Here is a 72,089-nt window from a genome sequence, read left to right as displayed (position 1 = left end):
GCTAAATGAATACTCCTAAATACCAAATAGAACCACAGAGCCTAGGGCTTGCCAACTGGAAGGTCGGCTGTTCGAATTCCCATGATAGGGTGAGCTCCCGTTGTTTGGTCCCAGCTCCTGCCAACCTAGCAGTTCAAAAGCATGTCAAGTGCAAATAGACAAATAGGTACTGCTCCGGCAGGAAGGTAAACAGTGTTTCGGTGCACTGCTCTAGTTCACCAGAAGTGGCTTAGTCCTGCTGGCCACATGACATGGAAGCTGTCTGCGGACAAACGCTGGCTCCCTCAGCCTATTGAGCGAGATGAGCACGCAACCCCAGAGTCGTCCGCGACTGGACCTAACGGTCAGGGGTACTTTTACCTTTAAATACCAAAGAGATGGTCCTAATAAAATAAATAAAAACATAAAATGAATATAACATATGATAATTTCACATACACACAAAACAAGCAGTGCACATACAGACTAACCAGGCAAAGCTTAGGTGTAAATTAAAGAAGTGTTTATAGCATGGAACACAACCACTGTTGTATCCCATCTTTCCAGTGAAAGAGTGTTTCAAATAGCATGAAACAAAATAAAAAAAATCCTTCCAGTAGCACCATAGACACACGTGCATGCACACAAAAGCTCACACCAATAACAAATTTAGTTGGTCTCTAAGGTGCTACTGGAAGGATTTTTTTTTTTATTTTGTTTCGACTACAGCAGACCAACACGGCTACCTACCTGTAACTCAAATAGCATGGGAATAGTCATTTGTATTTAGTACAACCATGTATTTTTAAAGGAAAAGAAAAGAAAGACACACTATTGCCAAGGAAAAAGTCACTGAATTTCTCTCCAGCCCCCTAAGAAATACATTTAAATAAGTTTTGAGAAACTACCATACTTCACAACTTTTCTTCTGAAGTCAGCCCCTGGGCATGCTGCTAATTTTGTGTCTCAAAATAATGTCTGACAAAGTATTGGTTCTATTAAAGGCAATGTATGAAATTGCAACCATTGCCAGTTTGAATTATTCTTTAGAGACTCTGTAAAACGGGTGTATGCTTAGAAGAGAACTATGGAGCAAGTCCCAAGAAAGGCAATTCAGAGAATTGAAAGCACTTGTGTAAGATGGAGAGTTAAAGTTATTAAGATAAAGACATAGTTAGGATACACTGGAGACTTCAAGTCTGTAGAAATGAACCGAAGTGACAGCTGAATTTTGAAACACAAAGAAAGTTTACACTTTGGATCAAGTGCGTATGTTACAGACTTTTGGGACGAGTAAAACAGACTGACAGAGTCTCTCAACAAATTATGAAGAAGCTGTTGATCTCTCTCAGTTCGACTGGCTATCAACAGCTCCCCAGTCCCTATTTGATGAATCCTTATTACCCAGATCTACTTCATGCACCTTCTTGAGGGAATGCAAATTTTTATTAAGAGCAAGACAGTGTGACAAAAGACAAAAGTAATAAGCGCAGGAGTGCGATTTCTGCTCTGAAGGGGTGAAATGTCAATTCTTCTGCTGCTCGTGCAGGTTCTAATGAATTGATTTAGTGCCAGATATTCTCTTCCAAACCTGTCACAATCTATTTTTGAAGAAATGTGGCTTATTAGTTGTTCAAGAGCTTCGTGACATGATTGATATCCAAGTGTAATCACGGTGTAACTCACTTCGGACTCTGATTTGTTTATGCATTCAAGGATTAAATTTGATAGGGGCTTTGCTCTCAGCGTAAACTGGCTGCCCATGCAGTATTGTTACGTCAGTTCTCTAGAAGATTGCCTAGCTAGGCTGGATCTAGACATGTCAAAGAAGCTTTGCCATTTAAAGCATTGTAAATTTAAACCTTGCCAACAAAGGTCCGTATAGTAAAAGCTATGGTTTTCCCAGTAGTATGTGTGGAAGTGAGAGCTGGACCATAAAGAAGGCTGATCGCTGAAGAATTGATGCTTTTGAATTATGGTGCTGGAGGAGACTCTTGAGAGTCCCAGGGACTGCAAGAAGAACAAACCTATCCATTCTTAAGGAAATCAGCTCTGAGTGCTCACTGGAAGGACAGATTCTGAAGCTGAGGCTCCAATACTTTGGCCACCTCATGAGAAGAGAAGACTCCCTGGAAAAGACCCTGATGTTGGGAAAGATGGAGGGCACAAGGAGAAGGGGACGACAGAGGACAAGATGGTTGGATAGTGTTCTCGAAGCTACCAGCATGAGTTTGACCAAACTGCGGGAGGCAGTGGAAGACAGGAGTGGCTGGGGTGCTCTGGTCCATGGGGTCACGAAGAGTCGGACACGACTAAACAACTAAACAAAAAATAAAATAAACAGGGAAAACAGGTAGAAAAAAGGGGCTCCACATCACCATCTGGTGGCACAAAGTTATATCGCACATACAACACATATAAATTCCTGGAGAACAACAAGAATTGACAAAAGGTAGACATAATATATTACAAAGCGTGTTCACATCAAAAGAGAGCACGTGTTGCGGTTGGGGCCGAACAAAACCCCATGTTAGTGACCAGGCCATAGATGGCTAGAGGCCTGGGAGCAGACTGGAGGATGTTGTTACTGGGGCAATTTGGATGTTGCCAATTTAGGGGTGGGATCAATGGCTTTATAAGCAGGGTCCACAGCTTTCTCTTTCTCTTTTGCTGTGGACACCGGATCACATGGAGCACTTGGACTGTCTGGAGGACAGTGATGCAAACTTCTCATTGTCTGGTTACATTTCTTTATTTCCCCCTTCTTTTAATCCTCTTTAGTCCCTTAAATAATTTAATTCCCCTTTTTCCTGTTCAATTTCCCACCCCACCCCTTACCCTGCCCTGTGGGAAGATTCTCCCTGTATCTGTGGCTTGCCTTTCTTTCGCAAAAAGGTTTCCCCCATTTCTCCTGTTGTAAATTGTGGGGCTAGTCAGGGCTGTTCCCAGCTTAGCTGGAATCACTTTCGTTTATAGCACCCCCGAAGGTTGGCTTTATTTGAGTGTGTGCAGCGCTGTTGGCCAAATTTTAATCTAGCCTTGGGCGGGAGCACTATTTTGAGTTCCTTTAATATTGCTATGAGACTAAGATTCTCAAGAGCAGAGGCATGGAGGCCTATTTGGCCTGCGCATAACTTCCAAGCCTAAGTCTGCTACAGGTAGCAGTTAATTGTTAAGTCTCTGACCTCTCTATAAGAATGTACCTGCTTGCAGGCTCAGTTGCTGCTAATGTATATCTGAGGCAGACAGAGGGCGGCAGAGGCTTTCAGTGCCTACAATGACTATGAGCACTCTGTATATGCTCTTGAACTATGCTGTTTCTGAACAAGTTTATTTTCTTTAAGTTTGTTTTGCCCTGATAGTGGCGACTGCCATTTTTTAGGCGAGCCATTGTGGTTTAGTGGCTAAAGTGTAGGACTAGGACCTGGGAGACAGGGTTCATATCCCCCTCTTAGCCATTGTTATAACAAAACAAAACAAACTGCTCCTTTTGGGCTATTCTGTTGCTGGGTAGTTCGGCCCATTTGTGATAAAAGAACTTTGGGTTTCTTGAAGGGGTGCTTCCCTCAAAAAGGGCAAGCAGGGGTACCTGGACAAGCTGTGGGCTGCCTCAACTCTGCTATTTCACTGGAAACATTTATGCCTGGCCTAGCAGGTGATCCTAGGGCTTTGCCCTAGAATTCGATGGCCTGGAAGCGTTTCCGGCCTGAATAGTGTCCCCATGTGGTCCACGAAGCATTGGTTTCACCAGTTCCTTACATTGTTTAGTTTTTGCAGACTATGACTGGGCTTTTGCAAATGCCTCAAGAGCTTGCCTCTCCTGCAGGGGATGACTTGTGGACGCCCCAGGTGTCTTCTTCCAGAAGGAAGCATCTTCGAAGGCTGCAATCCAGGAGGAGGGCAAAGAGGAGCAGGGATCATGATTCAGACATCACCTTGGACCTCTACAGGGGTCAGGGTGAGGCTGTCCTGGGTCTTTAGGGATCATCCTGGATAGCTCAGCTGGTCAGCGCATAGTGCCGGTAACGCCTAGGTTGCAGGATTGGTCCCTATATGGGACAGCTGCATGCTCCCCCATTGCTCTACCTGGACACTTAGGTCCAGTGTCGAGGGCCTTTTGGTGGTTCCCTCACTGTGAGGGATGTAACAGGCGCCAAGTTTGCAATATGCAAGCGGGAGAAAGCACCTTTGTGTGCCCGCACTGCAGTTTGCTCTGTGCGTTGCAGGGCACAGCGCTGCACGGGCTGCATTTGCATTGCATTGCGTGAGAGATTTGCATTTGCATTGCACAGATGTTGTGTGCATTGCACAGAGGGTGCGAGTGCATTGCACAGAGGGTGTGAGTGCATTGCACAGAGTGTGTGTGCATTGCACGGAGAGTGTAGTGGCATTGCACAGAGGGTGTAGTGGCATTGCACAGAGTGTGTGGGTTTTTTTTTTTTTTTTTTTTTTTCATTGCACAGAGAGTGCATTGCACGGAGTGTGTAGTTGCATTGAACAGAGGGTGTGTGCAGTGCACGGAGTGTGTAGTTGCATTGCACGGAATGTGTAGTTGCATTGCATGGAGGGTAGTTGCATTGCACGGAGTGCGTTTTTGCATTGCACGGAGTGTGTAGTTGCATTGAACGGAGTGTGTAGTTGCATTGCTTGAAGTGTGTAGTTGCATTGAACGGAGTGTGTAGTTGCATTGCATGGAGGGTAGTTGCATTGCACGGGGTGCGTTTTTTTGCATTGCACGGAGTGTGTAGTTGCATTGAACGGAGTGTGTAGTTGCATTGCATGAAGTGTGTAGTTGCATTGCATGAAGTGTGTAGTTGCATTGCATGGAGTGTGTAGTTGCATTGCACAGAGTGGGTAGTTGCATTGCATGGAGGGTAGTTGCATTGCATGGAGTGCGTTTTTGCATTGCACGGAGTGCGTTTTTGCATTGCACGGAGTGTGTAGTTGCATTGAACGGAGTGTGTAGCTGCATCGCACGGAGTATAGTTGCATTGCATGGATTGTGTGAGCACTGCACGGAGTGTGTTTTTGCATTGCGCAGTGTGTGTCTGAAAAGGAAGCTGGCTCGGCGGCAGTTTGTCGGGACCTTTTTAGCGGTTCTGGCCAGCGTCGGCCCTGTAAATTTACGTTTTATGATGGCAGCACAAGATGCCCCCTGCCCAAGCGGGGCTGGAAGCTGGCAAGCAATACCTCAATACTTTTTGCCCATATTCCCATTTTATTTAGGGATCCAGTTGGATATCGTTGCTAAAACATACCACTTGCCTATGGAGAAGCTGTCTGCCTTGAAGGAAGTTATTTTTGTAATACTTCCTCTGTAGCAAGTGATGCTTCATCAGATCCGATCTTGCTGGGTCACTTAATTAATCTTGCATGCAGAGTGGTTGCCCCAGGCCGCCCCTTCCCTTCCCACTAGGCCAGGCTGCCTGCGGCCTGAGGTCCCCTTACTTTTCTCATGCAATGGTTGCAATTCCTAAATGTTGAGGTCCCCTTACCTTGCTCATGCAATGGGATCTCATGCAATGGTTGCAATTCCTATATGTATGCAATAGTAGTTGGCCATGGCAGGATACTTGCACAGGGATCTTTCAGGTTCATGCTGATGCTGCTGGATCTTTGCCCTGTGGTTTTTATTTCAGGGGCTGCTGGTGTGCAAAGCCATGGCCTCAAGCCCGGTATGGTGAGGCAATCATGTGACCTAACTTTTGAGTTTTCCCCATTGTAGCAGCAGTTCACATGGGGCCCGAGGAGTTCAGTGACCATCGGATCTGCTTTTGGTCTGATAACCAGGTAGTGGTGAGCGTCTTGGCAAAACAGTCCTCACGCTCCAGCAGAGTCTCCGCCCCTCCGCTCACGTGTTGGAGCTGCGCAGCTTAAGGTTTAATATTGTGCTTCTGCTCTCCTGATTACGGGATCCTCTAATGATGTCTCTGACACTCTATCCCATTTTCAGATTGAGCGCTTCAGATCCTGGGCTCCAGACACTCAGCTATTGCCAGACTTTTCCAGACCACCTGTGGCATTTTGACAACAATTAGTAATTACAGAGAGCAGCAGCTTCCATTTCCCCTTCTGCTTTTAGCTCTTATGGGAAGGCCTGGATGGATTTCTTAGCCTTAAGCTGGCAGTCCTCGGCCATTCAGATGAACTGGCCCCCATTCTCTGAGCAGATCCTGCAGTATTTGGTCCACCTGCCGCAGATTGGGCGTGCTGTTCTAACTATCGGAATTCAGTCCGCTGCAATGTCTGTTATACTGAAGCTTTATTTTTCAGAGACCCTTGCATAAAGTTTGTAATGCGCAGGGCCTTGGAAGGTTGGAATAGGCTCCAACCTCATAGGGCAGTGGGCAGGAAGTCGGTCAATTTTACCTATGCAGGATCTGCAACAAGTTAAAACTTGTCTGCTGGTAAAAGATCAAGGCGAGACTCCTTTCAGTTGTCCATTGCATTTTCGCACTGAGGGTTGGGGAAATGGTTGTTGGAGCCAGCACAGGGCTGAGAGTCTGGAGGCTTATTGCTTCAGGACTTTTCCTTATCTGCTTTGGAGCTTGTCATTAGAGTTGGGAACTCTAAAACAGACTTAGTGGGCAGGAGTGCTACAATCAGGCTTCCCATTACAGATGAGGAGGGCCCTTGCCCAGTTATGGATAACAGAATATTTGGCTTTTTATTCCCTGGGGGCTGGCCCGCTCCTAGTGCATGAAAATGGGTTCCCGTTAGCCAGGCATCAATGTGCTTACGTCGTGCACCAGTTATTACAGCCTGCGGCTTGCTTACCGCTGAACACGCCTCATTCCTTACGATTAGGTGCTGCTGCAAAGGCTGCACACTGGGGGCCTGTCAGTAGACAGGATTGTGAATACGGGTCATTGGAAGTCTGACACTGACAAGGGTTATATCAGGAAGTGTCACAATGATGTCTGTGCTGATGCTTGTCTGTTATTTCCTTTTCTCATAGGAGCAGCGGTGCACATTTGGGCCACAGCACTGTACACTGGGCTGGCAAGTGCGCTGACAAGTCTGGACTGGGGCGCCATCTCAGTCTTCCTGCCCATGTGAACATATACTGGATGTCCAGATGGGGAATGCTTTGGGAGGAGGTCCTTCCTTTGGTGCGGTCGAGTGTGACCTGTGCAGGTCCTCCCGCAGGGCTGGTGGTACAGCTGGGCAAGAATGTTTGCTGTCTTCCTCCAGCATAAGTTTGCATTCCTGCATGCAAGAGGGCTTGGATTGAGTTGATGGCAGCTCTCCCTGGACTCAAAATAATTTAAGGCATTGGTTCAAGGTGGTCTGGAGGGGGGGTTGGAGCACCTGTCCCCTCCAATGCGCAAAGATGTTCCATTAAGGGAATCCAAGGATTCGCCATGCTTTTGTTGACCCCTTTCTGAGGGGTAGGGCCATGCAAGAGTCCCTGGGAGCATTTGGGGGTGAGCTTGAGTCTGATCCTGGTTCATTGCTCCCCCATGCTGTTTACTGGAACTGACGATATGGTGGGGCCCAGTCGTCAGTGCTGCCCTGCTGAGGTCAGGTGCAGCTAGTCGGGAACCAATGCCTAGACAAACTACCACCGAGCAGGCCAGAAAGCATGTTAATATGGCGGTGGAAAATAAAATAAAATAAATAAAGTAAATAAAATAAAATAAAATAACATATAAAATAAAATAAAATAACAAATAAAATAAAATAGGTCCTTGCTTTAGGTGGTTCTGTGATACTGCACCCTGCTATTTTCTTCAAGACTGTTCCCCTCTTTGGGGCAGATGGGGGGTGCATCTTTCCCCTATGGGGAACGACACCTGGCGGGATGCGATTGCCTTGGGATTCATTGCTCCCCCACAATGTTGCTGGTACTGACGATATGGTGGGGCCCAGTCGTCAGTGCTGCCCTGCTGAGGTCAGGTGCAGCTAGTCAGGAACCAGTGCCTAGACAAACTACCACCAAAGAGGCCGGGAAGCATGTTAATAAGGAAGTGTAAAATAAAATAAAATAAAAATAAAATAAAATAAAATAAAATAAAAATAATAAAGTAAAATAGGCTTTGCTTCAGGTGGTTCCGTGATTTTGCACCCTGTGCTTACCTTCAAGGCTGCTGCCAGCTTTAGGGTGAATATTTCCCCTATAGGGAACGACACCTGGTTGGCTATGGTTGCTTTGGGATTGAAGGAAGGGTTGCATTTGTGAGTGGTTTGGCGGTGAGCTAAGGCTCTGTGGCGGTTAGGCATTGGTTAAATTGGTTGGTGGAGGGGTATGGATTGGCTGTGCCTGCCCCTCCAATGCTGCTGCAGACGGGTATTCCGTTAAAGGAATTCTGAAGCTTACCATCCCCTTCGTCCAAACCCTTGGAGCAGGGTGCGGGCCGCGTAAGCTTCAAGGAACAAGCGCGGAGTAGCTGAGGGCCTGTGACGCAGCTCCAGCTGACTCTGTCCCTTGTTTCCTCCGGGACTGACTAGGGAGTCAGTGCTGTCCCCCATGGCGGGAGGGGACAGATAGTCATAACCAATGCCTAAGCAACCACTCTCAATTTGTATTTAAATAAAGTTGTGGCCAAAATTATGCCAAAAACCTTAAACAAAAATTATGTGTGATGTGTGAGTTATTGGGAAGGGGGTTTTGGTGGACCTCAACACGCAAAGCGTGTTCACATCAAAAGAGAGCACGTGTTGCGGTTGGGGCCGAACAAAACCCCATGTTAGTGACCAGGCCATAGATGGCTAGAGGCCTGGGAGCAGACTGGAGGATGTTGTTACTGGGGCAATTTGGATGTTGCCAATTTAGGGGTGGGATCAATGGCTTTATAAGCAGGGTCCACAGCTTTCTCTTTCTCTTTTGCTGTGGACACCGGATCTCCCGCCCGCCCTCCCTTGCTTGGGCTTGCGCCTTGACCTTGCTCTGCCTGTCATGGGGTCGTTCGCCTTGGTGCGGGGGCCCAGTAGGAATTTTTCCAATTGGCTGATTAGTGCGTGCCTTTTGGGTTTTGCCTACTGCTTAGCAAATCGTCACAACTTGTAAGGTTGGCGGTTAGGCATTGGTTAAATTGGTTGGTGGAGGGGTATGGATTGGCTGTGCCTGCCCCTCCAATGCTGCTGCAGACGGGTATTCCGTTAAAGGAATTCTGAAGCTTACCATCCCCTTCGTCCAAACCCTTGGAGCAGGGTGCGGGCCGCGTAAGCTTCAAGGAACAAGCGCGGAGTAGCTGAGGGCCTGTGACGCAGCTCCAGCTGACTCTGTCCCTTGTTTCCTCCGGGACTGACTAGGGAGTCAGTGCTGTCCCCCATGGCGGGAGGGGACAGATAGTCATAACCAATGCCTAAGCAACCACTCTCAATTTGTATTTAAATAAAGTTGTGGCCAAAATTATGCCAAAAACCTTAAACAAAAATTATGTGTGATGTGTGAGTTATTGGGAAGGGGGTTTTGGTGGACCTCAACACGCAAGGACAGGAAGAAATATTACTGACACACAGGAAAGAGAGAGTTTGAATGCTTCATCTGTAGGCACAGAAATTATTCAATGTGTCAATACAAATGGAAGCCGTTAAAATTGCAGCTGCGATAAAAGGGATTGGTATCTGGACTGGAGCGTAACTGAAATTTATAAGACTTTGGAATGCTGAAACAAAGGAAAGCATCAAACTTTTAATTCTAGCATGCGGGAGGCCACTTAAATTGTATAATCTGGCATCTCAATGATTGGTAATATTAACTGTATTATAATTTGGCATTGCTATAATGAGGCTGTTATTGGATTGGATTGTTGTAACTGAAAACTACTAAAAATAATTATCAAAAAATAAAAATAATAAATGAATCACCTTTTCTTTTCCAGTCTAGCTGAGTCCCTAGTTTCTGCAAGATGCTTCAGTAGGTGGAGCTAGAGTCAATGACACACAGAGCCATCCCGTGACACATGTAGACCTGCACCTTTCTTAAGATCCCCAGGGAAAGTTCTCGTGTCTGTATTAATTTTAGTTGAGGCCAGCTGTACGGAATGGTCTGGCAGAGCCTTCTGGGTGGTAGCACCACAGTTTTGGAAGTCCCTTCCCCCTGTGACACTGCTGGCACCTATTCTTTTAAGGTTGAGATGCCTGTTCATTATTCACCCAGAAGCCGGTGTCTGTGTTGACTGAGTGTGACTTACCTGCATTTTTAGTAACTGCATTGTGAACGTGAATTGCATTGTGAATGTGAATTGGATTGTGAATGTGAAACTGTGTTTAACTGCTCCACAATGAAGGGAGGCAAAGAAAAGTAATAAATAAATAACCACTCACTTTCATAGTCAGTGCAATTTCTGTGTTATCTTGTTAACATGAATGCTTCTATCTCATGGGTAGGCAAACTAAGGCCTGGGGGCTGGATCTGGCCCAATCGCCTTCTAAATCTGACTCGCGGACGGTCTGGGAATCAGCATGTTTTTACATGAGTAGAATGTGTCTTTTTATTTAAAATGCATCTCTGGGTTATTTGTGGGCCCTGCCTGGTGTTCTTACATGAGTAGAATGTATCCTTTTATTTAAAATGCATCTGTGGGTTATTTGTGGGGCATAGGAATTCATTCTCCTCCCCCCTGCAAAATATAGTCCAGCCCCCCACAAGGTCTGAGGGACAGTGGACCAGCCCCCTGCTGAAAAAGTTTGCTGACCTCTGTATCTATCTCATGCCTTCAAGTCTTCTCTCTAGGTGAGGCCAAATCAATTATGACTAAAATCAAAAGCAAGCTCTGCAGCATAGTTCCTAAAGAGAGTGCTGCACTGATTCATTAGTTATTAATTATTAATCTGCACTTTTTATTTTGTCGTCATGCCTACTTATATTTACAACATTGTCTGGTGATACCTCTTTTGTAACTTCACTAAACAGCCCCCCTACAACAGCTCAACAAACACAACAGTGTTATTAACCTTCCAAGAAACTTTCTTTCAGTTTAGTCATGGTCTTTGCCGAGTGAAAATCTGATTCTGGGCAAAAAAAGGGGGGAAAGGTGCTTTTCCTTATACATCCAATCTCCTTATGCCTCTGGGCATAATTTCTTTTCTTGACTATTAGAAAATGGACTCTCGGTAAATCAAGAAAAATTCATTTCCCAGCATGGGGAGGATATGGATTAAGGCACAACATACTTAAATACTGAAAGAAAAATGTGGGGGAAACATGTCAATGGCTGTGTACAGCATTCTAGAGACTTGGGGAGAGTGTTGTACATTTATCCTTCCTTGCATCTTGCAAACATTCTTTTTTTATTCATAATTTTGGTGTCTATCCCCCCTCCCCAAGTCCCTGTTTTACAATAATATTGTTTGGTCTCTCCGTTCTTATCCACTGTCTCCAGGACTCAAATCTCTTAACCTCTGTGGAAATTTTAGCTGACATTTAATCCATTACGTCAGGCACAGCCAAACGAAGTTCATTCCAGATGTTTCTGGATCACAACTCCCACCACCCTTGATTTTTGGCCATGCTGGCTGGGACTGAGGCAGGTTGAAGTCCATCAGGAGTGCACCAGCATCAAGACAACCACAGGGATCAAGGATAATCAAAAGTGAAACGTGCCTTCTGTCAGTCTCATTAACAAATACCGTCTCTGTCCTTTGATTAAACCATTTGCGTGTGGAGGTCCCCTAGCCACCCCTCAAATTATTCACAAATCACACGTAATTTTTGTTTAATGTTTTTGGCACTATTTTGGCCACAATTTTATTAAAATACATAATCTGTGAGTGGTTTCTTAGGCATTGGTTATGACTATCTGTCCCCCCGCCTGGGACTAGAACTGACTATTCGAACTCCCTCGGAAGCCAGTGAAGGGAAAACAATGTTGGGGATCAGTTGAGCTGAGCGACAGTCCCTCACCACTCACCCAACCAGCTCCCCAAGGCTTGCCGTCCCTGGTCCCATTTCAGGGATTGGACAAAGTCGTGGCAAGCCCCAGGATTCCTTTAACGGAATTCCCTTCCAGCACCATTGGAGGGGCCAGCACAGCCTATCCTGACCCCTCCATCACCAGTTTTTATAACCAATGCCTAACTGCAACCTTGCAAGTTGTGACGAATTGCTAAGTAGTAGGCAAAAACCAAATGGCACCAGCCAATCAGCCAAAAGGATAAAATTCCTACTAGGCCCCTGCCCCAATGGCAGACGACCCCATGACAGGCATAGCAAGGTCAACCGGGTCACAGGGCGGGCGGGTGATCCGAAACACGTGCTCGCATTTTAGGAAGAACACACTTTCCTGGGCCACTGAGATCTACTTCTGATTAAAGCATTCACACAGTTGGCCGGAGTGTCTGTCTTTTCTTAGTTCCTTCTCATTTTTCTGGTTGTATTTCTCCCAGTAACCAGCTGGGAGCATACTGTAGGTAGTTGCCAAGCAGACAGTAGCTAACTCATGGAAGCTTTTTATCAGATTGGCAGAACATCAAGAAGCATAGATGAAGTTGTGCTAAGGTTCTGTGTCCCAAATACATAAAATGAATGCTTTTTGAAGTGGTGAAATGGCCTCAGGTCTCTCTCTGCCTGGAGGTATCACTTGGTGGTGAGGAAGGCACAGATGGGAATCAAAGGCAGAACTATAAATGCCTGATTTGAACCTCTCTTAAACTTTATTTTCTACAGCTCCCTCTCCAATTTAACAGTTCGTCATTTTTTAATTCATTCTCCTAAACCTAGTAATATCTCTTTTAGCATACGGTATATTGCTATGAAAATGCTGTTCATTTATCTGCCCAAGAGCATGCATATATATAAAGGTACAAATTTAGGGGCTCTAAGAAGAGGGGAAATGTAATCCAATTTTTCCAAAGGCAAACACTCTTCAATATTTCATGATGAGGCTTCACACCAATATTCCACTTATCATACATGAAGAAAGGCTGCCATAATGTGAATAGTAGGAATTCTTCACATCTCAGCATTCCACTTTTCTTCTTTCTTTTCTTTTAGTGACAGTGGATCTAATGTGTTATTATATTGCCCCATTTTTATTCATTTAATTTTATAGATTGATATACCACTTAATACTGAAACAGACTGTAAGCAGCTTACAGAAATAACAAATGCTATATAACATACAGTGAAACTGTAAAAGCCACAATGCAAAACTGTGATACAGTGGTACCTTGGGTTACAGATGCTTCAGGTTACAGATGCTTCAGGTTACAGACTCCGCTAACCCAGAAATAGTACCTCGGGTTAAGAACTTTGCTTCAGGATGAGAACAGAAATTGTGTAGTGGCAGCAGTGGGAGGCCCCATTAGCTAAAGTGGTACCTCAAATTAAGAACAGTTTCAGGTTAAGAAAGGACCTCCGGAACAAATTAAGTTCTTAACCCGAGGCACCATTGTATAATAAACAAAAAGCTAGAAAAAAACCAACAACTACAAATCATAGCATCCCATTTGGGAAGCATTTTGAGAGCCCGGGGTCCTTTTCTTCTTCACCTTCCCTCCTGCCAAAGCACGACCAGATTCATGGTATTCAACAATTACCCCACAAGCACAAACATACCATAAGCAAATTAAGTCTTGCAGCTACAGAAATCGTACCACTACTCATCCCATTCTATTCCCATGGACTGCAAGAAGATCAAACCTATCCACTCTTGAAGAAATCAGCCCTGAGTGCTCACTGGAAGGACAGATCATGAAGCTGAGGCTCCAGTACTTTGGCCACCTCATGGGAAGAGAAGACTCCCTGGAAAAGACCCTGATTTTGGGAAAGATGGAGGGCACAAGGAGAAGGGGACGGCAGAGGATGAGATGGTTGGACAGTGTTCTCAAAGCTACAAACATCAGTTTGACCAAACTGCAGGAGGCAGTGGAAGACAGGAGTGCCTGGCGTGCTCTGGTCCATGGGGTCATGAAGAGTTGGACACGACTAAACGACTAAACAACAACAAAAGCAGTATATCAATCAAAAGCCACAGTTGCACAATCTAAAAGTAATTGTTAGAAAGTAGGACAGAGGCACTGACATTATAACTAGTGAAACGAACACAATAAACCTCACATCTGAATGTGCTGCTCCTTACGATACTCTGTCTCTTTGCAAGTGCCCCAGTATTTGCAGATTACTATGTTCGTTTGCAAGTGGTAGACTGTGGCACATGCACTCCTAACATATTGCTGCGTGTATTCACATGTAGCATGTTACTGTGCATTCTGGTTTGTATTCGCATGCGCTTCTCAGCGTTAATCCTCTTCATCTACAAACTGGGCACATGCCAATTTGACAAAGCCATCAGTGTTATGTCAAAAGTTAATAATATGTAATCTTTTTCAATGCTAAATTCTTAATTACTAACTTCTTTCATGTCTTATCTTAAGCTGCAGAATGCAACCTTGTGAATGTTTGAGGAAAAGTAAAACTAACAGCTAACGAATGAAAGGCTGAACTATTCAAACTTGAGGAGGGATGGGGAGGAATTTGTTTGGCGTGCTTTTTCGCTGTGGGACTAATCTGATCTGATACTTTCAAGGTTGCGTGTGGATTGGAACACAACTCCCAGTCTGATTACACCCTTCTCCCGACTTTGCAGTGCAGTTTTAGTGTGGGAAAAGTTCACACAAAGATACATATTGTATCTCAAGAGATGCACACAAAATGCATATTTTTATGGATGAATACATTGAAAAGGGCACATTTTGCATCAAAAGTGTGCTATTTAACATAAAACACGTGGGCAAAATACATGCAATTCAACTGCATGCTTTTTGTTCATTCAGTGAAAAAATCCACACAAAAGAGAGCAGAATAGACCTATGGCTGAGCAATAGGATGCAATGAATTGCTCAGCCCATGCCTACTATGAGATCATCAGACCTGCAAATTTGCTCTGAGTGTCAATTCTAAAGATTTAATTAATTCCTTACAAAGTGTTCTAACCCTGTTCTAGGCATACTGACTCACAAACGCAAGATTCACCTTCTCCTTTCTCTTGCGACAGAGTAATATAGAGAGAGCCTCAATAACGCCTGTTTAGGCCTGTTATTGGGTCCACGTCTGCATCCTCTATCAATCAACCTCATCCTTGTCACTACAAACATATACCATTCCGTGTTAACCACAATGAAGGCATAAAGGGACAGTAGAGGGCAAGTATGTCACTAAATGGCCATTGCTGTCATAGCGTCCTGAGTTTCACTGTCTCTCCAGTTGCAGTGGAAGATGTTTTGGACCAGAAGAAAAAATAATAGGGAGTGCTGGGGTTCACAAGGGCTAAAATGATTAAGTAAGCACAATATGTGAGAATGTTGATCATGTATGCTTCTTACATTTTGGACTCACAGCTGTCCATGGAGGCGCAGATTAATTCTGTGTCCAGGGCAGCTGTCTACCAGCTCCACCTGGTACGCAGGCTAAGACCCTACCTGCCCGTGGACTGTCTCGCCAGAGTGGTGCATGCTCTAGTTATCTCCCGCTTGGACTACTGCAATGCGCTCTACGTGGGGCTACCTTTGAAGGTGACCCGGAAACTGCAATTAATCCAGAATGCGGCAGCTAGACTGGTGACTGGGAGTGGCCACCGGGACCACATAACACCAGTTCTGAGAGATCTGCATTGGCTCCCAGTACATTTCTGAGCACAATTCAAAGTGTTGGTGCTGACCTTTAAAGCCCTAAATGGCCTCGGTCCTGTATACCTGAAGGAGCGTCTCCACCCCCATTGTTTAGCCCGGACACTGAGATCCAGCACTGAGGGCCTTCTGGCGGTTCCCTCATTGTGAGAAGTGAGGTAACAGGGAACCAGACAGAGGGCCTTCTCGGTAGTGGCGCCCACCCTGTGGAACACCCTCCCTTCAGATGTGAAGGAAATAAGCAGCTATCCTATCTTTAAAAGACATCTGAAGGCAGCCCTGTTCAGGGAAGTTTTTAATATTTAACGCTGTACTGTTTTTAACACTTGATTGGGAGCCGCCCAGAGTGGCTGGGGGGACTCAGCCAGATGGGCGGGGTATAAATAAATTATTATTAGTAATTATTTATTATTAGTAGTAGTAATTATTTATTATTATTATTATTAGTAATTATTTATTATCATCATCATCATCATCATCATCATCATCATCATCATCATACATGGTGTGGAAGTTAAGCCTGTGTGCCTTAATTTCCTTGCTTTTTCACATAAGCCATTAAAAATCAACAACACACACTCTGCACATTAATGGAACTCCATCCCTGTAATTGCCAAAGACTGTTGTGGGATGTATTCTTGCTTTAGGCCCCGGACACGACCCAGGTATTATTTCAAGTGCTGAAAGGTTCTCATTGAAGTTTACTGGCATTTGTGCCTCTAGAAATGGAGAGCTTGACAGACTGCGATATTGCCAATTGGGCCCATCAAGTCACAAATGATTGCTCTTCTTCAAGACATCACCCTCGTTCCTATCTCTCTCCCCCTTCCACACTGGGTAAAGTCTGTCAGGCCTTGACACCCCTCAGGCAAGGCCCCCAACCCCTTCTTATTTGGCCATGGGGAAAGAAAATACAGGGGAGCCCCTCAGGCTGCCTTGCCTTCTGTTGGCTTCTGTCAGTTCTGTCTGTTGTCAAAACCTTTTGTTGTAGACAGATTGGCTCTGCACCCCCTGTCTCAATGACCTTTAAATGACTGCTTTAAAAGCTTTTGTGTAGCTATGTTGAATCACCAACTCTTCTGTCCCAATGCTGCCTCCTGCTTCTTTGCCCATCTAGCAGCTGTCAACAAGACTCCATTGCTCTCCCCTCTGCAAAACATTCTTATAATGATGTTCCCTCTAAAAAGCAATCTCTGTATGTGTGTGTTTCATCAGGGCCACAGTGAAGGGGGAACCAAGATCTCACACTCCCCCAGAATTACGTATAAGCTAAACAAGCTATAGCTTAGGGACCCTCTCTCTTGGGAGCCCCCCAAAAATTTAAAGAGGGAAAAACCTGGGTGTACATTTCCAAAATATAAGATAAAAAACCAAATAAAATAAAACCTATGTACATCAACAGTGTTTTGTGTTGGGTATGGACCGATTAGGTCCATAAATTACCATATAGCATATATTCAACACAAAAAAACAGTGACAATTTGTTGTTGACAAAGGACAGCTGGACATATAAAGGGCCCCATTACCTTCAGTAGCTTAGGGCCCCATCAAACATTAATCCGGCCATGCCCACCTGCCACAGATGCAGCTGCTTTTGGAAGAAGAAGGTTAAGCCAGGAGACTCAACCCAATCGCAGATCTTGCACATCTAATGATTCCCATTACGTAAACTCTCCATCACAGTTTTCACTTTCTGGCTCTCCATTTCTGGAAAGATAAATCAGGCATAACATTGGCTGGGCAGAAACAGGACCTAGCACCTGTTGCATTTATACTGGCCTAGCTCATACTGAGTGCCTACGTAGGATCTGGAGACCTGTCTCATTCTTGGTTCTCACAAATTCTTGTTGCAAAGTGTTCACAGGGATGTTCACACCTTACATTCAAGGAGTGTACAACCTGTGTAACCGTGTGTACAAGTAGCTGGACAGTGCATGTGTAGTATTCAATGAATGTACAGTCTCTACTACATACAGGTTTGCTGCATTTGCTTTTGCAAATGGCTTCCCTAGCAACTACTGAATGCATTGCTTAAGAAATCCCCTTTTACTGGCAAGATGGCAAAGCATACTGGGTGCCTTTTCTTACCTAAAATTGTTTCCTAACAGGGGTTACAGTCAATAAGAAGAATTGTGGCAGAAAGTGGAATGCAACTTTGAAGGGCCTTCTCAGCAGTGGCTTGTGGAATGTCCTCCCATCAGATGTCAAGGCGAAAAAGAACCACACAACTTTTAGAAGACATCTGAAGGCAGCCCTGTATCAGGACATTTTTAATGTTCGATGTTTTATTATGTTTTTATATGTGTTGGAATTTGCCCACAGTGGCTGAGGCAACCCAGTCAGATGGGCAGGGAATAGTAGTAGTAGTAGTAGTAGTAGTAGTAGTAGTAGTAGTAGTAATGGACTAAAACACTAACTTTAAAAGTAAAAGACACTATTTTTGAAACAATCATAGACATAGCTATCAAAATATTGTAAATACATACTTCTTGTTAGAGTTGTTCAGTAGAATCCTTGATTTGGACCTTGTTAAGAGTAGAAATGAATCTCTCCACCACAAGAATGAGTTTCAAAACTTTACTGCAGAATAATCTTAAATATTAGTTACAGTAAGATAAAAGTTACAAAATAATAAAGTAACAAGTTGCTCTCAGGTACCAGCCAATATGGTTCAGTCCTTTATACAGTTTAGTAAACTTTCCTCTCTCTGGTCCCAGAGAGAGATCCTAGGTTTTTTCATCACTTAGCTGCAGCTGCACCTGTTACAGCTAGCCTTCACTGCCTTCTTAAATTTCCTCTCCAGCTGTGAGAGAGCTGCAGCTCAGGTTTCTGTCTATGAGCCATCAGGTAGCCTAATCCTGTGAAATGGAAAAAACATCAGTCTTCTGCTTTCATCTAGACTGCAACCTCTTGCGTAATGTAAATTTCTCTATTATGCAAATGCAAACTTTTACGTAAGTCTTAACTTCGGTGCATACAAACATTACATTTTCTGCATATTAGACAGTTTCACTGTCTTTGAGAAAGTATGCTTTTCTTTGACATAGGAATTCATATGCTTTTCTACTCAGAATTTGCAAGATCTTAACAGGGATTCCTGATGGTTTTAATATGCATTCTTAAATATTCACCTACGGTTAAGGTTGGGGGAGAACTTAGATTCAGTTGGGACTTATCAAATCTTCACTTTCTGAAACAATATGCAAAATGAAACAGCCATCCTTTGATATTTGCACTGTTTTTGCATTTTACAATGCAGTTCTTCATCTAAGCAATATATACCGTAAATGCATATACAGTGGTACCTCAATTCCTGATCGCCTCCGTTGTTGAACATTTTGGTTTTCGAATGCTGAAAACCCAGAAGTAAATGCTTCCATTTTCAAATGTTTTTTGAAACTCGAACGTGTTATGTGGCTACCGCTGAGTGCAAGAAGCTCTTGCAACTAATGGGGAGCTGCGCCTTGGTTTTTGAATGTTTCGGAAGCCGAACTGTCTTCCGGAATGAATTATGTTCAAGAAACAAGGTACCACTGTATAAGTAAAAAATTCCCATTAAATGCTTAGCTTTTGCCCTTACTTTTAACCAATTGATGTTTCTCTTGATTCCACTTGGGTATCCTGGTGAGAGAAAAGATAGGGTTGAATTTGTTTTTTAAAAAATAAACTAATTTCATAAACTAAACTTCATACAATGTGGCTCTGGTGACTTTTGAATGCAAATGGAGGGGGCGTCGTTTAGAGAGCTTCATGAACTTTGTAAATAAAATATGGGGAACACGTAGCCATGTTGCTGGACCACCATCAATGACCACTGAGGATGATGACAGTTGTTATCCAACCTCTGAAAGGTGATTGGTTCCCCATTGTTGTTCTAAAGGCATATCCAGGGAGAGAGATGGAGAGAGAGATGCTTTTGACAACACAATTCCCCTCTTATTATGGTGGCCTCCCCTGAGTCAGAACCACACCTAGCAGCAAAATTAATTAACACTTTTAAGTAGGGGGTCATATGAACCCAGGTATTTTCATGCCTGCTAAAGCATAGCAGTTTGGTGTGACTGCTACAAGTGTGAAAGCAGAATCGTTTTGTTGCTGTTACCAACCTCTGTACATAAATGAAAAATAACATTAATTTCATTGGGGAGAAATAAGTGCAGAGTAGTTTAAATGCTCTGTGGCCAGGACTCTTCTGCTATGGTGTCTTCGACATTTGAATTGCAAACAACCTTTCTTTGGGGGAAGGGTGGGGGTTGGAGAGAGAGAAAAACGAATTCCCTCATATAGAAACCTTGGATAACTGCCTCATATGTAGTTATACAGGTCGCTGCCTTCTGCATTTTTACAGTGGCACTGGCAAATATTTCAGAAACCCTGCTGCGCTTGCTTTCTTGCTAAGAGAGCATACTGCTAGTCCCCCGGAGGCAACTGTCAATATTCAGAGTAGCTTCACTAGCTGCAAAATGGGATTGAAAATTAACAGGATGGACACAAGCGACACTGGCTGAAGTGTTCAGATTAATCTTGAAGAGGTTTGGGACACTTCTCCTTGACACAGCCTTCTCCTGACACCAGGAAGAAACACTGAACAGGCAAGGATTTGGCTATATATTTCAGTACCACCATCTTAAGTAGCTGTATCAGTAACTCTGAGTCTTGCACCTACTGCAGTGATAGCCAGAAAGATTATGCTTCTCACTTTTCTGTGTTGTTTGCTGTCCTGTCCTTCATTCAAGGAGGAGAATGGCTCCAGCAGCAATTATTAAAGAAGATTATAGAAAGAAAAGGGAAGAAGCTGTGTGAGACAAACTTCTATTGGCACCATCTATTACAATATTGAACACAGTGTCAGGAAAAATTAGAATCTGAGGAGGGCTTGTTCTTTAATGTCACTTAATTGTCGTCAGGTGAATTGAAATAGGTGATGAACGTGTCATTGTGTGCTATCAGTATGGGCAGATGTCACATTGCTTTTTTAAACACACACACACACATACAAGCCCAGCACAAATGTCCTTTCCTGCAGCTGAGCAGCACAGCTAAAAGTTAGCCCCAAATCAATTTGATATCAACACATTAGTGGGGGTTGATTTCACTGCTGTGTGCATTTGCTGTCGAAATAGCAAAGAGTCACTGAGATGGCAAGCTGAGGGGTTTGGTTGTAAATCAATGGTATCAAAACAACAAACAACAACAACAACAGGCCACTAACGCTCCCATAGATCCTTCAATGGAAATTGACTGATCTTTTTAAAAATTTCCAAAGAAATCACAACCATTCTTTAAAATGCCCCCAAATAGTAAAAAAAAAATAGACATGCTTAGTTACCAGATGAGTTGTTTCCTCCTGCTTCAGCAAGGAGCTATTGTGAAAAATTCCAGCTTTTCAATCTTTCCTTCTGTCAAAGCTTCATGCCACTTTATATGGGGGCAGGGGCGATGAGGCCAGTTGCCATGGTCCCCACACAGGAAGAAGGCCACTTCAACAAGGTCAGATCTATTTTCTTCCGAGGCAGTAATGCTGGTGGAACGCCAGGACCAGGAATCATTTCAGTGTGTTGGGTTCGCCAGCTGTTGTTAATGGGCCATTAACTTTGGCAGAATGGTGTGTTTTTATTGCCCTGATCTTTGGTCTGAAAATTTTAACAATGGACCCTTTAACTCCTCCCTTTCCCCCCACACCCACAGGCTGACCAATAGCTTGGATGTCAGGGTGATGAAATGATCATTCGCCCCAAGAATGTCAAGGAATATTTACTGGCTCAACTTGCATTCCTAGAATCCTGAACATGTCCTTTCCCCATGAATTACTGTATTTTCACCACACTTTAGAAACACACATTATAGTCACTGGCTGGGCCATTGCCAATTTGACCTTGTATTTTGGAAGTACCATAAGCTGTTCCCACATCTTCACCGCTATAGTAGTAATTGGTGGTCCCTTGACACTCTCCCTTTCCTGGGACAAGTCAGGTGGCTAGGTCAGAGCAGCCAACTTGCAGGGACTTATACTAGTGAATGGTGATACCCACCAAATTCAGCTTGGCTTGTCAAATATTCACCAAGGTGCAGACATTCAGGCATGTATAAATCGGCAAGTATATTTTGGATTGTAGCCTTTAAAAAGTGGAAGAATGGAACCACAGACTTATCTACAGTTAAAAGTAGCTTTGTTCTCCAGAGATGCACAAAATAAGTACCTCTTGCAAGATTTCTCCATAATTGATAGTAAATAATATAGCACAGTTGAAATATATTTCTACCAGCAGATGGCACACTTAGATTACATATTTCATAGCCACTAAAATATTTCCTTATTCCAGATTACACCCCCTTTTTTTTGGAGGGGAGGGGAGAGAACCTTGTTTAATGGTGTTGCTTGTTTAAAAACATCTTATTCTATTTGACACACTCCTTGTCTAAGAAGTATTTTACAGAATAATAGAAACATAATAGAAACACAATCTCCACGATGGCTGAATAGGCCTATGTGCAGAATTAACCTTGACATCAAATCTATTTAATGCTTATGTTTTCATCTTTCTGACATAAAGATCAAACACTTTTCAGGCAAGAATGTTTCGTTGGCATCTGCAGGAGAAATAGCGTGCTGCTTCTTTAATGGATCAGGATTTCACCCTGCCTTTTTCCTCACTTGCCGGACTCAGTTTAAGCTATTCAGCTGAAGATAAATTTTGTTTCCAATCAAGCGATTAGGTTACAAATAGTCCAAGTAGATTTCTGGTCATCAGCTAGGGAAAGACAAAACTGGGACCTGAAATGTTTGCTGCTGTGTAATTTCTATAGGATGGATTATGAATAATGCATAACATTTATATAGCACTTTAGAAGGTTCAAAGCATTGCATGCACATTGCTGAAAGCTGGAGTGCTGAGCATCGGCAAGCCTCATAATTAACCCTCTTGAGGATTTGGAGTTATAAATGACCCCGAAAGAACATTCAGGTGCGAAACGTACCGCTAAGCAGTATCACGTCACACTTCAACAGCAAGAAATCAATTGACTCACCAAGGAACAACCCCTTTTTTAAAAAAACAACAACAAAGCAACACAAAATAACAGAAGGTTTTGCTGAAAGGGCACTGGGGTCATTTAGAGCCCAATTAAAATGTATCTACAAGGAAAATAAAGAAATAATGCAGGTTTAATATTGTGGAAAGTCACATTTAACTACCCTAAAGATACTTTAGGGTTTTATATACAATATTTTTCTATTATTCACACCTCTAGGCCCTAGAGGTCTTGGGGGGGTTTGAACCGAAGGGGCAAATTCAGGAGTATAACAAACTTGTGAGATCTCCTAAGAATTAATACTGGAGAGTCATTACAGAGGTCAAATACCATCGTTGTATACTTGCTACTATTTTAAGTCATGGATGGAAAACCTGTGGTTGTGGACTTCAATAGACTCATCAACAGTCAGGGATGGTGGGAGTTGTAGCTCAAAAGCGCCTGGAGAGCAATAGGTTTCCATCCCCCTTTCAAATATTTCTAAACTGTGTTCCCTTAGTGGACTATGAGGCAGGGTGGAGTCACCCTCCTCACCCCAGTGTTGCTGCAGCAGCTTACCTGGATAAGAATGGGGCAGGCCACACCTGTGCAAAGCAATGAATTCAGGTTGGTACACAGGTGCGCTGGAATTCCATAGCTCAACCAGGTGCCCTCGATGGTCCACATTTCCAAAAGAGGGAGATGGAGCAAAGTATTTTATATTCAACAGCAGCTATTTCTAAGCACCTCTTGTTTCCCTGAAACTATATAATTGAGGATTATTGACCTCAATTCCAGATTTGTAGACTGTATAGAAACTTATTCATGTACGCTACTACAGCAGAAGAAGAAGAAGAGAAGAGTATGGATTTGATATCCCGCTTTATCACTACCCGAAGGAGTCTCAAAGCGGCTAACATTCTCCTTTCCCTTCCTCCCCCACAACAAACACTCTGTGAGGTGAGTGGGGCTGAGAGACTTCACAGAAGTGTGACTGGCCCAAGGTCACCCAGCAGCTGCATGTGGAGGAGCGGAGACGCGAACCCGGTTCACCAGATTACGAGTCCACTGTCTTAACCACTACACCACACTGGCTCTCCAGCAATGTTACTCGCCCCAAAATGGAAAGAAGCAGAAGTCCCAGCAAAGGAAGAATGGATACAAAAACTTGTGGAATATGCAGAAATGGCAAAACGTACCGGAAGAATAAGAAATCAAGATAACAAACTTTTTATAGACAAATGGAAATTGTTTATGGAATATTTACAGATAAATTGTAAACAGATAAAAACATTTGCAGGATTGTAATAACCTGTGGTTTTATAAGAGTATATATTTAAGCAGATGAATAAATGAACAAATTAAGTTAATTTGGATATGCAGAAGATATTAAAAATAAATTTAAGGAACTGCAGAAAGAGGGGGAAGGAAGTCAAGTTGTGAAATGCTAAAATGATTGTAAAATTAGTGAAATGTATAAATCGGAAAAGCATAAATAAAATATTTTTTAAAATCACACCAATACATAAATTAAAACATTAATCCAAAGTAAACACAGCACAAAGTAAATCCCTCTTCCATAAAATAGCAGTGGACACTCTATAAAACTGACCTCCAAAAGCCTGGCAAAAGAGAGATATCTTCACCTTCCTCCTAAAATCATGTTGAGTTGAGAAGTATATCAGTGGTGAGATGTATGTCATGTAAAAGTACCACTAGGGTACACATGGCTGATTTCAACCCTTACAGAGGGATTTTATGCCTTACAGCTGGGGTCCTCACTTGCTGATCTTAAAAACGGGACAGGTTGGCATGAGAATCATAGAATTGTAGCGTTGGAAGGGACCTTGTGGATGTCCAACTCCCTGCAACCCTGAATTTTGCAGTAATCGCAGCTTCTGAACCGTGTTTGAAGGCAGCCTCATGTCCAACAGTAGTCCAACATGGAGGACATCTTAAAATCAGGTTTTCTGCTCTGGTTCCGAACATATGATCACCATCATTTCCCTGCATAGCCACATCATTTCTCAGCATGGTTAACTCTTGCTAACCATTGGTCCAGCAAAGGTGGCAGTTGGTGCACCAGCTGAAGTTGGTCAGAGCAACTCGTAACTTCTGAGACTATCTGCACCGCCAGTGACAACGATGGCTCTAGAAATACCCCCTCCATGTACTCAAAGGGTTTGCAACGTCACCCATAGAAGGCTGCTCTGTCCACCCATTGAACCAGGAATGGACCATCCACAGCTGTCAGGTACTGAACTGAAGGGGACAAGATTGAGGAGGAATAGTGGAGATCGCCCCCCCTTCTCCTGAAGCTTCCAAGAGGAAGGCAGTATTGATTTACAGGAGGAGTTTGAGGAAGGTCACAGCTCAGAGACAGGCGAACAGAAGAGTTGGGAGGTGTTGGGAGTAGGGAGTGGGGAGACAGAGCCAGAGCAGCCAGCTGACACGTTATCACTGGAAAATATTTCTGACCCCCCCCCTTCTCCCAGAACTCGGTGTTCATTGAGAGTGCAAGAGCAAAAGACTCAGAGACAATTAGCCCCTGGAGACCACCATATGGGGAAGTGCTGTTGCTAGGAAGGGAGGGGGGAGCTCAGTGGGAACAACGCCATTCATGGGAGACAGACTGCATTCCTTTGTCTCTCGCTGTGATGATTGAATAAACTCATTAGTAAGAACTCTTCTTTGTTTTTCTCTGTTTCCTGCTGCCTCCAGTGGAGGGAGAGAATTCCCCGAAGCCTGACAACAGCATACCGTATTTTTCGCTCTATAGGACACACTTTTCCCCCTCCAAAAATTGAGGGGAAACGTGTGTGCGTCCTATGGAGCAAATGCAGGCTCCTTGGCTTCAGCTATAGCAATGCTAAGCCTCCGAAGCGCAGAGGGAGCGCTCCCTCCGTGCTCCAGAGGCTTCATGTTTCTTTCACTGAAGCCTGGAGAGTGAGAGGCGTCGGTGCGCACCGACCCCTCTCGTTCTCCAGGCTTCAGGGATAGCCGCCTGAAGGCCTTCGGAGTGCAGCGCAAGTTCCCGCTGTGTTCTGGAGGCTTCAGGTTCCTTTCACTGAAGCCGGGAGAGTCCCGGAAGGCTTCAGGGATAGCCACGCGCAGCCCCTCCGGCAGGGAGAGGCGGGATCCATGCCACTCGCTGTCTTGGTTTGTGCCATAGCCGCGCGCAACGCCTCTGGCAGGGAGAGGTTGCGCGCAGCCTGTACACTGCTCTTTGGGGCTGGGGTGGAAAGAAGATTTTTTTCCTTGATTTCCCCCTCTAAATACTAGGTGCGCCCTATGGTCCGGTGCGCCCTGTGGAGCGAAAAATACAGTACATACAAAATATGGACATTCCTCTAGATGGCTTCTGTCTCCTGCATTATGACATTTTCCCTGAACATGTGAATAACGAGTGCCCAGTAGTGTCTTGTGATGAGGTGGAGCTTCCCTCTTGACACTTACCTCACTGAGCAAAGCTGGAGCAGGACAAGGAGGCACCAAGGCTGAGACTGAGTGGGCCCATCCAAGCCCCATCCAGGTAAACTACAGTGATGATGGCGTCAGAAGGTTGGTCTCACACAAGGGGTGCCACTGCAATGGCTAGTTCATCTGTCTATGTTCACTCTCATTACATTGCAGTTAATTTATTTAATAACTGGACACATCTGGGACAGCAGCAGATATGGATATTTATGGACTTCACTTCCCATTAGCTCCAGTCACAAGGCAACTGGTCCAGGATGATGGAAGTTGCAAACCAAAACAATTGGTTGAACAATCAACCCTCTTCCCAGGGAACTCTGGGAACTGTGTGTTTGGGAGGGGGAATAGAGGTCTCCTAGCATCTCTATGGGATGCGGGTGGCGCTGTGGGTTAAACCACAGAGCCTAGGACTTGCCGATCAGAAGGTCAGCGGTTCGAATCCCCGCGACGGGGTGAGCTCCCATTGCTCGGTCCCTGCTCCTGCTAACCTAGCAGTTTCGAAAGCACATCAAAGTGCAAGTAGATAAATAGGTACCGCTCCGGTGGGAAGGTAAACGGCGTTTCCGTGTGCTGCTCTGGTTTGCCAGAAGCGGCTTAGTCATGCTAGCCACATGACCCGGAAGCTGTACGCCAGCTCCCTCGGCCAATAAAGCGAGATGAGCGCCGCAACCCCAGAGTTGGTCACGACTGGACTAAAGGTCAGGGTTCCCTTTACCTTACCTAGCATCACTACAGCACCCTTAAACTACAGTTCTTTGAAGAGAAGCCATGCCTGTTTAAAGTGGTATAATAGTGCTTTAAATGTATAGTAGATGATTATATAATGGTGCAGATAAAGAGAACTGCCACTTTTCTGAGGAAGGGTGCCAAGCTGAGAGAATCTATTTGATAGAATTATCTCACAAGTTCCTGTAAAATGGAGGACTGGACGACAATGAAAACCAAAGATAATACAGTTGTACCTCGGGATGCAAACGGGATCCGTTCCGGAGCCCCGTTCGCATCCTGAAGTGAATGTAACCCGTGTCTGCACATCTGCGGGTCACATTTCGGCGCTTCTGCGCGTGCATGTGACATCATTTTGATGGTCTGTGCATGCGTGCATGGCGAAACCTGGAAGTAACGCACTCTGTTACTTCCGGGTTGCTGCAGAGCGCAACCCGAATTTGCCTAACCCGAAGCGTATTCATCCCGAGGTATGACTGTAATAATAATAATAATAATAATAATAATAATAATAATAATAATAATAAACTATCCTTGTTTTAAGCTATGGAACTAGAATATAACTATCTGGGAGTGGGGACTCAAGATTTCAAAGTACATCCATTGAGGGGCTGAGGAAATCGTGGGAAACTTTTGGCCCATATGCCTAATTAAATTTATGAGGCCTTGAAGGTTGTCTCAAAATATTTTTTACTTACCATGCTATCAAGGCCATTTTGGAAAAAATCTTAGTCTGGGTCCCAATTTATGGCAGGTATAAAATTGCAGTTTTGGAGAACACCATTGCTACTGGAAGGCATCAAAATCTGGTTTTGCTAACTGTAATTTCCAGTAGCATGCCCAGACTTACAAGCACAGCAAGCCCAGCCAACATGACAGGATCACAGCATGAAGATGCTGCTTCAAATATTGACATATTTGTGGTTTGCCAGATGTTTGTGTTTCGGTTTGTGACAGTCACGTTCCACAAACAGAGCTTCAAATCTATTGTGTACTCTGTTGAGCTATTATATCTTTGCTGCAACGGTGTTAACATCTTGATAATGTGGTCAGCGGAGCTGAGCAACAGGGCATTAGATGAAGCTCCCACTGATATTGTGGCCTGAGCAGTCTGCATTCCACTGATGTGCTATGATTTTGCTGTTTTTCAAGCGGGGAAGAATGCTGTCGAGCATTTTGCAGCACATGTTGCCTTGAAAGTTCAGTCCCTTTCCTTGACCATTCCCTCATGTCCTTGCTAATCAGATTGTCATACTGGCTGCACTAGCCAAGGGCATTGCGTTTCTGCAAAATTGTTATTGCTGAGAATCAAAGATACGCAGTGACATTTGTATGCGCAATGCGTTCCACTTGTTTAGCTAGCAGCCAGATCATTTAACATGACAATTATCAATGTGAATGGAATAGATGAGGACTCTTCTCTTGCAGCTCACAAATGGGACAAGGGGAGATCAGTTAAAGCAATAACGATGCACAAATCAGAAGCAGTTCTTCCACATTTTTCAAGCAGCTGAAGACAAAAAGGTGTTTTTAATGGCTAGAATTCTAGGAACTGCTGAGCTTGCAAGCAAAACGTTTTAGGATAGGAGCATAAAGACAATTGTGCCCCTCCATCATGGCATTGCAGTAGCACTGTGAGCCAACCCCAGTTGCCATTTTGATATAGAACCTGTTCTCATACGGGGAAAACCAGTCGTCGCCACGTGTGATGTAGCAGTACTGTACAAAGAGAGCTGTTAAAAAAGAATAGTGGGTGGGTGGCATGTGAACAGACAGGACATGTGTTCAACAAAATCAAACTCTGCTTTTATGATCCTGTTTAATACCTCTGGGGAGATACTGTGCTGTTCTGTGCATTCTGTCTAGAACAGGGGGTCAACTTGAATAAAATAAGCCCCACCCCACATAATTGCTCACAAGACATGGAACACCCCCCCCCCACTTAAATGTCAGTGCCTTTTAACTTTGAAGGGGCCTTTGGATGGGGGCCTAAGGGACCTCAGCCTGCAGGAGTGAGCGCCTATGGACTAGAACAGGGGTGGCCAACTCCCAAGAGACTCCCAAGGAAAGCCCTGTTTTCATAGAATCATAGAGTTGGAAGAGACCACAAGGGCCATCGAGTCCAACCCCCTGCCAAGCAGGAAACACCACCAGAGCACTCCTGACATATGGTTGTCAAGCCTCTGCTTAAAGACCTCCAAAGAAGGAGACTCCACCACACTCCTTGGCAGCAAATTCCACTGTCCAACAGCTCTTACTGTCAGGAAGTTCTTCCTAATGTTTAGGTGGAATCTTCTTTCTTGTAGTTTGGATCCATTGCTCCGTGTCCGCTTCTCTGGAGCAGCAGAAAACAACCTTTCTCCCTCCTCTATGTGACATCCTTTTATATATTTGAACATGGCTATCATATCACCCCTTAACCTGTGGGGTTTTGTGGGGTTCAGGTCAAGGTTGTTGAGCTTTCTTTAGGGGAGCCAAACCTTTTAAGCTTTTTTGGGGGGGAGCCAGTGATCTACCAGTGATCTACCACAGACGTCCAGTGATCTACTGATAAATCCCGATCTACCTGTTGGACGTGCCTAGACTAGAAAATCTATTGTTCTTATCATGAAGACTAGCATCCCTGTAGCAAGTGTCCCAATCTACTGGTACCATGAAGTAGAATTCATTCTGTCAGTTGTGGACATCCTGTAAGGAGTTCCTTGCTCATAATCTGTTTTTAAGTATCTCAGTTAGAACCACTAAATCAAATACACAGGGAAGCAATTGTGTTAGCTTTAAGGAAGGAAGAAGTCATTATAAAGAGTACAGCAGGGGACAGAAACTGACCAGTTAAAGGGCTAATTCAGAAATGCTACAGCCATGGATGAACAGGAAGCAACTGATTATAGGGTCACTTGCTGAAAAGCAGAAGCTACTTTAAAAGAAAGCAGTAAGGAGAAAATACAACACTAAAGTTTGGAGAACCCTCATTGCACTTTTCCAGCCACCACTAAACAAGATGGTGCTGTAGTTGTATTGTTTGTTTGTTTTAAATATCCCACAAATCACATCTAAGGGAAAAGTAAGTGAAGAACAGCAAGAAAAAACACTGGAATGCAGTAGTTTGGTAGCAACAATGTATTATCTATAGAAACCAAGTGAAACAGGAATGATGTTTCTTTAAAAGCAACTACAGTGGTACCTCGGGTTACATACGGTTCAGGTTACAGACTCCGCTAACCCAGAAATAGTGCTTCAGGTTAAGAACTTTGCTTCAGGATGAGAACAGAAATTGTGCTCCGGCGGCGCGGTGGCAGCAGGAGGCCCCATTAGCTAAAGTGCTGCTTCAGGTTAAGAACAGTTTCAGGTTAAGTACGGACCTCTGGAACGAATTAAGTACTTAACCCGAGGTACCACTGTAATGTGGCAAAGAAGTTTGGCTTCTTCCTCATTCTGTTATGCCCCAGTCCTGGATCTGCAACATAGAAATAACAGATGAGACTTGCAACAAACATATTGGAGTATGTTCCCACCCACTGAGACAAGTGTGGGCCACTTGCAGCCCCAGATCCGTAAATGGACTTCAGTCTAATTTAATGCAAATGACAGTGTGTGGGGGGTCTGTGTGTGTGTGTGTCAGATCCTCACCACCTGAAATATACTCGGAGTCAAGTGTGGATTTTATGCTCTTTATTCAGCTCACAGTAGTGAGGAATGGAAGTTCCCCTGAAATGTCTGCTTTATATACATTATTTACATAATGGGCCCCGTGTGATTGGCTAATTCTGGGATTCTCCTGTAGGCCAATCAGGTTGCGGATTCGCTTCCACCTGGAGTTGGATTGGGTGGCTCCTGCGGACCAATCAGACTGACTGCTGCATTCTGGATCCTATTGTTCTAGGACCAATCAGACTGCTGCATTCTGGATCCTATTGTTCTAGGACCAATCAGACTGCTGCATTCTGAATCCTACTGTTCTAGGACCAATCAGACTGCTGCATTCTGAATCCTATTGTTCTAGGACCAATCAGACTGCTGCATTTTGGATCCTATTCAACTCAGTACATAACACCATCCAACACTGCCCATTCTCACAAATTGAGAGAGAGAGAGAGGATGAAGTGAGATGGGGGAGGAAAGAAGAAAGAAAGGAGATTCTAACACCATTCTTTGTGTTGGTGTATGGATCTCAAAATATTGTTGTATTTTTCTGTGTATAAGACAATGCTTGTTCCCTATATTTTTTCAGTCAAAAATGGGGGTCGTTTTATACATGGATGTTGAATGCACAGGGGTTCGGGCTCTGCTGTGGGCGGCCTGAGTTTGGGCTCTTGAAATATGGTGACCCAAACTTTGGGCAACCTCCCCCCCCCAAGCTCAAAGTGAAGGAGCATGGCCTTAGATAAAAAAGGCTGTCATTCTGCCTGTAACAAGTGTCTTGTAGGCTCTCAGAGTTCAGACTCTTTTGCTATGGCAAGTCAGTTTCACGGGTGGGATAAATTATACTCCTGAAATACTTTCTCCTGCTGTGGTATATAATGCAGCCTGGGACACACAGTTCTGGAGAAAGAAGAGGCATCACACAACCCTAAACCTTTTCCAGGATACATACTATACTATAGCAAGGCCTTGAACAGGTCAGTTTCTTGCCATTTATCTTCTCTCTGCATGCATTTCCTCACGGTTCCTTTATGTGGTAAGTATGCACCAAATGGCTCAGAGTGAGGTGCAAATAAGCAGAGCCAAAGCAAGCTACTTACATCGGCAAGCCCAGTTTGAGTATTTATTCAAAGATAACTCATATTGATTTTCTGCCCTCCTGCAGAGTTTTCAGAGATAATCCCTTCCATTTGTTCAGGCACTGCTTTCCACCACCTCAACATCTGCTCTGCTATTTTCCTCGCTTGTTCACAACGTCAGCTTCATGGGAGGCAGACCTGTGGGCCGGTGCATAACAAATAAGTTATCCTATTGAACTGTCTGGTTTTGAGATGCTCTTTTAACTCGAGCCAATGCAAAATGGCCTGATGGCACATTATATTCACATTCAAGACAGCTTCTTTCCTAGGGATGCAAAATGTACTCTGGAGGGGAACCATTTGGAGTAGAGAAGCCATTGGAAGAGAGGAGCAGAGTAGTTCTTAACCTCTCCTCTGCCACTGCTCTATCCGGCCACCACTTCTTCCTTACATATGATAGCAAAACTACTCAAATAGCACAAAGTCAGAGAGAAAAGTCCTCCTGATAACAAAAATGAAAAAAAATAGTGTGTAATTTGAGGAGAAACAAACAGAAGTTTTGACTTTCTTAGTTCATGTCTTCTAAATGACAGGGAAGCAATAAACCAAATATACAAAGGAAAACTCCCTCAGAACTACCTAGTCAACCCAAGAGTCTGCCACCTCACCTCAGTGGAAAACATGTCACTCTGCTTGATTGCTATGCAACACTTCCACAAACAAATGTATATCTACTCTGAAGCAAATCTTAGAAGTTCAGTGAGATTTGCTCCCAGGTACTGTGTATAGAATTGGACCCACAATACTCCAGGTAATGTGCATTGAATTGAAGCTACAATTCACTAAAACTACATTCCTTTACCCTCTTACCTGGGTGTAAGTGCCATCGAACTCAGTGGCACTTATTTCTGAGTGGACATGCACAGAATTGCACTGAGAACAGCTGTAGGGAGTTTTGGTTCCATTGATCACAACATACAGTAACATTCTGCCTTCGAAATGTGCTCAGGACTGGGGGTAACATTCAAGTTTTTAATAAATTAATCCTCAAAAGATTTTAATTCTCAAAAGTCTTCTTAGTTTCTCAGCAGCTTCATTAGTAATCTCAGCACTCTTTAGAGAAGATCAATGACAAAATGTGACTTCATAATGGCCGGGACTAAAACAGTTTTGATACTAAGCTTTGAAGCCTGTGTGGAAGTTTCATTCCATTTCACAAATTTCTTCATGGCTTTATAAACCTTCTGAAGACCTTAGCAATGACATTAATTTTAATAGCACAGAACCTACCCTGTAGGTAAAAGCAGAATGCTAAGAACTCTTATAACTGAGATAATATTACTTTATTCTCTTTACAAACAGAAACACACACATCAAGGGATCATAAAATATGAAATCCAGTGAATGTGATTCTTTGCGCCCCTTGAGACATTTCCATGAAGTGTTATCATTTTGACATTAAACACCAAGATTAATGTAATGATTTTTTCTGAAGTAAGTTGATAGTATTTGTGCTAATATTAATATAGGGGGGAAATGAAGGCCAGCTAGGTTTATTGCTGCAAAGCAAGTGTGTAGATTTAAGATATCCTTGCAATCTCCTATATTTAGCAAACCAATTTGAGTTATGTTCTGTACACAAGGTAGGATTCTTACCATAAATCACTCTGCACAAGCTCAGGTCAATGATAGGCAAATGACTTTCCTTCACCCCTGGCAAGAGTGAAGAGCCATCTGCTGAACCCAAGATGTCTAGTATACTAAACTAATGCTGTCCCAGAGTTTCATTTACTTCCTTACTCCATAGAGTCTTGAGAGAAAGACTGAAGGCAACACCCTCCAAAATGGTGATTTGCAACTCAATACCTTTGTCACCTGATCTAAGGTTACAACACTCACATGTTAGCTAGCAGAAAACAAAAATTGGTTAATTATCTACTCAGCAAGAGCTCAGATGGAATCTCCCCATGTTAGACCTTCATTAATACACAGACATTTTCCATTTCTGTGTCAATTAAACCAATTATACTTAAACATAAAATACATAGCTTTCACTTGCAGTTTGTAGTTCAATAGAAAATGGTTGAATGAACAGTGTTAAACATTAAGTATACTTGTTTAATTCATGCAGAAATGGTAAATGGCTATGTGTATTAATGAAAGTTTAACATTGGGGAATTCCATTGCAGCATACTGTGGGACTTTCAGCTCCTGAATGGGTTAATGATAAACTGTTAATTATTCTCTATTCTAAACTGAATGTAATCTTTGATAATGTGATGAGGCTATTAAATAAGTGAGGATGTAAATGAAGCTCTCTAGGTAAACAGCTTCAGGCTGATGTATCTTTGATGCACTGGTTTTCCTTTTGAAGAAAGCTCTGCAAGTAATTATTTGGATTAAACATATGGACCTTGACAACGCTGCTATTCCAAAAGATCTTGGTTTTTATGCATCCAGTAACTTCAAACTGTGCAATATTAATATCTGCAATTTTAAATTGCTTAAATTCCAGTGGTCCAGGTACTTCATATAGAGTGTGTGTGTGTTCGTGCGTGTGAATATTGACTCCATAAGTCAAGGGTTAGCAAGCCATTGCCCTCTAGTAGATACTCTAACTACAATTATTGTGCACTGCTTTAAATTGTGCTCAGTCTTACTCTTATCACAAGGTTTCCCCTTTATTTTAATCACCATGTAGTAACAGGGATCTCTTGATTACACAGAAGAAAAACTTCAAAATAAATTTCTCTGACTTTTGCCCCGTAGTGCTGTTTTCCAGCATGAATGGCAGCATATATAGATACTTCACACAAAATGTTTCTTGCTTTGTACAATATTTCATCTGCAGTAAAAGTCCATTTCTTTCCCCCTTTCTAGCTTGGAAACAAACAAAAAACTGCACAAATCGATGGGACAGACTGCTTTACCAAAACAAATCACCTGGGATGCCCACTTTAATTGTTTTCCTTCCCCCTGCCTTAGAAAGCTTTGCATCTCCCTTCTTGAAAAATGTGGGCCATATTGTTCAGAAGCATCATTGTCAGATTATCTCACAGAGCTGCCTGAACAATCCATCTCACTGACCACAATGACTTACCTGCAGCTTCTCCTCTACAGCCATCTGAAATCTTGCTTACTGATGTTCTCAGACCCTCCAAGTGTCCCTATTTTCCAGGGACAGTCCCGGTTTGTATGAAAGCTGTCCTGTTTTCTGATTTGATCCCAGAAAGTCCATATTTTCCTTAAGATGTCCCTATTTTCATCAGAGAAATGTTGGCAGGTATGCAGTTATGCGACCCCCTGAGCCAAGGCAATAAATAACTACACAAACTTTAGAAGACATCTGAAGGCAGCCCTGTTTAGGGAAGTCTTATTTTTTTAATAACTGGACACATCTGGGACAGCGGCGGATTTAGATATTGATGGACTTCACTTCCCATCAGCTCCAGTCACAAGGCAACTGGTCCAGGATGATGGAAGTTGCAGACCAAAACAATTGGTTGAACAATCAACCCTCTTCCCAGGGAACTCTGGGAACTGTGTCTTTTGGAGGGGGAATAGAGGTCTCCTAGCATCACCCAGAGTGGTTGTGGCAAATCACCACCACCACCACCATCATCATTATGGAATAGGACATCCCTATTTTCATCAGAGAAATGTTGGCAGGTATGTGTTCCTTCACTTTCTTGTGCTAAGTGATGAAGTAGAAGTTCAGCAGAAAACTTGGACCCTGGTCATGACTGAACAGTTAAGAACATAAGAATAATCGCTAAACCAGACAAATGATCTAACTAGTCCAGCATCTTCTTTTCTACAGTGGCCAACCAGATGTTCATAGGAAGCCGACAAGGAGGACCTGAGGACAACGGTCCTTGTTCCCCTGCTACTGTTATTCAGAGACACAGGCTTCCTCTAATCCTGTAGGTAGTAGATAACCATCAAGGTTAGCAGTAGACATTGAAAAGCTTAATCCATTTCTGAAGCCATCTACGTTATAATATTTTAAATTAAATTTTCAGTTTTTACAAATTCTCTTAAAATACAATAAGAACAAATAATCTCATATCCTTTGACTTCCCATCCACCCATGGTGTACTTTTATTCCCTTATAAAGCTGCTGTGTTACTTATATTCTACCCTTATGTTTTATATATCAGTTCTTAATTATTGAACTACAAATTCTCATCTGTTGCTATACTTCAAATCCTGCATATGTTTTAACAGAATCATGATATTTTAAAAAAGATTCTACAAAAATTTCCATTCTTCGAGAATACCCCCCCCCCAATTTTGTTCTCTAATTCTCACAATTACCATCTAAATGGGTGACACGGTGTTATGTACTGAGTTGAATAGGATCCAAACTCCAGCAGTCTGGTTGGTCCTAGAACAATAGGATTCAGAATGCAGCAGTCTGATTAGTCCTAGAACAATGCAGCAGTATGATTGGTTGGCAGGAACCACCCAATCCTGCTCCAGATAGAAGTGAATCCACAACCTGATTGGCTTACAGTAGAATTCCGGAATTAGCCAATCATGTGCAGCCATTGTGTAATTAATGTACCGTATATAAAGCAGATACTGTGAGGGGACTTTCATTCATTCCTCCTCACCGCTATGAGCTGAAGAAAGAGCATGAAATCACTTTGCGACTCTGAGTATATTTCACACAAGAAGTGGGGAAGTGGTCCTTCTTCCTTCTCCTGGCCACCACTTTCCTCCTTCAACCCTTGTCCCCAGCCAATCCCTGCCCCCTGGGATTCTCAGATAGGTGAAAAATCTCCCTCTCACCACACTTCTTTCGTGCCAAATATACATTTGCCACAACATTCATCACCACAGCTATTCAGGTATGACCCATGTTTCCAGACCCAGATTTGTCAGTGTAGGACATATTCTTCTGTCTTTACTGAGAAACATAGAAAAGGTTGTCAGTGTTCAAATCCTTTATTGAGTGACTGACACAACTTAGACTAAGGCTCTCACAGGAGAAGCACAGCATTCACTCCGCATTTTCAGAATGAGGCCTTTGGGACAGATAGCTGTGTACAGACATCAGCACAAACCTTCACTTAAGGCTGAGCCGTGGAAAGACTAAGGGACGTTCGAAATGAGAGAAGAATATCTTCTTCTTTCCAGATCTTTACCCTGTGACTTATTGCTGAAGTAAAGATTTCAGAGAGATCAAGAAGGGCTTTATCTGTGAGCTAAGTTGCTCTGAACATTTGTTCCTAAGTGAACTATTCCCCTAGGCTAAGCTACATGTTGCCTCCCCAAACACGCACACACAATCGTGATAGTTATATATTACCTGCATGATTTTTTTGTACTTATACTCATCCTCATCTTGTTTCACAGTTGCGGGTAGTTGTGAAATTAATGAATGGTAAAAGGTAATACCTTTACTAGAAGCAATTAATACCTTTATTAGGACCAATCTTTTATTAGGATCAATCTTTATTAGGGTGCACTCTCAACTTTAGCTCAACTTCCCACGTGCAATAGGGGTCCAATACCTCTGTAGGCTAAAAGGTAAAGGACCCCTGGATGGTTAAATCCAGTCAAAGGTGACTGTGGGGTTGCGGCGCTCATCTCACCTCAGCCCAAGGGAGCCAGAGTTTGTTTGCAGGCAGCTTTTCAGGTCATGTGGCCAGCATGACTAAACCGCTTCTGGAGCAATGGAACACCATGACAGAAACCAGAGCGCACAGAAAAGTCTTCCCACCCCAGTGGTACCTGTTTATTTACTTGCACTGGTGTGCTTTCAAATTGCTAGGTTGGCAGGAGCTGGGACAGAGCAATGGGAGCTCACCCTGTTATGGAGATATGAACTGTTGACTTCTGATCGGTGACCCCAAGAGGCTCAGTGGTTTAGACCACAGCACCACTCTTTAATACCTCTGTGCAAACAGTCTGCCATGGTGCTGGCAGGCACAGAATGTCCAGAGAGAGGAATTAACTCTTTTTTTGGTCAAAGGTAGGCTTGTAAGTTAGGAAAAGGCTTGTCCATCAGTCCTATGTGTCTCAGCTACTCCTAGGTTGGCACCTGATGAGTCAGGTTCTGCAACAGGTCCTGCCCCTGACCTCATCTTATGTATCTCCCCTATGGTGTGTAACTTGTTTCTGTTCTTCCCACTTCACTCATCTTCTGGTCCTGGGAGACAGTGGAGCAGGAGAGGTGAAGACAGCACGAGAAGCTTCCTCAATTCTTCTTCACTCTCCAGTTTTGCAGCTTCTCCTGCCTCTGCTTCTCGTCTCCCAGCTGCTACAGGCTCCCCCAGATCACCAATCCCTTATTCCAAGTCACTCTCCAATCCCGCCGACTCCTCAGCATCCAGCCAATTCCGGATAGAGTCTGATCTGTAGTATTTGGTGTGAACCACACACTATTTCTCTCCAGTGTGGTGTAGTGGTTAAGAGCGGTGGACTCGTAATCTGGTGAACTGGGTTTGATTCCCTGCTCCTCCACATGCAGCTGCTGGGTGACCTTGGGCCAGTCACACTTCTTTGAAGTCTCTCAGCCCCACTCACCTCACAGAGTGTTTGTTGTGGGGGAGAAAGTGAAAGGAGATTGTTAGCCGCTTTGAGACTCCTTCAGGTAGTGATAAAGCGGGATATCAAATCCAAACTCTTTTTCTTCTCTTCTTCTCTCCTCCAATCTGCACATGGTGACTGTCAACAGCATTTGCTTTGGAATTTTTATCAGCGAAGTTTTCCTTTTGCTTCACGCTGAACGGAATTTGAAAGAGCAGGGAAACTGAATCGGAAATGCATAAATCCCATAGATCAGAGTGGTGCTGCGCTGCATTTCCTAGTCACAGACTCGTAAACACGTCTTTATGGATGCAATAACGGAATACTGAATGGTATAGTTTTTGTAAAATATGCAGGGATTTATGATATGTAAAATGAACCATGGAAAGAGAAGGAGGGAAGTCATTGGTATCTTAAGGATGTAAAATGAGTACTTTAAATTGTAAAACAGAAAATCATATATATATATATATATATATATATATATATATATATATATATATATATGCTTTCGTAGATTTTCACGGGTACAGGAATGCAGGTTTTGGTGTCTTCGGGTGTCTTCCCGTGTAAGAGTCGGGGTGTCTGTGCGACGTTTCGACGAGGTCTCACTCGTCATCTTCAGGCTGGTGCTTTCGGCTTCTTGTTACTGGAACAGAGCAGAATCTGGTGTTTGAGTTCCTATAAATACTGCTGAGGGGTGTGGTGTATAGCCTCCAACGTTCTGGGCAGAGAGGAAGTTCCTAGTGCCTAGTGCCAGCCAGATCTGTGTAGGGATTGTAGGGGGGTGCAGCATCCGGAGGTGCCACAGACAAAATTAGCAAAATCCTCCATAAACACAATATCAAAACAGCCTTCTGCACCAACCAAAAAATAGCCAATATCCTCAGAAACCCAAAAGACAAAATCCAGCTGGAAAACCAAGGGGTCTATGAAATACCCTGCAAAGTCTGCCCAGCCACGTACATTGGACAAACAAACAGACGAATAAATGCACGCATCGCAGAACACAAGAATGCCGTCAAAAAAGAAGAAAAAACTTCCTCTCTTTTCCAACACATGAAAGAAACAGGACACGAAATTAATTTTGCAGATTCCAAATTGCTCTTTAACATGGAACATCACCACAAGAGAATAATCATGGAAGCCATCGAGATAGAGAAACACCCTCACAACATGAACAAGCGTGACGACACGTCCCGCCTGCCAGACATCTGGAAATTAGCCCTCCCCACAAAAACCGACACCAGAACCAGAGGCACACAGAACGCCGTCACCAATCAACCACACCAGACCCAAACCCAGACCCTCTCCACAGACATATTACAGACTCCATCCAGTAGCCAAACTATAGTGGCACCTCCGGATGCTGCACCCCCCTACAATCCCTACACAGATCTGGCTGGCACTAGGCACAAAACCACAGCTCGCCCCTATACACGAAGCCAAGCCAGAGCACAACTAAATGCAGCACAGCCATCTTCTCAGAAAAACTCTTCACAAGCTCAAGAGGTCAAGACACGAAAGCTTTAGCAACTAATCTACACTTAATGACCCACCCAGTGGTATTCAGAATATCACTCATGAAATCACTCAAGATATCCCTCAAGTAATTAAGGAACAAAAGAAGAAAAGGCACACTAATCTAGGAACTTCCTCTCTGCCCAGAACGTTGGAGGCTATACACCACACCCCTCAGCAGTATTTATAGGAACTCAAACACCAGATTCTGCTCTGTTCCAGTAACAAGAAGCCGAAAGCACCAGCCTGAAGATGACGAGTGAGACCTCGTCGAAACGTCGCACAGACACCCCGACTCTTACACGGGAAGACACCCGAAGACACCAAAACCTGCATATATATATATATATATATATATATATATATATATATATATATATGAGAAATGTAGAGTTTCAAGGTACCACGAGGGTCATCTAGTCCAATCTCCTGCAATGCAGGAATGTTGTTGGACTTCACCTCCCATTGGCCTCAGTTGGCAGGTGCAATAGTCAGGGATGATGACAGTTGTGGTACAGCATTGATGTGCAAGTTTATATACCTCTGCTTTAGGCTGACAATGATCACACTGAAGCAGTTTTATAATTTTATCTTGTTTCCTTTTCCCCCTCAAGCCTGTATAATTTAAATATATGTGGCCTGAAGCCTATAAGAGGAGGGCGTTGATTTCTCCTTCTTCTGGAAACCCAATACCCAGTTCCTAAAAGAATGAAGTGTGAGTTGATGAATTGCCCCACGGAGTAATATGACTGCGCTTAAATCTGACAAACCATGCAGGTAAAGTATTCATTACAAATTTGCACTGACAGATCCGAAGGACAGAAACCTTAACAATGTGCTGTTTAAAACAGCTATCCGGTTACCTAGCTGCCTGATTTATTTGTGAAGTGTACTTTGCAGGAACTGTAAAGTCTGTGGGATATCAAACAGAGAAGCGATTTAGTTGGACAGCCAGAAAACATCAGGATACTTTAAAACTTCCCTGATGAGGGAGGCACAGTAATGGAGCTGAACTGTAGACTCCTTCTGGCAACATGTTTAGCCTTTTACAGGTTTTAAAAGGGGAGAGAAACATCCCCCCCTCCTCTTAGCAACATTACTCTCCCACAGACTCCTGTAGCCAAGGCAGGCGCTCAAGGTAATGAGGCTCAAAGACAGATCATCCTTAAAGTGGGTCTCTCTTTCAGGCATTTTCTCCACTTATTCCCTCATGAAGCAAGACAGTCGGTGGAAGCAAAATCCTCATTTTATCAGAGCCCTTGCTGTTTATTATACGTGCAAAGAGGTACTTTTAGCAGAAGGCTTTTGGCTATCGAGGGGCACGGGGGACACAGTTACTCCTCTTTCAGCTGCGAAAAAGACAAATTCCATGTTAGGGATCGTTGGGAAAGAGATTACAAAACAGAAACAAAAACCTACCAATATCGTAACGCCATTACAGAAGTCAACAGTGCAACCACATGTGGAATACTGCGTACAGCTCTAGTCACTGTAGCTTGAGAAGGATAATGCAGAGCTGGATTTTTGATTTATTTGGAAGTGGTTCAGTTTGAAGCTTTATTTATTGTTTTTGAGTAATTTTGTTCTGCTTGTAATTATGTTTTTTCCCCCTTGATGCAAGGCAGCCTGATCATTATTTTGGCTATGGATAGGTAGCATACAGATAGCGTGATGTCAGAATCATAGAGTTGGAAGGGACCCTGAGCGTCATCCAGTCCGACTCCTGCAATGCAGAAATATGCAGCTGTCTCTTATGGGCTCAAATCTGCAACCTTGATTGCGCTGAGGTAGGAAGGCGCTGCCAGCTTTTATGCTTTGCTGGCTGCCTGGGCAGGCATGCAGCCATTGCCCCTTTCAGCCACCAAGGCACACACCTCAGATAAGGCCATACATTGGCCAATTTGGACTGCAGCAGCTGACAGGCACTCGACCCAGGAAGCCAAAGGGAATTCTCTCAATGGCCGCCTGGCCATGTGCATTGTGTTCTTACTGCCCTGGGATGGCAACCAGGTGCCCACCTAGTGAAAGAGGTAAGCAACCATTATTGTGAGGCTTCAGGGAATCAGTTTCCTCCCCCAGGGCAGTGAACAAAGGATCAAACAAAAGGAACGTCTTACCAGTTAGAATCTTCACAGTGAGAGAACAAAGAACATGTCTCCTAGAAATGGCGGTGCTCTCAGTTAAGGATTTCACCTCCTTCAGTCCCTGTTAATCTATGTCACTCCTACGTCTTGTAATCTGAGCTTGTACCCTCTGTGCTTTCTGTTCTGACACTTTCTGAGCTCTCCTTGACTTTGGAGAAAGAGAGTGAATGCTGTCCAGAGACTGTGAATCTGTTAACCCTCTCTCTCCCAGTGTTTTTTCTCCTAGCTATTCCCCATCCAGTATTTCCCAGCTTCTGCCTTCTGAACTATGACCCTCTGCAAACCACTGTTCCAAATCTATACTGTCCTCCTGCTCCTGGGAAGATTCAGGATCAGGATCAGGGGGAGGGGGTGGCTCCCACCATTCTTCCTCAGTGCAGCCCTCCTCAGCACGGTCCCTGACAATTATTGGCACCATGCTATAACCAAGTGAGCTACCCAGCTGCAGTATGTATCTATATATGCATGTATGCATATTGCTCTGGTGCCCCAAAGAAAATAATATGGATCCTTCTCTGGCGATAGAACTCCATAAACAGGGTGCTACCACCAAGGCAGCTCTGCATCTTGTTGCTATTAGGCTCTTACCTTTGATGTGGTGGTGACCTAGAGAAGAGCTTGAAAATGATTTACAGATGAATTTAACTCCGAGTAGGCTTGCTAAGATGTATAAGACTGAATGAGATAAGTACTGGAGCTGCAATGAGGTCGAGGGTATGTTCTTTTATATGTGGTGGACCTGTGAAAGGGTAAAAGAGTATTGGGAAATAATTTATGATGAATTGAAAAAATGTTTAAAAGCACTTTTCAATAATAATAATAACAACAACAACAACAACAATAACAACAATAATAATAATAATACCCCACACAAAAATCTGAGTCCTTTTTGTTGGGGATAATTCAGATGGAAATTCCCAGGTGTCAAAAAAATGTTATTTATGTATGCCACTACTGCGGCCCGTGTTTTGTTAGCCCCCAAATGGAAAACGAGCAAGGTCCCAACTAAAGAAGAATGGCAACGTAAGCTGATGCGCAGCTTGAAGACTGAACACATAGAATAAGAGAACAAGAACATTCATTTAAAGAAGATTGGAAAATGTCTGTTGAATATATGGGGGGAACTTTGTACCCTTGAAAACCTTGGCAGTATTAAGATAAATTCAACAGTGTAAATAAGTTTCGATGGAAGTAATAATGGAATATTGAATTGTTTATTTTTTATATAAATTTTTTATAGACACATACAAACAAATAAACAAACAAACACACATGTATAGTTTCATAACCATTTTTTCATAAACCTTACTTCGTTGACTTCCCCAAACCTCCCCTTTGTGCATCCCAATTTCCAAAATTATTTCAGCAAATCCTAACACTTAGTTTTATCTGATTTATCCCTTATTCTTTTCTTTTACTTAATCTTTTACAGCTGTAAACCCCTTCCCCCCCTAAAACCTTGACATTTTAACTTTCATTAATTTTACAATATTTCTTAAGATAGATTTAAATTTCTTCCAGTCTTCTTCCGCCGTCACTTTCCCCTGATCACGGATTCTGCCAGTCATTTCAGCCAGTCCCATATAGTCTATCACCTTCATCTGCCATTCTTCCAGAGTGGGCAGATCTTGAGTCTTCCAGTGCTTTGCGATGAGTACTCTTGCTGCTGTGGTAGCGTACATAAAAAAAGTTCTGTCTTTCTTTGGCACCAATTGGCCGACAATGCCCAAGAGAAAGACCTCTGGTTTCTTAGGGAAAGTACATTTAAGTACTTTTTTCATTTCATTATATATCATTTCCCAGAAAGCCTTAATCTTCGGGCACGTCCACCAAAGGTGATAAAAAGTACCTTCAATTTCTTTACATTTCCAACACTTGTTGTCAGGCAAATGGTAGATTTTTGCTAGCTTGACTGGGGTCATGTACCACCTGTAGATCATTTTCATAATATTTTCCTTTAAGGCATTACATGCCGTAAATTTCAAACCGGTGGTCCACAACTTTTCCCAGTCAGCAAACATGATGTTATGACCAATGTCCTGTGCCCACTTAATCATAGCTGATTTAACTGTTTCATCTTGTGTATTCCATTTCAGCAACAAGTTATACATTCTAGACAAGTTCTTAGCATTGGGTTCTAACAATTCTGTTTCTAATTTTGATTTCTCCACCTGGAAGCCAATTTTCCTGTCTTGTTTATAAACCTCCATTATTTGATAATAATGGAGCCAATCTCGTACTTTGGTCTTCAATTTCTCATGGCTCTGTAGTTTCAATTTATCGCCCTCTTGTTCCAAAATTTCCCAATACTTTGGCCATTTGGCCTCCATATTGAGTTTTTTTTTCACAGCTTTAGCTTCCAATGGCGACAACCATCTAGGAGTTTTGTTTTCCATCAAATCTTTATATCTGATCCAGACATTATATAATGCTTTTCTAACAATGTGGTTTTTAAAAGCTTTATGCACTTTAACCTTGTCATACCATAGATATGCATGCCATCCAAATACATTATTAAAAGCTTCTAAGTCCAAGATTTTTAACATCACAGTAATCCAAGTTTATGCACCAACTACTGGTGCTGAAGAAACTGAAATTGACCAATTCTATGAAGACTTACAAGACCTTATAGAAGTGACACCAAAGAAGGATGTTCTGCTCATTATAGGGGATTGGAATGCTAAAGTAGGGAATCAAGAGATAAAAGGAACAACTGGCAAGTTTGGCCTTGGAGATCAAAACGAAGCAGGGCAAAGGCTAATAGAGTTCTGTCAAGAGAACAAGCTAGTCATCACAAACACGCTTTTCCAACAACACAAGAGACGACTCTACACATGGACATCCCCAGATGGGCAACATCGAAATCAGATTGATTATATTCTCTGCAGCCAAAGATGGAGAAGCTCTATACAGTCAGCAAAAACAAGACCTGGAGCTGACTGTGGCTCAGATCATCAGCTCCTTATAGCAAAATTCAAGCTTAAACTGAAGAAAGTAGGAAAAACCACTGGACAGGTAAGATACAATCTAAACCAAATCCCTTATGAATACACAGTGGAAGTGAGGAACAGGTTTAAGGATTTAGATTTGCTGGACAGAGTGCCTGAAGAACTATGGGTAGAGGCTCGCAACATTATACAGGAGGCAGCAACTAAAACCATCCCAATGAAAAAGAAATGCAAGAAAGCAAAGTGGCTGTCCAACGAGGCCTTACAAATAGCAGGGGAGAGAAGGCAAGCAAAATGCGAGGGAGATAGTGAAAGATACAGGAAATTGAATGCAGATTTCCAAAGAATAGCAAGGAGAGACAAGAAGGCCTTCTTAAACGAGCAATGCAAAGAAATAAAGCAACAGAATGGGAAGAACCAGAGATCTGTTCAAGAAAATCGGAAATATGAAAGGAACATTTCGTACAAAGATTACCATAATAAAGGACAAAAGTGGTAAAGATCTAACTGAAGCAGAAGACATCAAGAAGAGGTGGCAAGAATACACAGAGGAATTATACCAGAAAGATATGGATGTCTCGTACACCCCAGGTAGTGTGGTTGCTGACCTTGAGCCAGACATCCTGGAGAGTGAAGTCAAATGGGCCTTAGAAAGCACTGCAAATAACAAGGCCAGTGGAAGTGATGGTATTCCAGCTGAACTGTTTAAAATTTTAAAAGATGATGCTGTTAAGGTGCTACACTCAATATGCCAGCAAGTTTGGAAAACTCAGCAGTGGCCAGAGGATTGGAGAAGATCAGTCTACATCCCAATCCCAAAGAAAGGCAGTGCCAAAGAATGCTCCAACTACCGCACAATTTCACTCATTTCACATGCTAGCAAGGTTATGCTTAAAATTCTACAAGGAAGACTCAAGCAGTATGTGGACTGAGAACTCCCAGAAGTGCAAGCTGGATTTAGAAGAGGCAGAGGAACCAGAGACCAAATTGCAAACATGCGCTGGATTATGGAGAAAGCCAGAGAGTTCCAGAAAGACATCTACTTCTGCTTCATTGACTATGCAAAAGCCTTTGACTGTGTTGACCACAGCAAACTATGGCAAGTTCTTAAAGAAATGGGAGTGCCTGATCACCTCATCTGTCTCCTGCGAAATCTCTATGTGGGACAAGAAGCTACAGTTAGAACTGGATATGGAACAACTGATTGGTTCCAAATTGGGAAAGGAGTACGGCAAGGCTGTATATTGTCCCCCTGCTTATTTAACTTATATGCAGAATTCATCATGCGAAAGGCTGGGCTGGATGAATCCCAAGCCGGAATTAAGATTGCCGGAAGAAATATCAACAACCTCAGATATGCAGATGACACAACCTTGTTGGCAGAAAGTGAAGAGGAATTAAAGAACCTTTTAATGAGGGTGAAAGAGGAGAGCGCAAAATATGGTCTGAAGCTCAACATCAAAAAAACGAAGATCATGGCCACTGGGCCCATCACCTCCTGGCAAATAGATGGGGAAGAAATGGAGGCAGTGAGAGATTTTACTTTCTTGGGCTCCATGATCAGTGCAGATGGCGACAGCAGTCACGAAATTAAAAGACGCCTGCTCCTTGGGAGAAAGGCGATGGCAAACCTAGACAACATCTTAAAAAGCAGAGACATCACCTTGCCAACAAAGGTCCGTATAGTAAAAGCCATGGTTTTCCCAGTAGTGATGTATGGAAGTGAGAGCTGGACCATAAAGAAGGCTGATCGCCGAAGAATTGATGCTTTTGAATTATGGTGCTGGAGGAGACTCTTGAGAGTCCCATGGACTGCAAGAAGATCAAACCTCTCCATTCTGAAGGAAATCAGCCCTGAGTGCTCACTGGAAGGACAGATCGTGAAGCTGAGGCTCCAATACTTTGGCCACCTCATGAGAAGAGAAGACTCCCTGGAAAAGACCCTGATGCTGGGAAAGATGGAGGGCACAAGGAGAAGGGGACGACAGAGAATGAGATGGTTGGATGGTGTTCTTGAAGCTACTAGCATGAGTTTGATCAAACTGCGGGAGGCAGTGGAGGACAGAAGTGCCTGGCGTGCTCTGGTCCATGGGGTCACGAAGAGTCGGACACGACTAAACGACTAAACAACAACAAGTCCAAGATATCTGTATTCTCGAGGAGCATCCACTCTTTCATCCAGCAGAACGCTGCTGATTCATAGTATAATTTTAAGTCTGGCAGGGCAAATCCCCCTCTTTCCTTTGCATCCGTTAAAATCTTAAATTTTATTCTGGGCTTTTTGCCCTGCCAGACAAATTTCGAGATATCCTTCTGCCACCTCTTGAAACAGTCCATCTTGTCAAGAATTTGCAATGTTTGAAACAAAAATAACATTCTAGGCAATACATTCATCTTTATAACTGCGATTCGGCCTAGCAAGGAAAGCTTCAAATTTGACCATATTTCTAGATCCTTTTTAACTTCTGACCAACATTTCTCATAGTCATCTTTAAACAAATTCAGATTCTTAGATGTCATACAAACCCCTAAGTATTTCACCTTCTTAACCACTGTCAGACCTGTTTCATTCTGGAACTTCTCCCTTTGGAATATTGAATGGTTTAGTTCAGGCTTCCTCAACCTTGGCCCTCCAGACGTTTTTGGCCTACAACTCCCACAATCCCTAGCTAGCAGGACCAGTGGTCAGGGATGATGGGAATTGTAGTCTCAAAACATCTGGAGGGCCAAGGTTGAGAAAGCCTGGTTAAGTTTATATAAAAAAGTTTATATAAAATTAACCATGGAAAGAGAGGAAGGGAAGTCAGTAATATTTTAAGGTTGTTTAAATGAATATTCTAATTTGAGAGAGAGAGAGAAAAGAGCCTGAAGATGCCCTCTGGATGGGCAGGCTGGTTATGGGAGCAACCATTCCTTCAAGTACTTTGCTTCATTTAGGTTTTTAAAAGGCAAGCACCTATACTTTGAATTGTGCTTGGAGACAGGCAGGAAGCCAGAGAACTTCTCTTAATATCAGCAACATACCTTCCTACCAAACCGCAACTAACCAACGACCTAAAACAACTTGTTTAACACTCACTCGTCAGCTGCACTTGGTACTGTTCTTTTTACTTTGCACTCAAAATACCCTCCAACATCCCTCAGATGAAAATAGGGACCTTCTGTTCTGCATCACTGCCTGAGCATTTCTTCCTGGTCAAGTACAAAAGCTATTAGAGGAAACACTTGAAACTGCCGTATTTTAAGCACAGAAATCTTTGAATTTATGCATTGCATTTAGGGAAGACCGAGGGGATAAGAAAACCCCAAATCAATAAATACAACTAACTGTGTGTGTGTGTGTGTGTGTGTGTGCACGCGCACACGCGCGTCTGTGTGAAGACTATGTGAAGTCATCATGCATTTAGGATTATTTTGGAAGTATGATAACTTTGAACAACATTATTGCTGTGATTGTGCAGGTGTATGATATGATATGATATGTATATATCCAGGGACATATAAACTTGTGAGCCTTGGGGATGGATACATAAACATCTCCTTTTTATCATCTCAAACTTCTGAGCAAATTAGGAATATGTAAGCATCTGCAGCTTCCTAGTGTTGTGGTGAATCTTGGATGGATCAGCTGCACAGACCCCCCCCCCGGACCTCCTCCCCCAGTTGCCCTGGGACTCCACCCCAATGCACAAAATGGGGAGAACCATCAGATTTCAGAAGGCACACTGATTCAGTTCAAGGGAGAGATCAATGTCTTTTCCCCATCCATGGGAGAAGCCAGGCAGGTAGGTACTTTGGAGAGAGGCCTTTTTGCTCCAGAGGACCCCCCTCCCTCATCTCCCTAAATTCTCTACCTCTCTAGGAATCTAAAGGTAAAGGGTAAAGGGACCCCTGACCATTAGGTCCAGTCGTAGCCGACTTTGGGGTTGCGAAGCTCATCTCACTTTATTGGCTGAGGGAGCTGGTGTACAGCTTCCGGGTCATGTGGCCAGCATGACTAAGCCACTTCTGGTGAACCAGAGCAGCGCACGCCGTTTACCTTCCTGGCAGAGCAGTACCTATTTATCTACTTGTACTTTGACGTGCTTTCAAACTGCTAGGTTGGTAGGAGCAGGGACCGAGCAATGGGAGCTCACCCCATCGCGGGGATTCGAACCGCCGACCTTCTGATCGGCAAGTCCTAGGCTGTGTGGTTTAACCCACAGTGCCACCCACGTCCCTAGGAATCTATTCTGGTTCATTTTAAGCCACAGAGAGAGAGCCAAACTGCAGGGTTGGATCTCTCTGCATCTCTCTCAAAGCAGGAGCCAATGAAGAAATACCTGTAACACACACAGGTGGCAACGGCCCAGAGACGGCTCCCAAACGAAACTGGCAATGAAAGGTGAGACAGCAATGCAAAGAAGGTGGGTTTGAATGCAGAGCAGACCCTCCCCGTTGTGTGTGATGTTGCTGAGCATCTCCTAAGAGCTTGCAAAATGAGAACCCCAAGTAGGTTGGTGCTTCTCTCTTTGCCTGACCAGGAGATGGAAGGAGCAATGAATGAAAAGTTGGAGAAAGATTTGAGTTTTTTGAGTGGGGAGGAGGAGAAGGAAAGACTTGCATTGGGAATCTGGGACCCTGCATGACAAGGTGAGAAGCCACCATGGCTCAAGGGTTTTCATGAAGGTCTTGGCATTTTCGTAGCAATTGGAGACTATGATTCAGAACCGTATTATTTATTATTAGCTGCCCTGGACTCTTGTGGCAAGAAGAGTGGTTTATAATAAATGTGATCAGCGTTGTAGGTGAATGAGTTGTTTGGGATACACAAATTCCCTGTCTTCCTCTTATTAATGTCTTCCATTTGTCTATGGAATCCAAATTTGAAACTACCATAAATTGATTTCATTACAGATGTGATTATCATGTAGGATTTTTTTTTAAAAAAGGTTGACATTAGAATGGTGAATCTCTAAAGACTGCTCCATATCTTCTCATCAGTGAGTGCCCTAATTAATCATCCATTCATTTCAGTAACAGTAATGTATCTTGCTCAGTCTCTCTCTCTCTCTCTCTCTCTCCCTCTCTCTCTCTCTCTCTCTCTCTCTCTCTCCCTCCCTGGGTTTATAAACCAGTATATTCAGTGGCGTAGCGTGGGTTGTCAGCACCCGGGGCAAGGCAAGTAATTTGCGCCCCCTAACCCATGGATTTGCGCCCCCTAACCCTAACCCCCAGATGTTGCGCCCGGTGCGGCCGGTGCGGCCGGCCCCCCCTGCACCCCCACGCTACGCCACTGAGTATATTATCAAGAAAGTGTTCCCCAGTCCTCAAGACAGACTCTTACCCTCTTATTTTGTATAATAATACTTAGCTTGAATTAAGGATAATGAGCATAAAATGTTCTTTTTAGACAATCCTCAATTATTTACACAACCAGAAGTTCTAATTATTTATGCTGTCTAATTGCTTCTAAAGTGAACCACCAGGAGAACTCACTTTGCAAAAGAATGCTTGTTTGGTTTTTGTTGGCTAGCTGACAAAAGAGGTCATCCTCCTGGTATTTCAACATTTAGCAATTTTCTGGACAGGCACACAGACAAAATGAATACAATTGTGTTTTAATTTGATTAAGTGATATCAGTGTAAGCAGAGGCAGAATCAAGATTCTGTTTAATAGCTGCAGTACAATTCACGACCCATTATCCATCTCAAGCCCCTCTGATTTCTTCATAAAACTGCAGGTTTTTGTGGTAGAGTGTTGGTGTATTCTTGCTTGGACAAGCTTCCAGGATTTAATTTCTGGCAATGATCACCAAAGCTTGGCCCTCAAACATGTTCACAGTTCCAGTGATTAATGTGAGTTTCCAGCTGACCAGGAAAAGAAAATGTTCTGGCCTGTCCTTATGCCTTAAATGGGAGCTCAAGCTAAAGATGATCAGGAGGTGATAATAATGATGGCAGGAAGATAAACACCTCCACACATCATAGCCACAGGAATAAGGACCAGCTAAAAAGCTGGCAGCTGTAAGAACAATAGAATATATTTGTCTGGACTGTCCAAATACCTAGTTTGTATGCCACTGTGTACATGAAATAGCTGTTTTGCACATGCAACGCTAATGGAATGCTGCAGGAAAATGATAAAAAAGTAGATTCACAGATGGGTCTTCCAGACATGCAATAGATTCAGGATCGGACAGTATATTAAAAATGAGATTATTTTCTATGAATGGGGATGACTGATATTCTATTCTGTCTCTGAATGCATATCTGTTGCTTTGATGCAGTAACCATAGTTCTATTAAGTGTGTTCTCCTTCATGGAGAGCCTGTGTTGCGGTGGGGGCTACCAGGACACTCCAAAGTTGGGGGCGGGCTAATTGATCATTGGCCACTGATGCGATTGGGGCTTCCCCTTGTTGTTGGGAAGAAGTTAATGTTGCCATTTGTTGATTGAAATCCAGAAATGCTAAAACTCCTTGCACAAGGCTAGGGCTTCCTCTTTTCGCCCCTTGCATTGGATTGCCCGTCCCCCCCCCCTAGAATTAGGGTTGTTCGCTTTGACCTTGCTATGCCTGTCATGGGGTCGTCTGCTCTTGGGGCAGGGGCCCGGTAGGAATTTTGTCCATCTGGCTGGTTGGCTGGGGCCATTTGGTTTTTGCCTACTGCGTAGCAAATCGTCACAACTTGTAAGGTTGCGGTTAGGCATTGGTTTATGGTTTGGTTGGTTGAGGGGCATGAATGGGCTGTGCCTGCCCCTCTAATGCTGCTGCTGCAAGGGATTCCGTTAAAGGAATCAGGGGCTAACTATTGCTCGTCCACTCTGTCAAGGGGGCTCGGGCCATAGCAATGAGCTCCTGGTTGCATTTGGGGAGGGCTGAGGGCAGGTTCCCTGCTCTGTCGCTACCCCCAAAATGTATTCCCCTTTTCTGACTTTTGCATCGTGTGGAATGTCAGTCTGTCCCCTATGGGGGGGGGCAGATAGTCATAACCAATGCCTAAGCAACCACTCACATTTTTGTATTTTAATAAAGTTGTGGCCAAAATTATGCCAAAAACCTTAAACAAAAATTCTGTGTGATATGTGAGTTATTGGGGTGGCCCTGGGGACAGCGACATGCAACTCTTGAATAGCTTGCCTAAAATAGCCTTCTGAAGCTGAGCTACTAAATCAGGAGAAGTTATTCGCACGTCTTTGCCTCCTGTGAAAGATAATTAAAATAAACTTTGCTAAAAACAAGCCGCTAGATCTATTATGTTCAAAATTTTGCAAGCATAAGTAATATAAATAATGACACACACACACAAAACACACCTCTTTGTAACTTTGCTTTCATCACGGCTAGGCCACAGCACTGGATTTAGGGACAAGAAATTAAAATTGCATTTATCCTCATGCTTTTACTGGAAGTACTGTTGAAATTAGCAGGCTTGCACTTCTTAAGTAAACTTGCTTAGAACTGAGGCGGCAGATCTCCCTCTTTGCTGTAAGCTGGCCTCCAACGTCTGATATCAGGCAGTTCTGGAATGGGCACCCTTGAGAGGAATGCATTGCAGCAGCACAGGATTTCCTGACAAAACACGGAACTAGTCAAGTCAAGACACGGACCAGAGTGTGATTTTCTGTATTATGTTTTCCGTTCGTTTTCACAGCTTGATATAAAGGTTCACAGCAATCCATTCTGTCCACAGCCGCTCTAGGCAGCCATCCCATTTGAAAGAATAGAAGTGGCGCACTCAGATCTATAGATTGTGGTTCCTTATATAGTAGGATAACGGCAGGGGGAGAGTAAGAACAGAAGTTTCACACAATCTCATGCTGGAGACTTGATGGCATAGATGTTAGCTGATTTCTCTCCTCACCTTCCAATACCTATGGTTTAGGAAATGGAGCCAGGGAAACCAGTTGTTTAATGTCAACAGAACGGAGATGGATGCTTTATCTGTCATGGATGCTTTAGCTGCGATTCCTGCATTGCAGAGGATTCGACTAGATGGGGCTCGAGGTCCCTTCCAACTCTGTGATATTATATACAGTGGTACCTCAGGTTACAGACGCTTCAGGTTACAGATGCTTCAGGTTACAGACTCCGCTAACCCAGAAATAATACCTCGGGTTAAGAACTTTGCTTCAGGATGAGAACAGAAATCGCGCAGTGGCAGAGCGGCAGCAGCAGGAGGCCCCATTAGCTAAAGTGGTACCTCAGGTTAAGAACAGCTTCAGGTTAAGAATGGACCTCCAGAACGAATTGAGTTCTTAACCCGAGGTACCACTGTATGTCTCTGTCTCTCTCTCTCTCTCTGTATACACACACCTTGGGTTAAGAACTTAATGCGTTCCTGAGGGTAGAAGATTAAAGAGGTGCTGTCCGGATGTGAATCATCCCTGAGAATTTTTTTCGCTCTCCTAAGGCAACGATCCCCTGCGATGTCATCTAGCGGGCTCAGGGGACAGCCCAATTTACAGGAAGTAATGTAGGGTTGCCATATTTCAAAAAGTGAAAATCCGTACACAAAAGTTGTTGAGCTATTTTTAAGGAAATTTGCCAAAATCTAGACTTCCAACAGAATGTGCCTGGATTTTCCCAGACATGTGAGTGATTTTCGGCCGGACACTGTTTCTGACGGCCGAATGCAGGGTATGCCTGGAAAATTCTGGATGTATGGCAGCCCTATTGCTTTAGCATTAACCCTGGAAGTGTATACTCAATTCTGACCAAACTAAGCCTCCTAGAGCAAAATATACAGCAGGAGGCTTAATTTAGTTAGAATCAAGCATACATTTCCAGAGTTAACACCAAATACATTACATCTGGTAAATGATCTACCATAGCCACTGGAAGGCCATGAAAATTTGTGTCCCGGGCTTTTTAGACTCGTCTACCCAAGTACTATAAGGGACGTGGGTGGTGCTGTGGGTTAAACCACAGAGCCTAGGGCTTGCCGATCAGAATGTCGGCAGTTTGAATCCCCACGACGGGGTGAGCTCCCGTTGCTCAGTCCCTGCTCCTGTCAACCTAGCAGTTCGAAAGCACGCAGTGCAAGTACAAAAATAGGTACCGCTCCGGTGGGAAGGTAAACTGCGCTGCTCTGGTTCGCCAGAAGCGGCTTAGTCACGCTGGTCACATGACCCAGAAGCTGTGCGCCGGCTCCCTCGGCCAGTAAAGTGAAATGAGCGCTGCAACCCCAGAGTCATCCGCAACTGGACCTAATGGTCAGGGGTCCTTTTACCTTTACCTTTAGCTAAGTACTATTCGAAACCCAAGGGATGTATTGGTTGCCAGATGTGAAATATATTGGAATTATTTTCAGCTCTCTTACCCCACTATAAGGCTCTTTGAGGGACTGTTAAACTCAATGTTAAAATGTGCATCCTGCACACAGAAGCTCTTAGGTTTGTCTTGAGTATCCTCACCCAACTGGGCCCTGGGCAGCAAGGCTGGGAAATCCCAACACCCAAAGCCTCTAGCCAGACTAGGCACCACTGGGCCATACAGACCAATCAGTCTGCCCATCCCTATATGCTCCGTAAAGTTAGGAAGAGGGTAGAAATTAACTGTTCCTGTAATTAAAATAGTTATGAAAGGGGTTATAAAGTTTGAAGAATCCTCATATTTATAGTTTGCTGCTTTATAGGCAACCAGCCACTTTTCTCCTCTTGTTGATGCCTAATAAAACGTCAACATGGTTAGCTTAGCACTAGATCTGAGGGCTAAATGTATGCTGCATTTGAAATCAGATGATAAATCTTTTTCAGAAGCCGAAAAATAAATGACAACCTCGGGTTTACAACAGCTGCTGTGGTTGAATAAACCATGAACTTTATATTGTCAGGCAAGTATCTCAGGCAAAGCTCTAGGCACATCTCAAAGATGTAGGATATTAAAAAATAATTCGGTTTTTATTAGCCATGGCTTACTGCTGAATAAATTAAAAGAAACTTTTGATGGATAGTGTTATTGGTGTTTTGCTGTAGTTTAAAAATGCACCCTGTGCTGTCATGTGATTGATAGATTTGGTTGCTACAAGGTTTCCTTCTGTTTCAAAGTGTTGGCAAAAGTCCTGTTTAAAACGATTAAGCCAAGTCTAGTTTCAGAGCATCTTGTTAGATTGCCAGCATCCCTTACTTCCAGTAAGGGGCCTGGGTGGCGCTGTGGTCTAAAACACTGAGCCTCTTGGACTTGCCGATCGGAAGGTCAGCAGTTCGAATCCCTGTGATGGAGTGAGCTCCCGTTTCTCTGTCCCAGCTCCTACGAACTTAGCAGTTTGAAAGCACGCCAGTGCAAGTAGATAAATAGGTACCACTGTAAATGGTGTTTCCTTGCGCTCTGGTTTCCGTCATGGTGTTCTGTTTTGCCAGAAGTGGTTTAGTCCTGCTGGCCACACGACACAGAAAGCTGTCTGTAGACAAACGCTGGCTTCCTCGGCCTGAAAGTGAAATGAATGCCACAACCCCATAGTTGCCTTTGACTGGACTTAACTGTCCAGGGGTCCTTTACCTTTACCTTTTTCTACTCCCAGGTAATTGTGCATAGTACTGCAGCCTTATTTTATTGAGGGTATAATAAGGTAAACCCCATCTCCTAAAGTTTAGGAGTGAGGGTTTCAAAACCATTTCTGCCCCTCTTTCTCATACTAGACCATCATGAAGCATGATGGCACTAAGACTGAGAAGCTGGTGAAATTTGTGGTGAGTATTGGGGTCTTCTATATTTAGTGCTTGGCAACGTTGTGAAGGTGTCACTTCCATAAACAGGCCTCCCTGGACACTTGCCGCAGCACGTTTGCCCCAAAGGTCCCTGACTTAACTCTCTTTGTGATCAAATACCTTGTGAGCATAATTTCAGGCATCACCAGCAGATTCTGGACCAGTCAGTCTGCAGGGCACTATTACCATGGACTCCACAGTGGAAGCAGAAGGACTGCCAAACTTTGCTGTTTCCCAATGTTGCCATTGCATCTTAAGGAGAAGACATCGTTAGGAGGAAAAAGGGCTGGGAGAAATGGATGTTCATGCAATCTCTGCCCTTTCTTCTTACTGAGAGATAAAATTTAGATGCAAATAATGTTGTGATTTGGTTTTCCTTGCTAACCAAGTTGAAGAGTGCACAACAGTTCCTTACACTGGGATAATTTCCTTTCCTTTAAGAAGTACTGCAACATCTCTTCAAAAGGAAGTGTTGGAATATAATCTATTTCATTGTAGAACCAATCTTTCACACATGCTACTGACTATCACTAGTAGTATCCTGAAGTTCACATATAAGATTTCCGGGAGTTGGTTATATTAACAATTGTTTATCTGCAGAAGATAGAAGTCATGCTTATGGTATAGTCTAATACTAACACCAAGCAGGTTGGTCTCAAGAGGAGATGGAAGCTCTTACAGAAATGGCAACTGAGCATTCTCAGTACAACTTTCAGAGCACAACTCAAAGTACAGTTTATCAAAGGCAACAGTTCTGCACAGTTGTGATAGAAATAGTGAGGAAGGACAGCATCATTTCACTCATCATAGACAATGTTACAAAGTAGCATGCATATGACCTAAAGCAGGGGTGGCTAACCTGTGGTCTCCAGATGTCGTGGGACTTCATCTTCCATCATCCCTGACCATTGGCCATGCTGGATGGCAATGATGGAAATTGGAGCCTTCACTATTGTCCAGTTGGTGGAGCATGAGACTCTTAATCTCAGGATTGTGGGCTTGAGCCCCACATTGGGCAAATAGATTGCTGAATTGCAGGGGCTTTCATGGTTCCTCCCAACTTTACAATTCTATTATTCTAACATCTGGAGGGCTACAAGTTAGCCATCTCTTGCCTAAAAGTTGGAATTTACAAAATAATTGCTGAAGTACCATATTGTTGTTGTTCTTTAGTTCTTTAGTTGTGTCCAACTCTTCGTGACCCCATGGACCAGAGCACGCCAGGCATTCCTGTCTTCCACTGCCTCCCGCAGTTTGGTCAAACTCATGTTTGTAGCTTCGAGAACACTGTCCAACCATCTCATCCTCTGTCATTCCCTTCTCCTTGTGCCCTCCATCTTTCCCAACATCAGGGTCTTTTCCAGGGAGTCTTCTCTTCTCATGAGGTGGCCAAAGTATCGGAGCCTCAGCTTCATGATCTGTCCTTCCAGTGAGCACTCAGGGCTGATTTCCTTAAGAATGGATAGGTTTGATCTTCTTGCAGTCCATGGGACTCTCAAGAGTCTCCTCCAGACCATAATTCAAAAGCATTTAATGCATATTAGCTTGACCCATATTTGTGTGTATGTGTGTGTTTTAGGAAAAAACTTGGGTCACAGAGCACATATTAGTTTACTGATCTTTTTTGTAGCACGCTTGACCTGAAATCCTATCTTGGCCTGGCATTCCCAGCGTATTTTTAAATTTGAGTGTGTTCTGTACCATGTAGACTTGGTAATGTGGATCAATTGGAACTGATCTGTATGAATGCTAACTTTGCCAGCTGGCCTTGTCTTCATATGGCATTCTCCTATGACTTTCCTTGGCTTTTTGCTTGAATTTTGATGAAGATTAATATAATGCTTCTAATTTATTTTTAATGTATCCAATGGTGAATCAATTATGCATGGGAGCCATCATAGAATTGGTAAGCAATATTAGCTGCATAACAAGACTATTTCCAATTCAAAAAAGCACAATTTAATTAATAAGGGGGGGGAAGTCATGTTACACATTGATCAGACAAGATTTTTGATTAACAGAAGAACTACATGTCGTCAGGATGCAGCCAGGAAACCTCATGGGCTCTATCCTCACTTTCCAGAAAAATAATTAGTTTTCAAGCTAAAATTTTCCCTGGTTGGTTTAATTAAAAATAGAAACAGGCAAATACTCAACAGCAGTAAATGGATGCCAATGAGTTATCTGCAGATCTAGAGATGCTTCAACTCGAGGAATATTAAAACAAATTTGCAGTGTTCAGACTTATTTCTTTTCCTTGTTAACTTAATTTTGCATGCATGTGGTTGTGAGATACAGGGCGCTTCCATTAATCCTGATTTGTTTGCTGGGAGATTTGGCAATGTTGGCTATTTAATGAACATACATTCTGATTTGTTTGCAGGGCATTGAAGAACATAAGCTGAGCCCTGCTGTATTGGGACAATGACACATCTTCTCCAGCATCCTGTTTTCACAGTGACCAATAGAGGCCTCTGGAAAGCCCACAAGGTAAGGTAAAGGATGCCTAGATGGTTAAGTCAAGTCAAAGGCGACTATGGGGTTGCAGCACTCATCTTGCTTTCAGGCTGAGAGAGCCGGTGTTTGTCCGCAGACAGCTTTCCATGTCATGTGGCCAGCAGGACTAAACCACTTCTGGCACACAGAGCACCATGATGAGTGCCAGAGTGCAGCTCTACTCCCCAGCAGTGAAGGGGTTAACACTCAGCATATCTATTAAAGGTAAAGGAACCCCTGACCATTAGGTCCAGTTGTGGCCGACTCTGGGGTTGTGGCGCTCATCTAGCTTTACTGGCCGAGGGAGCCGGCGTCCAGCTTCTGGGTCATGTGGCCAGCAGGACTAAGCCGCTTTTGGCGAACCAGAGCAGCACTCAGAAATGCTGTTTACCTTCCCGCCAGAGCGGTACCTATTTATCTACTTTCACTTTGATGTGCTTTTGAACTACTAGGTTGGCAGGAGCAGGGACTGAGCAATGGGAGCTCACCCTATTGCGGGGATTCGAACCGCCGACCTTCTTTTTTTTTTTTTTTTTTCCAAACAAAGAATTTTATTAGTTAAAAATACATAATTTACATTATATTACAAATATATTCATACCAAAAAATCCGTCAAAAAATCAAAGAATAACAGAAAAACACAAAAAAGAAAAACAAGGAACAAAGGAAAAAGAAAAAAGATAAAAAACAGAATTACAAATAACAGAACTTCCGTCCAACTCGGTCTTGGAGTTACCAAATCTTATATTACTTCTGCAGCACTAATAAAACAATTATACATCGATGATTCTAACTATCGTCTACTGATAAATTATTTATTCCCTGGGTATTTTCAAAATAAATTAAAAACTTATTCCATTCATCTTTATACTTGCTTGCGTTATTTTGTCTTATTTTTTGTGTTAATCTCGCTAGTTCAATATATTGATATAACTTCAATTGCCACTCTCCCACCGTAGGTAAATCAGAGGTTTTCCATTTTTGTGCTATTTGGATCCTCGCCGCAGCCAGGGCATATTGGAAAAAAGTTTGATCTATTTTCTTTATTTCTTTACCAATCAGCCCTAAGAGAAACAACTCTGGAGTTTTGGGGATGTTATACTTCAAAATTTTTTTCATTTCATCATGGATTTGCTTCCAGAATTCTTTTATTACATCACAGGTCCACCATATATGAAAAAAGGTCCCAACCTTGTCTCTACATCTCCAGCAGGTGTTATCAACTGATTTATACATTTTTCCCAGCTTTGCTGGGGTCAGGTACCAGCGGTACACCATTTTCTCTAAATTTTCCCGCAGGGTTACACAAGCTGTAAATTTTATACCTTTCGTCCAGAGTGTTCGCCATTTATTATAATCTATGTTATGACCGAGGTCTTTCTCCCATTTTACCATAGCCCCCTTTACCTGATCTTCCTCGGTGTCCCATTCCAATAGTTGTTTATACATTTTTGAGAGGAGTTTATCATTACTTTCTATAATTTCAACCTGAAACCTCGATTTTTTCCCATTCATACCAAATTTCTTGTGCTCACCCCATAAAGCGTTAATCTGATGATAGAGGAGCCATTCTTTTATTTTATCTTTCAATTCCTCATAAGGCTTCACCCTCCATCCTGTTTCTGTCTTTTCCAGAAGATCCTCATACGTGCATCTTTCGTCTGCCATATTTATTTTTTTTATTTTAATGATATTGGTTGGGGAGAGCCACCAGGGGACACCTTTCTCAATCAGTTTTTTATACCTCCTCCACACTTCCAATAATGGGCCTCTAATTATATGATTAGAGAATCCTCTGTGGGCCTCCCCTTTCTCTTGCCATAGGTAGACATGCCACCCGGATCCGATATTAAAACCCTCCAGATCTAAGAGGTCTGTATTTCTGAGGGTGACCCACTCCTTTATCCAACAAATACAGGCTGCTTCAAAGTACAGCCTAATATTCGGGACTGCGAATCCGCACCTTTCTCTTGAATCTGTTAGATATTTCAACTTTACTCTGGCCCTCTTCCCCTGCCAAATAAACTTAGTCAGGGTTTTTTGCCAGTTCTTAAGGAGGGAGATGCCTTTAATTATCGGGATATTTTGAAAAAGGAATAACAATCTCGGGAGGATGCACATCTTGATAGCCGACATCCTCCCTGTCCATGAGAGTTTTAATCTATGCCAGGTATCTAGGTCTTTTTTGATATCCTGCCACACCTTATTATAATTATCCTCAACCAAATTTATGTTTTTAGGTGAGAGCCAGATTCCCAGATATTTTACTTTATTCACAATTTTAATGCCAATCTTTTCCTCCAGTTGGATTTTCTCCTGTTCAGTCATATTCTTTGTTAGGATTTTTGTTTTCTTTCTGTTTAATCTAAAACCGGACAGCCTGCCAAAATCCTCCAGGAGTTCCACTACTCTACTTGCACTATCCACTGGGTTCTCCACAGACAGAACCAGGTCGTCAGCATAGGCCTTTAGCTTAAATTCTTTCTTCCCAATTTTTATCCCCCTCACATTCACTGCCTCCCTTATTCTATTTGCAATTACTTCTAAAACCATTATAAACAGCAGGGGGGACAGTGGACAACCCTGCCTTGTGCCCTTCTTGATCTTAAACGGTTTCGTGAGATTGTCATTTATAATCAACCTAGCCTGTTGTTCTGAGTATATTGCCCTGATACCTTTCATATAAGGACCTTCAATACCTGCCTTACCCAAGCACTGTATTAAGAACTCCCAAGAGACGTTGTCGAAAGCCTTTTCGGCATCTATAAAGATTAATGCTGCAGGGACGTCTATTCTCATATCTAGGTATTCAATAATGTTTAGTACGTGGCGGACATTTTCTTTTTGATATCTATTTGGGAGAAAGCCCACTTGATCTTTATGAATATATTTCATTAAGAGCTTCTTAAGTCTACCAGCCATAATGTCGGCAAAGATCTTGTAGTCGTTATTAAGCAAAGAGATTGGCCTGTAGTTTTTTATATCTGTTTTTTCTTTCTCTGTTTTTGAAATCAAAGTTATATAAGCCTCCTTCCACGAGGCCGGGATCTTCCCCCTCTGAAAGATGTTATTGATCACGTCTTTTAAGACCGGGGCTAAGTGTTCTTCTAATGTTTTATAGTATTTTGCGGAAAGACCATCCGGCCCTGGGGCTTTCCCGATCTTCATTCTGCTAATGGCCTCCTTAACCTCATTTACTGTTATCTCCTTATTCAGTTGTATTCTATCCTCTTCTGAAATATATTTCCTTTCATTTTGCTCCAAATAGTTTTTAATCTCGTCACTGTTTTCCCTTCCTTTTTCATATAATTTTTCAAAAAATTGGGTAAACCTGTTTTCTATTTCCTCTGGGTCTTCTATGATATTATCCTCCAGTATTATTTTATTTATCACATTTTGTTTCTTTCTTTTTCTTAGCTGCCAGGCAAGTAATTTCCCCATTTTATTTGCCGACTCGAAATAGTTTTGTTTTGCAAATTTAATTTTCCACTCTATCTCCTGATTTAATACCGCTGAATATTGGGATTGTAGCACCTTGGCGGCACGATTAGCCGCTTCGTCTGCTGGGTTATTAATTAATTTTTTCTCATAACTTCTCAGTTGGGAGAGGATCTCCTCTTTCTTGCGTTCCCTTATCTTTCTCCTGTAATTGTTTTGTTGTATTAAGAGACCTCTCAGAACCGCCTTACTGGCGTCCCAGACTACATCTATAGGAGTTTCTTTATTCAGGTTTAAATCTAAGTATTCTTTTAAAGTACCTTTAATTTTTTCCCTCACCTCTTCCCTGTCAAATAGATTCTCACACATCCTCCATCTATATTGTCCCTTCGCTTCATTTTTTATTTCCATATCTAAAGCACAATGATCTGATAATGTCCTGGGATAAATCTCACATTTCTTAACTCTCATGGAGAGTGTTCTCGTCACCCAGATCTGATCTATTCTACCCCAACTCTGATGGGGTTCGGAATAATGAGTAAACTGTTTAGAGGTCGGGTTTTGGTATCTCCAGATGTCAATTAGGTCTAAATTTTCTTCCATGTCGCTAAAAGATTTCGGCAATTTTCCTCTGTTCCCTTTTCCCTTCTCTGTACTCCTATCTAAGTTCGGCGCTGGGACGCCATTCATATCCCCAAGCAAAATTAATTTGTGGGTGTCCAGTTCTAATAACATACCTTCAAGTTTTACAAAGAACTCTGCTCTATTTGTATTCGGAGCGTATACCGTCACAACATTAATTTTTTCCCCTCTAAAGTTTAATTGAATCCCTAGAATTCTTCCCTCCTCATCCTTGCATATCAGAGTCGGTTCCCATTTCTCTCTAACGTATATTACTACTCCTCTTTTTTTCCTAACATCAGAATTAATAAAGTCTACCCCTAATTTTTTATTCACCAGAATATGTTTGTGCTTTTTAGCAATATGGGTTTCCTGAAAGCAGATTACATCGTACCTCTTATTTTTCAAAACTTTCTCAATTTTATTCCTTTTAACTTTCTCGTTCAATCCGTTTACATTCCAAGATAAAAATTTCAATGAGTGTGCTATGATTTACCTTTATCTACTTCCCAACCTTTAACCGTATTCGCAAACTATAAACTTTACGTTATGAGGATTTAAAACTGTTAGAAACGGATACTTAGGATTAACTGGTCCCTGGTGAGTGTTACAACTTGTTTGTGGGGTTGTTTTCCCTTTTTATTACTTTTTCCACGGCGTTAAGCAAGGGCAAGTGGTCGCTAGCGTTTGCAGCCTACAATTCTACAACCAGGACTTGGAGATAGCAGGCATAAGGTATAAAGTGAGAGGATTTAAAAGGGAGAAAACTTAAAAACCTCTGTGCCTGCAGCTACACTTTGTTCTCGCTGCTTCCTCCTTTCTTCCTTTGTGTTTGCTTTGCCCTCCCTGTGCTGGGAGGATCTGCGTTGATGGTTGGAGTTGAATAGGAAGATCTACTAATTAACTCCACGTGGTTTAAAGAGGTGCTTTTCTGTTTTCCTCTGCATTTGACACGGATCTTAATTGGAAGTTTTTGAAACCTGAACTGTTTGACGTATACAACCGTGATTGCAACCTGGAACTTGACCATAAATTGGATCTGAAAACAAGGGATAAAAAGTGGATTAACCCGGACTAGACACCGTCAAAATTGGACTGTGGACCTTTTACCCCCCCGCGCACGGACGGGCTAAGTGGACCGGTCAGGGGTAAAAAGTGAGAACGCCAGGAGGTGTGGGATGTTATCTCCCCATCCTCTTTTATTGGATTGACTATAGGACATTGCTGTTTGGACATTATTAAATCCTGAGGGGCGTGTTTAACATTGCCTGGATACTGGGCCCTTTTTGGGTCTACTTTTGCCTGGGTTTATTTTTACCTTTTGAGTTAACTTTGTTGGGTTATTGTTGACAACTCCTGCCGACGACTGTGGTTAACGGGGGGATTGAAAAGGGAAGGAAGCAAAGGTAGGGGGGAAGTGAAACAGAAGGAGGACGGAGATTTGGAGATGACGGGAAGGGAGGGAAAAGAGTGGAAGAGAGGGGGAGGGACCCCGGGAGAAAGAAAGATGTCACGGCAGGAGGAAATTAAAGATTTAGATAATTTGTGGGTCAAAATAAAGGAGGAGTTCAAGCAAAATGTATTATACATGGAAAACAAATTAGGAGAGGTCCAGGAGATGATAGACAAAAAGATAGAGGGAGCAGTGGGTGAACTCTCAGCTAAAATCCAAGATCTCTCTGTAAAGTCCAAAATGATCGAGGAATCTAACAAAAAGCTGCAGAAAGAGATGAGGGAACAAAAAAAGGAGACAGTGAAAGTAAAAGAAGAACTGGGAGAGCTAAGCATCTCTCAAGAGAGGATTTGGGACAACCTAGCCATGGCTGATATGCGGTTAAAACAGCTCCATCTTAAATTTAGGGGAGTGGCTGAGGAAAGAAATGAAGACATTAGAGGAAAAATGATAAAAGAACTCTCCAAATGGTTAAACTTAAGGGAAGAAGAGGTGGCAGCTACTGTAGATAATGTATATAGAATGACTAGGCCCAATCATCTGAGAGTGAGCAAATTCTTGGGGGACTGCCTGGTGATCTTCAATTCTTTGGAAATGAAAAATTTAATTTTGAGAAAGAGCTACAATAATAGGCTAAGAATCGATGGAAGGCCTATTATTATTTATAAAGAAATACCGGTCAGGCTACTTCGTAAAAGAGAAGGATATAAACAAGTGGCAGCAGCTCTGAAGAGAAACGAGATCCCATTCCGATGGGAATTTCCGGAAGGGATTAGTTTTTTCTATAAAGAGAAAAAATTTAGATTGCTGGACAGACAGGAGGCAGACAAGTTTCTGAGAAGATATGAAAAAGAGTTGGGGAAGACAGAGAATAGATTAAGGAATAGATCGGAAAAAGAGGATGGAGAGACAAGGAATAGATATGAGGAAGAGAGAGGGGTAGAGGAGGAGGCACTGGAATCAGATGAAGATGGTGAGGAGGCCGCAGTGGGAGCGGATGCGGCAGAAGAGGGGGAGCTCTCAGGAAACGAACCGCCGACCTTCTGATCGTCAAGTCCTAGGCTCTGTGGTTTAACCCACAGCGCCACCCACGTCCCCATCATATCTATTAACTGCTGGTTAATAACCTGACTGATTGATCATATTGATTATGTGAGTACAAAATTAAGTATAATAATAAAGTGTAATAGCGGTTACATGGCTGGGGTAGGGAGGGAGCACTGAGAATAGATATATATTTCAGAAACCTCATGAAAATACCACCCTGCCTGTAATGATGATTTTAGAACCAGGTGATGGAAGTCGCACACTAAAATATCTAGAGGGCACCAGGTTGGGGAAGAGTGGCTTATAACAATGCAAAAGACGACTAAGGGAGAGGATGCCAAGGAGTGACAAACACTTCAGGGTAAGAAGAACTAGAAAGAACGAAGGTATCAAGGGTACTATGTGAACAAATGCAATATCTCATGCATAAGTTATTTACTAATATCCTTTTTTTGTACTTTCAGTTAGCTTTGAGGACAGAGATAACATGCATCACCCAAAAGAAGAAGGATTCTGTTAACTACTACGTCAATCTGTCTAATTGGTAGCATAATTAACCATATTCTGTAACAGCTCCATATTGTAGGCATAATTTAATGGAATTTAAAAGTCATGTTTATTTTGCAAACCCAGATATAACAAACTGCACGACTCAGATCTACTTTGCTTATTAAATGAATTTAATTAAAACCAAACTTTCATCAACAGCTCAGAGGAAAATATTTAATCTTCGGCACTCTTGCAGTGAAACAAGGATCTCCAGAAGAACTCAAATAGCAGCAGTATTTGAAAAGGAGATTATATACGTAGTAAATATGTTCAAACCGTGTAAGTGTCTTCTATTTGGAGTTGTGTCAAAGAGGGAGAAAAAAACCAGGTGCTGATTATACAAATAAGATAGTATATCATATTGGCAGATTCCCCAAAGGTTTGCCCTTGGAACACTCCAAATGAGGAAATTATAGATGTATTATCTTTCAGGATGTCTGGAATTGGATATCTGAAGGGTCTCAGACAGGGACAATCGTGCTCCGGCTAAAGCAGGGCACTCCAAGGACATTAACCAATAATGAGCACTCACACTTTACATTGTGGGTGCCCTTTGCGGGATCGCATTTCGTGCTACAGTTCCCAGGGATCTTACTAGCACACAGGGACTGGCTTGCCTCTCAGGGTTAATTTTTGGAGGGTCACACCCAGCCTCAGTAATCAAGTTTCTTGCTGGGAGGTGGGGCCAGCCCCATTTATAAATAGGGGGTGGAGCCGACAATAGCCAGGGAGTCGGAATCGGAAATTCACCCTCCCTACCCTCCCTCTGGTTAATGTCTTCTTGTTTGCAGGTTAACTTTTTATTCCTGTTTAGCGGGCGCTGCTACAGTCTTTTACTGGTTGCGATTGAAGGACCGGGAAGAATTTTTTCTGCATTGGCAGGTTTTGTCTTCCCCGTAGCAATTCGTTACAACTTTGGTGGTTATGGCCTTGGATGGAACCCTTTAGTCTTTTCTTCCCTATATGGGGAGGGGGTGTGTGAAGTGGTGACTCACCCCCCTGCGGTGACGATTCCAGGGTCCCCTCTTAAAAGGGGTTATATATAATGGGTGTCACTGGTTGTGACGATTAACATATGAGAGAGTGCTGGAGGTGAAATTGTTAAACAGGTTGCCCAGTTAGGACCCAGGGGGGTGGAGTCAGAGGGACTATAAAATCAGCTCTGGGGGAGTTCGTTGAGGAGTTTGTTGGGAGTTGGGCGGTTGGTTGGAGTGGGAGTGAATTGGGCTAGAGTTGTGGGTAGGTTGAGATAGTGTAACGAAATAGGCTGAGTCAGGAACAGTTAGGGACTAGGCAGACAAGTAAATATCTGAGAGGTGGTTTAGTGAGGGAGAGCAGGTAGCGGGAGTTATAGGTCTGGATAGGCACCCCATGAATGTAATTGACTGATACTGTTTATGAAACCACACGCTTGTTAAACTGCAATAAATAAACAAAAGTTTATGTTTCAATTTAACCCTGACTGGACTCAGTATTGTCCCAGGTAGGGCCTGGGTGGTGGCAGCGAGAAATAAAGTGGTGGCACAGGGATCAATAGATGGTGAAACGTCCAGGGACCCTGTGTGACAGCCACACTAGCCATACACTAAAAGGTTGTCAGTGAGGGGGCTAGGGCTTTCTCTGCCTGGTCATGCAATGCCTCCTTATGCTACTTGAGGGATATTTACAGTGCAGCCAAATCAACAGTGCATGTTTGCTAGATAGGCACATAATAGGAGCTGAAGCTCGCAGAGTTTTCCTGAACAAAGCTGCCGACAGGAGTGCCATCTCTTTTTTTTAATATATATATGATATTTATTGAAAATTTTTGAGTTACAAAGAAAAAACAAAGAAAAAACACCAAACCACATCAAACAATACAAATTCAAAAAACAAAAGTACACCGCAAACAGACAAAAATAAATCCACCATTCTCAAATTCTCAACTCTCATTACCTTCTTTCTTTGACCTCCTCCTCCTCCCTTTTTTTGTATCCTGGTTAATAATTATCACAGCAAATCCTTTCCATATTTCATAGTATTCTGTCATTACCTTACCTTAATCTATTTTCATCTTATCTTATAGAAAACCTTAAAAACTTAAACCTTAAATCTTATTTTTACCGACTTCTCACAACCATAATATTCTTACCTAATTCTTTAAACATTTTTGCTAGAGCCAAGTAATTTCGTTCCAACATTTTTCTAACATTCATCAATTTTATAAAACAATCCTGGTAATAAAAAGAGAAATAAAAACAATCCGATCTTCATCCAGCGTCCCTTCCTCCTGGTCCTGGGTTTTGTCAGTCCTTTTTATCCCATCAATCTAGCGCATTAACCTGGTAACCTAATATCCGAGGCCCTTAAATCTCTTCCATGTCCCTTCCGCAGCTCTTCTTCATATTCTCCTTTCACTCGTGGGAACTCCAGCTTAGTGATGTTTTTGACCCTTTTCAACAAATCAGCCCCTTTTCCATAGTCCAGACTCAACTCCATGTGGTATTTAAAAACATGTTTCAGAATCCCTCCAAAATTGAGAGCCCCCACAGCTCCAAACATCTCATAGCTCATTGCCAGACTCGGAAAGTCCAAACATCCCTGCATAGGGGGGTCTATCCAACCCCCCATTTCCAATCCAATCCAAACTTTATCTTTCCAAATCTGGCTTTTTCCAAGTTCATTTGTCAAATCCAAAAGCTCATGTTCCTGCAAGGCCGCAGCTCCCTCCATCTCTGGTGCCCAAAATTCAGCAACATCCTCTTCTCTCATCTGCTCCATCAGGACACACTCCTGATCTAATTCCTGGGTGGGCTCCACATAGTTTCCCACTGCCTGTTCAAAAATTCTGGCCGCATTAGTCATCAAATCCATCTTCTCACTTAACTGTTCCAGTAGAGCACTTGTTTTACAGAGAGCACACAACAGAGCCTCTGAATACATTGTCCTACAAGGTCACAAGTCCATTCCCACGATTGTAATCTGAGAAAGCTGCAAGCTCCCTGGAATTAGTTAGTTTCACAGTCTCCCTCTAGGGGGAGAACTTCTATTTGTTCTTGGAATAAAGTATCCTTTTTAAGATATTTTGTCAATATTTGTTCCTTTAAGGTGTGAAAGGAAACAGTGGAATCACTATGTTTCTCTTCCTTTAACTATCTGTCAAAAACGTTTGTCTCTGGTCAATGAGCTTCAAAACGTCAGTCCTGACACCCCGCTCCAGGATCAGGATGGTCTTTTGTTGGTCTCTTTCTTAATTCCTTTCCTTTCTTATTGAGGAGTAGTTCTCTGGGGGGTTCCCTGTTAAAGGGGTTTCTGAAAGGAGGCTTTGACCGTACGCCGAGAGGTCGTCATTGCTCTCCCCTGCGGCGGTGGCATAACAGGGGCGGCTATCTCTGCTTGAACATATGTTCTCCAGAGCTGGCCCATCCCCCACACAAACACTGGATAACCCTGATGCTCCCTAGGTCCCCGGCTGGGGACTGGGGAGGGAGAACGCCAAATGCCTGAGCCAAGGTCTACCCACATTTGAAATTTAATAAAGTTGTGGCCAATTTAATCCCATAGCACATTGTCTTGAGTCATTATTCCACATGACGGGGGGGGCACCCGGGATCTGGGGGACTCCGCCTGTCCACGCAATGTCTTTCTAAGGCTCAGCTGAATATCCCCATCTAAAAATATCTGGCTCAAATGGAGCAGTGGACTCTTGTTTTGGAGGAGGGCAACTGCAACATCACTTTTGCTGGTTTATACTGATAATTTGGACTACTTTCCTTGTGATGATTCTCCCTGTGTCCTTCAGAAAGATTTATGCCACATCCCTAACTTAAGCCATACTTTCCCTACAGTTCCTAGAACGTTTAGATGTACATAATTTAGATAAAAATGGGTGTATTATATTCCACCCATGCCTTGTATGATTGTTATGAATTGCTGTTTTGATTACTATAGCCACAGGCTATCTTCCTCTTCTGTTTATACTTAAGTAAGTCACACGTCCTTATACATTGGTATTTCACAATGCATCTGTTAGATTTTAATTATTTTCATACTGATAAACCTGGAAAATCCAATTAAGGAATGGGTATACAAAGGAGCTTTCCCTGCTACACCACACTTGTAAGCATGTAGCAATACACAGAAACATTAGATGTATCACACACAACATACTTTATCTTCCATATGGACATTGTTGCAAAGTTGTCGTACAGAAGGTTCATAATGACCTTCCTTCTCGTCCTGATAAAAGCCTCCTTTCAAGGCTCATTTTACTCATTAACTTTTCTATATGCTATTGACCCTGATATCATTTTACAAAACCATTAGACTGTTACAGGCCTCTAATGCTGGTATTTCTGGGCTCACAGTTTTGTACTTGACGAAACTATATTGCTTTGGGTATTCTACATCTACCATTATGTCTAATGACAAAGATCTCATTGATTTTGATGGATTCACTCCTTGTAAATTGCTGCATTTTACCTTGAAAATCCTCTCTCTGGATGCTTCAAGAATTGAAATGTATCAGGATGCATTGTTGTATTCTAGAATCCCTTAACACATAGAAGGGCCACAGTATCATTTAGATTTAGGGAAAATATTCTGGTGTGAATGTTGTTCAACATATCTAGGCCTTTCAGTTTATTTTCATATTGCAAAATAACGTCAGTTCATCACATCTGTAAATCAAATCTGTCATGTTCAAAGCATAATTGACCCCAGAGTAATCAATGTCATTAAGTAAATTCAAAATTGCCTTTAAAATAAAATTAATATTTTAAGTATTCAGATTTGTTATTTTCTAATCATCTTAATTAGTGATATTAGTTCAATATCACATATTGGTTAATGTTCCTAAATATGTAATGAATAAACACATTATCTACTCTCATGCCAACAGAAGACCTGCATGTTCTATGAATTGATCTTTAATATCCCCCTCAGTCTTGGGGACAACTTAGTGCCTCTGGTACTGGGTCCAGTCAACCCAACCTTCAATGTCAAATTGCACATTTAAGCAGTCCATCTGGATTATGATACAGTGGTACCTTGGGTTACAGACGCTTCAGGTTGCAGACTCCACTAACCCAGAAATAGTACCTCAGGTTAAGAACTGACGCTTCAGGTTGCAGACTCCACTAACCCAGAAATAGTACCTCAGGTTAAGAACTTTACTTCAGGATGAGAACAGAAATTGCGTGGCTGTGGCGCGGCGACAGTGGGAGGCCCCATTAGCTAAAGTGCTACCTCAGGTTAAGAACTGTTTCAGGTTAAGAACGGACCTCCAGAATGAATTAAGTTCTTAACCCGAGGCACCACTGTAGTTTTGCTGCCCAAGCAGTGTACAAAAATGTTGCTTCTAGTACATGTTTGGGGTGATCTTTGGTGCACCAACCACAATACTTGATCTCATTGAATTCTAATGGGGCGCAGTCTTCAGTTGATTCAATAGTAAAATCCAAGGCCAAGTTTTAAAAGGGCATCCTAGTCAGTTATTTGTGTGGTCTCAATTTTCATGTTCCCCCTTCTATATCTATATATGTAGCTTCCCTCCCCTTCCCTTAAACTGTATGCTTTAGAAGAGCTGCCTTTCAGATCCTTCGCCTTCACTCAGATCTGACAAAAAAACACAAAATCAGCCTTCCACAGAAGGAAGATAGGGCACAGAAGGAGAAAGCTATCTCTTTGTCCATAAACCAGTGCTCACATGTCCCTTTAGGGCTTAAGCAGCAGCAAGAGTCACAACGTTTGAAGTTGATTCACAGAATCTGTTTCTACAGACTGTGCATCTCAAAGTGAGAAGTGGTCTGATGGCATGGATGTAACTATTGTGCCCTTTCTGGTTATGTAAAAACAGCAAAGACCACATACCCTCAGGACCAGGGGAGAGAATTTATCTCTCCCGCTGCCAAAGAGAAAATCGCATCTCTGAAGGGCCTCCTTTCCCCCTCCATAATTCCCTCTGACCAGCTCCTCTTTGGTCAATGGAGGCATAGAAGACACTGAACAATAACAGTTCCAACATCCGGTTTTGAGTCTCATCCCATCAGCGATGTACAGGGTGGATGGGAATGTGCCATCCTCAGCAGCATTGCGTCCTTTGCTGGCGTCCAGGGCATGTGTGCACCAGGTGGGAGCAGGGGTGGAGCGCAGAGGGTGAACTGTTAAAACTTTGAAGCCAGTGAACTTTTGAAGTGCTTTCACCTGTTGCACAACTTAGCAGAGTATAGCAGAGTACTGCAGCGTTTCTTAGGCAACTCTTGAGATTGCCCAGTCAGGACGACGATCAGGAACAAAGACTAATGACTAGTAACTTGATTCTTGTAGATTATTATATACAGCTGTAAATATACAAGTCTATCTACAAGTTACTATTTATAAAACGACCTCTTCACTCTCAGCAACTCCTCAACACTAACCAACTCAACACTCACCAACAACCAGTGTCATAGGTTATGCTGTCTATATGAGGGACCTCAGCCAATCACTGAGCTGCTGCTGGGTCTCCTTATCTCTAGGCAGATTCCTTTCATGCTCTGTCTTCCCAGGCTGCTGTGGAGACACTAATTGCTAACTTGCAAAGCTGCACGTAGACCATGGATTCCAACATGAACAAAACCTGCCTTGCCAGTCCAGCCCTTGCCACAGAGGCCACTGGTTGGGCATGGGGCACAGAGAGTTCACAGGACCACACCGTGTTTCCTGCCTGCCTAGGCAGGGGGGAACCCAGCCAGCCAACGTGCCCCTTGGCGGGCACATCCTTCCAACATGAGTTGGACGGCCATTCAGTGAGGGGGCCGAGGGGGCCAGGCAAGGCTGGCCCCTGTGGCAGGCAGTGTGGGACAGGGATCTCTGCATAGGGGTGCCTGGATTGTGCCCCCTCAAAATCATGCACCCAGGGCTATAGCCCCCCTGGCCCTCACTACACCATGTCCTCTGGACCTACTATAGGATGCTGTTGTATACTGAATCAGGCCATTATTGTCTACCCTGACGGATAATGGCTCTCTGGGGTTTTAGGCAGAGATGCTAGGGACTGAACTAGGGACCTTCTGTATGCAAAGCAGATGTTCTACCACTGAGCTACCCTGGGGGTATAGACAACTGTGAACAGCTGCACACTAGGGTTTTTGAAAAGTGAAAATCTGGAAACAAAAGTTGTTGAGCTTGTTGCCATACA

At 43.1% G+C, this 72,089-nt stretch overlaps 2 long non-coding RNA genes across 2 annotated transcripts; both read right to left on the bottom strand.

The window, feature by feature from the left end:
• Positions 1-18,115: 18,115 nt before the first annotated feature.
• On the bottom strand, positions 18,116-21,208 carry LOC309531820. Its single transcript, XR_014219466.1, has 2 exons — positions 19,133-21,208; positions 18,116-18,410 (listed from the first exon to the last, which is right to left on the bottom strand). It is a non-coding gene; the product is annotated as an uncharacterized lncRNA (long non-coding RNA).
• Positions 21,209-40,142: 18,934 nt separating this feature from the next.
• LOC309530256 lies at positions 40,143-51,999 on the bottom strand. The gene is made up of 3 exons (XR_014218732.1): positions 51,934-51,999; positions 42,278-42,428; positions 40,143-40,245 (listed from the first exon to the last, which is right to left on the bottom strand). It is a non-coding gene; the product is annotated as an uncharacterized lncRNA (long non-coding RNA).
• Positions 52,000-72,089: the final 20,090 nt, after the last annotated feature.

The sequence above is a fragment of the Podarcis vaucheri genome (assembly GCF_965113315.1).
Source record: "Podarcis vaucheri genome assembly, chromosome: 4".
NCBI lineage: Eukaryota > Metazoa > Chordata > Lepidosauria > Squamata > Lacertidae > Podarcis > Podarcis vaucheri.
This window is presented reverse-complemented; position numbering and strand designations above follow the sequence as displayed.